This window comes from Zingiber officinale, chromosome 3B, assembly GCF_018446385.1.
Source record: "Zingiber officinale cultivar Zhangliang chromosome 3B, Zo_v1.1, whole genome shotgun sequence".
Lineage (NCBI taxonomy): Eukaryota > Viridiplantae > Streptophyta > Magnoliopsida > Zingiberales > Zingiberaceae > Zingiber > Zingiber officinale.
In genome coordinates, this window is record NC_055991.1 from 119,349,456 (window position 1) to 119,418,888 (window position 69,433).

General features: G+C 38.3%; 7 protein-coding genes across 10 annotated transcripts; 4 read left to right on the forward strand and 3 right to left on the reverse strand.

Moving 5' to 3' along the window:
• The first annotated feature begins 1,399 nt into the window (after nt 1-1,399).
• Nucleotides 1,400-5,740, forward strand: LOC121967438. Its single transcript, XM_042517672.1, has 7 exons — nt 1,400-1,563; nt 1,700-1,859; nt 2,712-2,788; nt 2,881-2,959; nt 3,041-3,150; nt 4,745-4,809; nt 5,488-5,740. The coding sequence occupies exons 1-7, from the start codon at nt 1,471-1,473 to the stop codon at nt 5,579-5,581; spliced, it is 678 nt and encodes a 225-aa protein (XP_042373606.1). The 5' UTR covers nt 1,400-1,470; the 3' UTR covers nt 5,582-5,740.
• Nucleotides 5,741-8,618: 2,878 nt separating this feature from the next.
• On the forward strand, nt 8,619-24,429 carry LOC121967440 (lysine-specific demethylase JMJ706-like). Its single transcript, XM_042517674.1, has 11 exons — nt 8,619-8,950; nt 11,721-12,088; nt 12,222-12,378; nt 12,452-12,671; nt 21,177-21,230; nt 21,322-21,401; nt 21,484-21,761; nt 21,963-22,364; nt 22,450-22,808; nt 22,892-23,146; nt 24,034-24,429. Exons 2-11 carry the CDS (start codon nt 11,827-11,829, stop codon nt 24,121-24,123), a joined length of 2,157 nt encoding a protein of 718 aa, XP_042373608.1. The 5' UTR covers nt 8,619-8,950; nt 11,721-11,826; the 3' UTR covers nt 24,124-24,429.
• Nucleotides 24,430-24,620: 191 nt separating this feature from the next.
• Nucleotides 24,621-34,312, forward strand: LOC121967439 (protein transport protein Sec24-like At3g07100). Its single transcript, XM_042517673.1, has 15 exons — nt 24,621-24,919; nt 24,995-25,165; nt 25,309-25,428; nt 27,712-28,834; nt 28,911-29,049; nt 29,627-29,817; nt 29,942-30,049; nt 30,195-30,398; nt 30,477-30,708; nt 30,791-30,940; nt 31,039-31,195; nt 31,759-31,886; nt 31,962-32,284; nt 32,571-32,756; nt 33,772-34,312. The coding sequence occupies exons 4-15, from the start codon at nt 27,752-27,754 to the stop codon at nt 33,997-33,999; spliced, it is 3,129 nt and encodes a 1,042-aa protein (XP_042373607.1). The 5' UTR covers nt 24,621-24,919; nt 24,995-25,165; nt 25,309-25,428; nt 27,712-27,751; the 3' UTR covers nt 34,000-34,312.
• Nucleotides 34,313-35,177: 865 nt separating this feature from the next.
• Nucleotides 35,178-36,709, reverse strand: LOC121968557. Of its 2 annotated transcripts, none has more exons than XM_042518879.1 (4): nt 36,560-36,709; nt 36,315-36,441; nt 35,941-36,013; nt 35,178-35,699 (listed from the first exon to the last, which is right to left on the reverse strand). In XM_042518879.1, the coding sequence occupies exons 1-4, from the start codon at nt 36,597-36,599 to the stop codon at nt 35,430-35,432; spliced, it is 510 nt and encodes a 169-aa protein (XP_042374813.1). In that variant the 5' UTR covers nt 36,600-36,709; the 3' UTR covers nt 35,178-35,429. The 2 variants fall into 2 exon arrangements, with proteins under 2 accessions (XP_042374813.1, XP_042374812.1); XM_042518878.1 differs by having other exon boundaries at nt 35,178-35,702.
• A 1,717-nt stretch (nt 36,710-38,426) lies between these two features.
• On the reverse strand, nt 38,427-45,808 carry LOC121967441 (PX domain-containing protein EREL1-like). 3 transcript variants are annotated; one of them, XM_042517675.1, is made up of 11 exons: nt 45,197-45,808; nt 44,575-44,700; nt 43,184-43,282; nt 41,978-42,070; nt 41,692-41,803; nt 40,758-41,542; nt 39,746-39,910; nt 39,418-39,660; nt 39,130-39,348; nt 38,693-38,961; nt 38,427-38,483 (listed from the first exon to the last, which is right to left on the reverse strand). In XM_042517675.1, exons 1-11 carry the CDS (start codon nt 45,284-45,286, stop codon nt 38,480-38,482), a joined length of 2,205 nt encoding a protein of 734 aa, XP_042373609.1. In that variant the 5' UTR covers nt 45,287-45,808; the 3' UTR covers nt 38,427-38,479. The 3 variants fall into 3 exon arrangements, with proteins under 3 accessions (XP_042373609.1, XP_042373611.1, XP_042373610.1); XM_042517677.1 differs by lacking the exon at nt 38,427-38,483 and having other exon boundaries at nt 38,503-38,961; nt 40,758-41,391; nt 41,476-41,542; nt 45,197-45,807; XM_042517676.1 differs by lacking the exon at nt 38,427-38,483 and having other exon boundaries at nt 38,503-38,961; nt 41,692-41,800; nt 45,197-45,807.
• Nucleotides 45,809-46,414: 606 nt separating this feature from the next.
• On the reverse strand, nt 46,415-48,276 carry LOC122055166 (glucose-1-phosphate adenylyltransferase large subunit, chloroplastic/amyloplastic-like). Its single transcript, XM_042616550.1, has 11 exons — nt 48,253-48,276; nt 48,131-48,186; nt 47,962-48,055; nt 47,769-47,881; nt 47,596-47,668; nt 47,410-47,490; nt 47,240-47,326; nt 47,066-47,170; nt 46,869-46,975; nt 46,725-46,785; nt 46,415-46,648 (listed from the first exon to the last, which is right to left on the reverse strand). The coding sequence occupies exons 1-11, from the start codon at nt 48,274-48,276 to the stop codon at nt 46,547-46,549; spliced, it is 903 nt and encodes a 300-aa protein (XP_042472484.1). The 3' UTR covers nt 46,415-46,546.
• Nucleotides 48,277-51,128: 2,852 nt separating this feature from the next.
• LOC122055168 lies at nt 51,129-53,733 on the forward strand. The gene is made up of 4 exons (XM_042616551.1): nt 51,129-51,236; nt 51,833-52,401; nt 52,931-53,008; nt 53,480-53,733. Coding segments are annotated over exons 1-4 (756 nt in total). The 3' UTR covers nt 53,481-53,733.
• Nucleotides 53,734-69,433: the final 15,700 nt, after the last annotated feature.

Consider the following 69,433-nt stretch of genomic DNA (forward strand, 5'->3'; position numbering starts at 1 on the left):
TCGTGCCTCCTATCTAGGAAGATCGCTTGGCTAAAACTGAATAAGTTTCTATGATTTCTTTTTAAGTGTGTGGAATTGTCCTGAATGAGTCTCTAAGGTGAAGACTTCATCTTTTATCATGAGAATTTACATTTGATGACTTATTTTTTTGGGTAACCTTTGTAGAGTGAATTAAAGACTTCAATAGTTAGAGATGGAAAAAAAAACAACAAAGTTAAGAACTTTAAAAGGTACTTAGATGACTTTAAAATTGAGATGACATATTTAAAAAATAGACAAATTATCTCTGTGACCGTTAACCTTTTTCAATCACCTATTTTTGACTCTCTAATTTTTTTCTAAACAAATCAGTCATTCAATTTTTTTAACTAATCACTTATACATACCCTCCGTTAAATTTTTCTAGAAAGATTGACAAAAACTATCGTAGAAGGCCACTACCCCTACCCTCGCTACCTCCTCTTTTGGTGTCTGAAGGTGATGACAACCTCCCTGGTAGTGAATCGACTGTATCTGTTCCCTGTGGTTGTAGCCTAATCGGGTCCAGCGGAGGTGCAGCGATGGAATGTAGCTGTGACATGCCAGCAACGACCTCTCTGGAGAAGAGGGAAGCAGCGCACCTTGGAAACTACAAAGACGGCCATGAGATTTTGGTCGAACACTGTACCAGTGATGGATACCTTTTACTCCTCTAAAAGACATGTAGAACGTACATTTTATAGTTTCTATCAATCTTTTTTTAAAAAAATTTGACTGAGGAGCCACAAGTAACTCATTTAAAAAAAGTTGAATAACTAATTTGTTTCAAAAAAAAATTGAAATGCCAAAAATAGTTATTGAAAAAGTTAAGGGACATGAAGGTAATTTGCCCTTAAAAAAAAAGAAAGATACACTTCGGGGTGAAAAAAAAAATGAAATTTTGCTATCATTTATATACGTAATGGGTCTCTTCTCTTCCTCGTATCTTTGATCCAAGTAAATAGACTTGAGATGGTTGTTGGAGGGAAGAGGAATTGCTTGTCCAAGAAGAGCTGCTCATCAACACTTTGTGAATAAGAAAGGAAAGGGTCCTTGAAGCTATGGTAAGAGTTGGGATGAACTTTTTAGTAACAAAAATTTAAATCTCACCTAAGTCACATTATAACTAGTGAGTTAGAAAAACTTATGAGGATAAGCTGTCAATCATGATCCATTTGAGCTTTAGCTTTTTGATTTATTCTGACCACAAATGAAAAATTTTCTCAAGATTGAATCGATTACCTCTAACATTAATGGGATTGTAGAGTTATATAAGTGGATTCTTTAGAAAAGAGACACATAAGGTTGCTTATGGGCTTCTATATTTTTAATTGGACGAGTGGGCCGGCAAGTGGCCCAAAGGCAATCAATGCGCATCATAAATCTATTAAACGTAATTGTAGAAGTTTGATCGGAACGGAGATCGTCACCAGGGAGCGCCGGCGGTGTGCAATGGCCGGAGAGGCGCAGGAGATGGTGGAGGTCACCGTAAAAACCATCGGCCCCGCTCGCCCTACGAGGCTCCGAGTACCCTCCAGCATCAAGGTAGATCACCCTGAACACTAGCCCTAACTTTCTCGCGATCGCGGTCGCTCGATCTCTATTCGTCTGCTTTATGTTTTGATTTCTGTCACGGGGTAATACGTCCTCAATTTGGTGATCTGATTGGTATCCGAATTAGGTATCGGATCTGAGGAGGATCGTCGCGGCGGAGCGTCGTCTGCCGGCCGAGCGATTGAAGCTTGTGCTGAGAGGAAAGACCCTTCAGGACAAGAAGGAGAAGGAGGAGGAGGAGGAAGAAGAGCCTGATGAGGATGTGCTGATTAGGCTCCAGGATGGAGGCAAGTTTGACGCTTTCGGTTCATTTAGTTTTGATTCCTAAAATCGATGATGTTGATCAGGATGCTTCTGGTTTGCAGAAGTTCATACAATTTGGTCAATAGTTTCAATTTTTCGCTTAATTTATTGGTTCATGACGTTTTGGAAGATGCATCAATAATAAATCAGTAAAAAAGAGTTACTTTTAGCACAATTTGTTACCAAGGGCACTACACTGCATGCTTCTGTGGAAGCTCACTTAGGAGTACACTCTTTAACCTCCGTGTAGATATGGACCTCTTGCATCAATCAGGCTCCCCATCTCAAACAACAATTGTCTTGAGAATTTTGATTAGGGTTAGTGTACCATTGCACGACCCATATGTCACTGACAAAAAGAATGGTATATCAAAGATACAACTTTAGAATTCAAGAAGAACAAAGAGTATTCATAGAATTCATGGATGTTAAGTAACAATACATTGAAATTTTATCAGGCATATATCTTGATAGCGTATGCAAAAGTCATTTATACAGCTACCAAGACCTCATTTCTTATTTTCTTTGCCATAGCTAAGTTTCCATTAATGTCTGCTTTGTCACTAGCTCGTCAATCAGTCTTATGGTCACTGTAAATCAAACTACTTGGTCTACTTTCAAATTTAATACACATATATATATAATCTTTTGATTTTGTACAAATGACAAGAAGCACATGCCTCAATCAAATAGACAAATAACTGTTTTCCTATACAAGAAAATGTATATGCTTTATTGATGATGCATTTTCAAGATACTTGGAAGTGCATCTGAAAAGGAAAGTGTGGATTAGATAATATTAGCATGTTTGGTAGTAACTTTCCCCCTCTTTACAGATTCTCTAATATTAGCTGTTGTACCTAAGCCCCCTGCGAAGCATCTTCAGGAAGACGATGATGATGAGGAAGAACTGGTCTGTCTGCACTAGTTTTATCTTTGCGCTTGATAACCATCAATAACCACATAGTACAAGTATTACTTCATCACATCTCTATTTGTCTTCAGAAATTTCAAATCCCACAAAGAACAAACTGGTTGAAGAAGAGAATTTTCTTATTTCTTCAGAAGAAGCTACGATTTCCTGGTATGATCACATGTAAAACTTGTTGTCATTGGTAGATTTATAAATCAGACCATATGACTGCATTCCTTCTGAATTTCATAGACATCGTCTTGATGGCAATTTTCTCTATCAGTCTGAAGGCTTGGATTGGAATCATCCTGTGGTTCTCAATGGCTCCCATTGCTCAACGGTTTGGAATAGGACCCATCTATGTAAGTGTGTATGGGAAATGTGAAATTATTTGAGTTTGATCTCACATTGGATATTGTGCTCGCAACAACATATTAGGCTGATGAAATAATTAAATGTTGGATCCAAAACAGTTCATTTACAACCATGTCATGGTCACTTACAACATGTTAGGATTGGTGATGCAACTAGTGGTGGTGAATATGCACTGATATGTAAATACAATTTTTTGATTTACTCTTGCAAACACAAGACTTATACAATTGTTAGTGTAAAAATAACTTCAATATTTGTTAGTGCAAGGAGGAAACAATATAAAGTCAAATAACAAAAAAACCAACAATGCTAACATAAAATATAATGTACTTTGGATCCAGGTCCTACTTCACAGCCTACTCACTTGTTAGGTGAGTTATTCATCAAAAACTTCTTCTACAGAAATGCCTGCTTGTAAAATCCTTTGAAACCCCATATAAAAATGCGTTGCATTTCTCTTTACAAAAGAATAAGAATTAAACCATAACCTACTCACTTGTTAGGTGAGTTATTCATCAAAAAATTCTTCTACAGAAATGTCTGCTTGTAAATCCTTTGAAGCCCCATATAAAAATGTCTTGCATTTCTCTTTACAAAAGAATAAGAATTAAATCATAAGAATAAATAAATAACGTACAAAGAAAATGAACCTTTCAAAAGCTAATACTCTTTCCAAGTAGTTGAGAGCACCTTAGAGCTTGGAAATACAATTAGAAGATTAATAATTAGAGCATGTGAGTTGGTTACTTTGAATATGAGTTCATTGCTTCGAGTTCAATTTGCTCCCTTCTTTATAGCCACAATTCAAATGATTTCAGTTGACTCTGATTTTCTCCAGTCAGCTGAAACATTGATCTTGGTGACTTATTTAACAATAATTACTTATTCAGTTGACTCAGAATCCTTCCACTCAACTAAAAATCTACATTAATCAACTCAATTTTGTATCAATCAACTCAACCGGATAAACTCATTACCTAATGACTTCGTCTTTAGCCAATTCAGTATATGTCCAATACTCAAATCTTCAATAGTCAACTTAAACCTTTGATAGTTTGAGACTTGGATTGGATTGACTCAAAACATTTTTGGGCGATTCAACTAATGCTCACTTGATTGATTTGTCAACTAAATTCTCGTTTTAGTCTACTCAAGCCATAATAGAATAATTTTATTCCCGAGCAAAACATTTACAATTGACTATAGAGTTGAGTCGACTGAAACAACCCTTTGGTCGATTGAATTTGCTCGGGAATCTTGATTTTACTCAAGATCAAACTTTATTCGTCAACTTTGACATAGATCACATGGTCTTTGGTTGAATAAAAGGTATCCAAAATCCAAGATTACATTTGCTCATAATGTTTCACATCTCACATATCTTTAAATCTTGATGGCAGCGACGTTCCTCACCCCCAAGCCCATCTCAGTCTTGGTGTTTGAGCCATCAATCCACTCTCAATCTCCACTTATATTAAATAGGCTCAGCATTCCTTTCCCTCTCAGGAAACTGAATTTGTAATGACCAATTATATACATGGAGGATTTCACTTAGAACTGAATAGTTCATGCTATGTGCAGATACTTATCACTGGGTTCTTGATTATTCTTCTGAATCTCGGAAAAAGACAACATGGTGACCTGAGGTATGTAGTTTCTTCATTTATTCAATGTGTGTTTCCTCCAATTAATTAATTTTGAGAGACTAAATATTTCCTTGATAATTTGCTATTCATTTCTCATTTTAGAAGCAAAATTTTGAAAATTTTGCTATCTGCATGTGGTTTTCTCCAGCTTCCATAATTCTGTAGAATAATATGCTTAATACTTTAGCAAATTTCAAAACGAGGGCACTTGCCTTTCAGTTGTTTTGGAATTCATTGTGCTCTCTAAAAAATGCTTAGATCATACACCTAATATATGCTTTCCTCGTTTACACCTAGTAAACCAGGCACCCAGCTAGATTGGATTCCCCAAACTGGTTTGAGTGAAAAATAATTAAAAAAAAACATTCCTTTTTGTTCTAGTAAAAAGCACATGGAAAAATTTTCGCTCAGGAGCTTTCAAAACCTAGACTGTGAGAAAGGGTTTTCCAATTTTTTTTTTGCTGGTTTCATTATTCCCTCTAGTCTGTGCAGTTTGATCTAATTGTGTGCCCAGTTTGGTGCACTATTTGAGCATCTCCAGATTAGGAGTTTCCATCCCGGAAATAACTATGCATTCATAGGGAAATTTGGTTAATACTTCTTCAGCATCAGATGTTCAAGAAAACTCTCCCTGAATTTGTTTCTTTTCTCTTAACCAAATATCTGTTCTTGTTGCAGTGCATATTCCGTATTCAATGAAGATTTCAGGGAACTCCCTGGCACACTCAATGCTGATCGATTAGATAGAGATATTAGGGCAGGCCAATTTTGAGCACTCTCTCTCTCTCTCTCTCTCTCTCTCTCTCTCTGTAATTTATCTAAACCTTATTTTGTAGAATATTTCACATAAGGTGTTGTACAAATGTGAGTTTGAGCATTCTATTCCATGTTTGAATCATGAATGGATGCCCCACTCAATGTCTTACTCTTATGCAGAGTTACAATATCGAAGCTCGAGTGCGACCTACCTGAACTTGTCGAACTCAATTATCGAATGTTAAGATTCCGAGATTTAGACTGTTGGGTTAAGAGATGAGTTTGAGCATGAATTCTGGGGTTTGGCTAACTCTACTCAACAGATTGAACTCAGCCATTTGTTTGACAACTAGTGCTTCTCTTATGACAAGGTATATCTGTCTATTAACTGGTAAATTATGATATCCTTCATTCTAAACAGTCCAGTATTATAGTATTACTGGTCCCACGATGAGAAGATAAGTTTGCAAATGATCCAACTAATGATTGTTTAATTTCTTAATCTTTTTTTACTATTTCATGAAATAGTGGATTTGACCAGCTAATCCAATTGCTTGTGATGTGAAGATTCCCAACATGTGCTCGCCGTGCTTCCACCTGCCTGATGATGCTGACCATAATGTCTTAATAAAAAAAAAGATAAAATGTTTTAGTTGGCCCACCTATAGTTTTAACAATTTCAGTTTAGCCCTTGACCCTTTGACTTGCTCAGACTGTCTTTGAATGCATGCCAATCATCAAATCATATCCATGATTCCATCTTGAATTGAATTGGACTAAGGTTAAACATTAATTCACTTAGTCAAGTCAACTCCATCTTACTTCATTGTGTCTTTGTATTTATTTATTTATTTTATTTCCTCTAAATTTTCCATTTAAAAATTGCTTATAAAAAATTCATTTGCCTCTCTAATCAATTAATAATCGGATGGATGCATCTTATTTTTTTTTTTTTAAAAATAATAAAGTACAAAAAAGTATAAATTAAAAAAAAACACACACAGAAGAAAACAGTGAAACGAAAGCTAAGGAGGAGAGGGGCCCACTTTTGTTCTTTTCATTAATTTCCCTTTTTAAAAATATCATTAGACATAATATTTATTTTATGTGGGTGATGTGTCGTCTCCTGCCATCACCATCTCCACTTGTTTCTTTTTTTAAAAAAAATAAATTATTTTTTCCTTTTAATTATTAAATGAGTTATTTATTGATTGCCTTCCATTGGATGGCCGTCATGGATAAGATTTGACCACTTACATGTGGACAATAGATGGCAAGAATCTACGCGCGAGACAAGAGTTAGGACTTAGTCAACTTTGAAGGGAGGTCAAAGTTAACCAGTCGACGAAATAATGGAGAAATTTGGCCAACTGATTTTACGTGTTTAAGGTGCCTTTTACTTGGTCTAATGGAAACAGTATCTTAAAGTAGCCAAAAAAATAAAAAATAAATAAAATAAAATAAAAATAACAAAAGGTAAAGCGGTCATCTTCAAAAAAATCTCTATCAAGTCGGCTCAAAATTAACATAAAAGAAATAAATCATGATAATTAAAACGATAATTGGATGGAGGATGAATTATGCCGAATGTAAAAAGAAAACGAGGACTTCAAATTTTCTTATGAGGATTTTAGAGTATTTTTTTATTACTTTATGGTCAAAACATAATAAATAAAAATATAAATATACTAAATTTATTAATTAAATTTTACTATAATTCGGTAACTGTTTATATGAATTGTGTGGCATGATTGATTATGATTTGATGGGCCCTTCTTGAGGTTTTGAATTCAATTTTGATAGATAATATTTTTAGAGAATAAGTTCCACCGGATTAATCATCAGATAAATCCATGAAATATAGATGAGTCTCTCAGTATTATTAGTGGTTTGAACTCCTTAATGACTCTAGGTGTTTGCTAATCTTTGATCAGCCGTCTTTTTTACGGCTATAAAAATGCGATAATTTAAATATATGAAATTAAGATGTAGGAAAAAGGAGGGGTCAAAGTAAAAGTGTTGACCCACCAACCAAAGAAAGCAACATTTTGTATTAAGCACGTGACCTTTTTTGGACATTATTTAAAGAAAAAACAAGTAATTTCTTTTTTTTTTTAAAAAAAAAATTAATCAAAAGCAAGTAAATTCTTTATTTTTTAATATTTAAGTCGTATGTTTTACGAGCTAAGTATAGAGATTTATTTTAACCTAAAATTAAATAAAAGAAATAAATTTTCTTTTTGAAAAATATCTAAAACTTGGGACTCTGTAAATGTTTTAAATTCTAATATTTTCCACTTAATCACTTTGTTTAATCCAAAAGTGTCTTTTTTTTTTAAAAAAAAAATACATGTTAGAAAAAAAAGCAATGGGTAGTCAACAGACCGCTCAGTTTACTTGGAAGAAGAGAGGTTATCCTCTGTTTACTTTGTTGATATTATTTTGAAAGTGCGGAGTTGTTAATATTTTTTTTTATAAATGAGTATTTTAAAGGTTAAATTATGTTATATTTTATTTTCTATAATCTTAATTATTCCTAAGTAATAAATCATAATTATATAGATAATTCGAACCAAATGCACCTTAAAATTGGACACGGTAAGCGATCGATAGATGCGCAATTCAAGACGATCAGGAGACGACAAGTAAACGATGAACTAGGGGTAGGAATGTAATTTTACCCCAGGGTGAGATGAAAACCTTTTCCCGCTTCCCGAACAGTGCAATTAACGGTATCCATAACCGCGTCTGATTCAACGGCTGGGAGGCCCTCGTGGGACACGTGTCTAATCATCTGTTCGTGGATTCGTCCCCTGTCTCGGGGACGTGAGCGAGTTCACACGCTACAAATCGTTTTGTACATGTTAAATGACCGGAATGCCCTCCTTGAAGATCTAATATTTCTGAGTATTTTCTTGAGAAAAAAAATCCATTTTTATTTCAAATTAGCATCAGATTTTTTTTTAAAAAAAAACCCATCATTTTTCACACTTTTTCTTAATTAAATGCGTTTTTTTTAATTATTAATTATTAAAGCGAACAAGTGGCTTCGTTTTCCGTCTCTTCTCTCTCTCCTCTCCTTCCTCGCTGTTTCGCCCCTCGTTTGTCCTACCGACCTCTCTCCGCCGCTCGAAATCCTCGCCTTATCGCCGGAATAGCGACCTCCGTCGGCGGAATTATCCCCTACGGAGGCGCTACGTTTGCCTTGCTGGCGGGATTCTTCGTCGCTAGCTCGCTTGTTGCGCCGTTGGGGAGACAGGGACGTCTCTGGATCTCTTGCTGTTTTCGCCGGTGGAACCGGAATGCGGGTTCAGATTTCGTACTTATAGCTCCGGGCATCTGCGGAGACTGTTGGATTCGGGGCTAGAAACCGGTGATTGTGACGGTAACCGCGGGATTTTTTTTTTGAGTCGTCCTTTTGGTTTTCTCTCTTGTTTTCCTTGGTTTTGGCGTTGGTATTTTACTTCCTTGATGCTTGATCTTTGTGAAAATTTATTTTTTTTACATGTGTATCTAGATTTCCTTTTTCTTCCTATCTTATCCAGTCCCGTGAGAATATTGCGAATTTGGTCTCTGGACTAGGAGGATAAACTAATAGCCTTTTAGTTGGCTAACTTTCGTGATTTTTCTTTTTCTTTTTCTTTTTCTTTCCTTTGTCACAATTTACATGGAAGCGGAAACGGCTCTATGTAACTAGCTCTCTTTACAGTGTTTATTAGATGAAATGACCTTGAATAGTATCAATTTTGAAAAAAAATGGTAGTGCTAATGTTGAAGACTAATTGCCTTGCTTTTTGTCCCCCTGTGATTGGTTGCTTTATTAAATCAAACAAAGAAAACATATTAAAGGTGCGATTGATATGAAGAAAAGTAATTAAGGTTCTCCACAGTGAATGCAGCTGCACGAACAAATTACAAGGGAAATGGTGGAGCTCTTTTACACAGCCAGGAAGCTGAGAAATGCTTAGCATGAAAGCTCAAATGCATATAAATCCATTTAAAGTACAACTGACAAATAGGGCAGAAGAAGGGGGAAAAGTAAAACAATTACTCAAAATCATTTGATTTATGTCATTGATAGTTCTAGAGCTATAGGTGAAGATATCTAAGTAGAACAAGATATAACAGTAGTGTATAAATTTGCTGTACATGTGTCTTCGTGCAAGATAATATTTACAACCTCTTCTGGAACTCCATAAAAGATCATGAATGACACTAATATAATACCTTGGCCTAACAAGCTATCTAGGTATATTGGTGGGGATGGATGTACATGGTCAAGATCCAATCAAGTGGCATTATGGATTGCCCATTGCTTCTCCAGGAGGACCAATATTTTATCATATAGTTGTAAGTTGTTTGACGTTCAAGATAAATGTTAGTAAGAACCAATTGGTTGTGGTTCATTTTTGGGTCAATGTTGTATGATCTTCTCTGTTGCAGAGATGAGGATGTTAAGATGGATGTGTGGACATACGAAATGGACAAAATAAGAAATTAGAGCATTAGAGAGAAAGTCGGAGTTGTATCTATTGAGGAAAAATTCCGAGAGACAAGTTTAAGATGGTACGGACATGCACTTACACGACCAATAAATGTTCTAGTTAGGCGATGTGAAACTATGATAAACATACATATCAAATGAGGAAGAGGAAGTCCAAAAAAGACTTGGTTAGTAACAATAAAACAAGATTAAATTTATTTAAATATAGATGATGATATAATTGGAGATAGAGCTCAATGGCGTAAAAGGATTCATACAGCCGATCCCACCTAGTGGGAAAAGGCTTGGTTGTTGTTGTTGTTGTATGATCTTCTCTCCTTCTCAAGTATGAAAGTGAGAAAAGGACAAAAAATACAAATGCCATTTGGATCTGCTTGGACATTTGCCACCTCCAAGCACATTATAACAATAAGGCATATGCCTCAAACCCCATATAACAAAGGTTTTAACCATGGAATGGCCTATTTGCTTTCAAGGTTAAGATTGCATATCCAATCTCTCCAAATCCTGTATTGACAGGACATCTTACTGTCCCGTTAAACTATTGCTAAAGATCAAATAGTCCAGAGTGCAGAAATCTAGTGATTAATAAATTGAAAACAAACTCACTGACCAATTAAGTTATCTGATCCCCCTGAACAGGTTCTGGTTGGGCTAACTTTTGTATTGTTTCTGGTAATTCATAGGTTCTCGATAGCATGTTATTCAATAAACAATATTGTCCAGGTACAGATGACAGTTTTAGTAAGTAAAACTTATACGAGGGAAGTTTATCATCACTTTTTGAAAAGCCATAAACATCCTTTAACTAAATGGATAGAAATCTGTGGTATTGTCAAAATTGGTTCTCTTTGCTCCTGATGATTGTGGGATGGGATTTTACAAATTTTAATATTAACATATTAGTAATTCTATTTAATTTACTAACCTTTTTTTTTTTTTTTTTGGAAATTGAGTACCAATGAACAAACTTTACCTAAGATACTATTAGAATGTAACACAGTCAATAAATAAAAGAATGGGAAAAGAAGCAGAAAAACAAAACATTAAGTGAAGGCAGAGAATGTTGTCCAAACAGTGTGATGCGCCAAATACTGCAATCTATGTAACATGGCCTGGAATTTATTGCTGTGAAGGTGTTTAACATTTCCAGTGAAGTAAAGATGCATAGCAAAGGTGGTGAACATCTGTAACTCTAATCTGTTGCCCTGAAACTTTTTTTTATCATTCTTCCTCCAAAATCCATGCCTGAGCATAAGCATTAAGAATCCATGACTATTCCTTTGTGCTGTGCTTCCATATAAGAAAGAAGATGCATATCTAACAATCCCCAAGTAACAGGCTCTTAAGTTAAGCTTATTATAACCACCAGCTGAGTAAAATTCTGAACAATATGCTGACCCAATGGTGAAGGAGTCATTGTTCACCCGTCACTCATCCAGCATTTGTGACACCAGAAACTGAAGCTTCTGAAGGTCTTGCCAATTCATTGGATAACATTAGAAAGTCTGAGGAAGCTATATCTACTAATAGTTGCCTCTTCTTGTTTCATCATCAAGTATTTCACGTACATCTTTCATACTAGGTAAATTAATGTCGATACTAATTCCTTCACCTTACGCTTTCACTCTGATCTGTTCCTTATTGACAGGTTTATGGAAGCGTATGCTTGGGTAGAGATGTTGAAAATCATTAGAATAACTGGAACATAAAAAGACTTCAAATATTGCAGCTGTGTCTGTTTCTTTGCTAGTAATATGATGACAAGAAGTGGAGGTGTTCCCTTAGAAGCATCCATATCATGGGGCACGAGAATACATAGAAGTACCACTGGAATTCCTCATCTGAGCGGTGCTAGCAGAGAAGCTTTTTCAAAGCATAAATTGGAGAAATTCAACACATCTAATTTACAGAGGATCAATGACATTCCAGAGTGCCCTGTTTTTTATCCAACAATGGAGGAATTTGAGAATCCCATAGATTATATTCAGAAAATTGCTCCTGAAGCTTCAAAATTTGGTAATAACCCTTTTTCCATTTGCTTTGTAGGTTTGTGTTCATCACAAGAAAATGTTTTGATCTATCAGGCAGTCTTTCCCTTTACATTTTCCAATATTGTGCTGAAACTCATAGTGCTGCCACACTATTTCAGGTATATGCAAGATCGTGTCACCCTTACTTGCCTCAGTACCTGCTGGCATTGTTTTGATGAAGGAGAAAGCTGGGTTCAGGTTTACTACTAGGGTGCAGCCTTTTCGGCTTGCTGAGTGGAGTGCCGATGACAAAATCAGCTTTTTCATGAGTGGAAGGTTAGTAACTCTCACAAAGTGGGTTCCAAAAGTTGATAACTTTTTTCCCTTAGCTTCTGAGATTTGGATTCAGAAACTATACGATTCGGGAATTTGAGAAGATGGCAAACAAGGTATTTTCTCGCCGATATTCAAGTGCCGGATATCTCCCAGATAGATACTTGGAAGGGGAATTCTGGCATGAAATTAGTAGTGGAAAGATAGAATCTGTTGAATATGCATGTGATGTTGATGGTAGTGCATTTTCGTCTTCTCCTAATGATCAACTTGGAAAAAGCAAGTGGAATTTGAAGGTACTTCTTTTTCTATACTGTGCTGTTTATTTTTCTCAAGTTCTGAACTATTCAGATTTTTCTTCAATCAATATAAAAAAGGGATCTGCACACTGGTCACCTTGGTAATGTTTTCACATCATTTGATAGAATCAGCTAATAATAAAAAGAAACATGCATCCCAACTATTTGAGCCAGCTATATGAGGATTTTATCCCACAACTGAACCATGGGGACGTTATTGTTGGTGCAACCTTAGGTCAAGGTTGACTTGGTTGACCTGACTCGAGTTGACCTGACTCGAGTTGTGTTTTGATGTTTGACGATGTTTGACGAAAAGAGAGTTGTATTCTTGATGTTTGACAAGAATAGGTGTTCGGGAGATTGTAGGTGCAACCTTAGGTCAAGGTTGACCTGGTTGACCTGATTCGGGAAAAGTCCAAGCAGGGAGCTTGGCACGCGAAAAGTCCAAGCAGGGAGCTTGGCATTGGAAAAGTCCAAGTATGGAGACTTGGCATTGGAAAAATCCAAGCAGGGAGCTTGGCACGCGAAAAGTCCAAGTATGGAGACTTGGCACGGGAAAAGTCCTGGTGAGTGAAACCAGGCAGTTGAAAAGTCCTAACTGGGATGTTAGGCAATGAGAAAGTCCTAACTGGGATGTTAGGCAGTGTGGAAAGTCCTGGTGAGTGAAACCAGGCAGTGGGAAAGTCCTAACTGGGATGTTAGGCAGTTGGAAAGTCCTGGTGAGTGAAGCCAGGCAGTGAGAAAGTCCTAACTGGGATGTTAGGCAGTGTGGAAAGTCCTGGTGAGTGAAACCAGGCAGTGGGAAAGTCCTAACTAGGATGTTAGGCAGTGGGAAAGTCCTAATTGGGATGTTAGGCAGTTGGAAAGTCCTGGTGAGTGAAACCAGGCAAGGGAAAATCCAGATGGATCAGGGATGATCGGACTTCTGGTGTTGAAAAGTCTAAGTGGGTCAAAGGGATTGACCGGACACTTAGCGGGGAGTGCTAGCAGGTCAAGGGAGTGACCGGATGCTAGGCATGATGTACCAACAGGTCAAGGTTGACCGGATGTTGGTGTGGAAGCCTTAGGTTTAGGGCTGAAAAGTTTGGATCTGGGGACCGATCCAATGATATGGCTCATCCGATCGGTCGGTGACCGATCGGTGACCGATCAAGATGCTATCGATGGTTATCGATCGATGCGGAGACCGATCGAAGGAGATCGATGGCGGCGGAGAAGAAGCTGATCGGTCCGTAGACCGATCAGAGATTCCTGATCGACCTGGACCGATCAGGGTCCGATCGGTCCATGGACCGATCGTGACGAAATAGGCTTCTTCCCGATTGGTCCGCATCGATCAGGATGTTACTGATCGGTCCACGCATCGATCAGGTTCTAGCTGACGCAACGCTAGTTTCTTCGCCGCTTCTTCTTCGCAGTATAAAGGCCGAGAGCTTCTACAGGATACTTCGCCTTCCTTCTTCTCTTCAAGATTTGTGAGTGCGATAAGAGCTCTGAGTTCCTTCCGAAAGCTTCGTGAGCTTCCCATCGAAACAATTGCCGTTAGAGTTTTAAGCCGCTTCATCCGGACTCGACGAGAAAGCAAGATTGGTAGAGTGCTTGTGTATTCTTATTGTATTTCTTGCTTATTCTTTGTACTTGTACTCTTTGTTTGCTGTTGCAAACGTTTGTGGCGAGGTTTCTCCACCCACAAGGAGTATATTGTATTAGCCGGTTTTCCGGGGACTCATCCACCGACGGATTGATAGGCTTCGTCCACCTTACGGACACGCCGAGGAGTAGGAGTTCATCTCCGAACCTCGTTACATCGGTTTGTTTTTCTTCTCCTTAGTTTCTTCCTTGTATTTCCGCTGCGACTAACCCTAACTGTAGGAAGAACGCGAGAATTTGGGGCGGCTATTCACACCCCCCTCTCTAGCCGAGTACGAAGAGATCCCAACAAGTGGTATCAGAGCAAGGCCGCTCTTCGACGGATCAACACCCGTGGGAGCAAAGCTAGAGAATGGATCTCTATGGAGAAGACGTCACCATTCCACCCTTCTACGAATGCGGCGACTTCGCGTATTGGAAGGTAAGGATGAAGTATTTTCTTATGACTAACATAATGAATTGGTTTTGTGTACAAGAAGGATTTACTCCTCCGGTGGATAAGGAAGGAAAACCACTTGAGAAGAAGGAGTGGACAAGAGAACAAATTCACAAATCCGAAATCAACGAAGAGGTAACGAAAATAATTGAATTTTCATTGCCTACTAACATCTTGTGTAAGATAGGTTACAACAATGCCAAGGAATTATGGGATAACTTGGCCAAGTACCATGAAGAGAGCTCCACTTCAAGCCATGAAGAGGAGCCTAGTGAGCCAAGTAGCTCACATCATGAAGGGAGCAAATTGGAAGTTGAGGGTTACTCAACATCTAAAGAAGAAGAGGAAGTGAGTTCTTCTTCAAGATCGGAGCACGAAGAAGAAGCTTCTACCTCCGGGAGGGATGAAGAAGAGAGCATCCATTCATCCTCAACCCTAGGTAACTCAAACACTTTAAGTTCAAGTAAATTGCATATAATGTGTTTTGAGTGTAGGGAATTTGGGCACTACAAGAGTAAGTGTCCAAAGAGGGTTAGAAAGACTCCACCGGCGCCAAAAGTCAAGGAAGCCGGAGTCCCGACACGCAAGGGCAAGGAGCACGTGGTGTGTTTCCAATGCAAGCGAAGGGGACACTATAGGAGCCAATGTCCGAGGGGGAGGCAATCTCACAAGGACAAGAGACCGAGCACATCGATAGGGGGAGCTAAGGCAAACCCTAAGGTAATCTCTAAGGTTCATTATTGCAATTCTAATAAAACTCATGCTAGTAGTTTTGTTGCAATTGTTAATAATGATAAGCATGTTAACTTTAGGAACCAATACATGTGCTTAGGAGCTAAACATGTGAATCTAGATAAGGATAATTCTAGAAAGGCTAACCCTAGGATCAACCCATCTAAGGCTAAGGATAACCTAGGTAGGAATCCTAAATCAACTAGACATATGCCTAGGAATACCTCAAGGAAGAGTGATAAATCAAAAATTGAGGTATTAGAGAAGGAGAATCAAGTCTTGAAGTCAAGACTTGATACTGGAAAAGACTCTTAAGAACATGGAGAAGTCATCTCTAGGGTTTAAGAGTCAAAAACCCAAGTCCAAGGACAAGAAAGGGTTGAGTCACAAACCTAAGTCCCAAGTGGTCAAGCCCACTTATCATAGTGTTCCATTCGATTATGGAACAAAACCTAGGGCTAGGAAGACCACCACCAAGGTCACAAGGGGAGTCACCCCTAGAGTTGATCTTGATGAGTCCCAAATGACCAAGGCTTCAAAGCCTAGGAGGGTCATTAGGAGGGTTGCTAGGGAAGTCATCCCTAGTGAATATTTAGTGAACCCAATGAGCTCACATAGATATTGGGTTCCTAGGAGTATCTTCTCTATCCCATAGATGGGTTAGAGAGTGTCAACTCCAATTAGAAGGGTAGTTAACCCAACTTTGAGGAAATTGACACTCAAGGAGCATTTTCAAGGTTTTGTGAACCTTTGAAAATGAAAAGGAATTATCGTTTACTCCTTGAAGAGTAAATTGTGCCATATTTGAAAAATATCGATTTTAATCTTATTTGGCAAAATTTAAGAAAACCTAGAGAAATACCATAATTGGGATTTTGGTTTTCTCTTAGGGATATATGGGCAATCTAGGATTAGAATTTAAGTTAGCTAAGTGATTAAGGATACTTAGATAGGTAATCTAGGTATTTTATTTGTGTTAACTTACCATGGTTGTTTGCCATATGCCATGTCATGACATCATATTTAATTTATGATCATTTGAAATGTCATGATAATGCTTAGGCTAGTTTTTATGTCATGTTTATTTAAGTTTCAAACTTTATGCCATGACATCATGACATTGACACATGTTTTCATTTATGATACCATTTTATGCCATGTCATCATCTCTTGCATTAATAATCAATTGAATTGATTTAAGGATGAAAAACACATTTTGATATTGAGATCAAAGTTGTGTTTAGAAAATGCATGAGACCTTAGTCTAAGATACCTAAACCCATATCTCACATCAAAATTGACATGGATGTGGTTTGATACACCTTAGATGTGTGTGAGATATTAGGATCATGAGTTAGGATCAAGGTGCATAGTTCTTGTACCTAGATGAGCCTAATTCAAGAAATGGAGGATCATAGGGAAAGCTTGTGTACAAGTCATGTACATTTAGCCCTAAGATTATGGTCCTAAATTCAAAGGTTTTAAAGCATTTTAAAATTGATTTGAAAAACCTTGATGAAGCTTTCCTAGTGATAGCATTCATCATTGAACATTGTGATACAAAGTTGAGTTAAACTTGAACTATTTCAAAGTTTTTGAACTTTGTATCAAGATTGAAAAATGGAAACTATTTTCATAGAAAATTATTTTTCCGTGATAGTATATGGTATGAGGAGTGTATCCTCAAAATTTTACGATTTTTGGAATTTTCTGGAATCTATTAGGAGTTTCCGGGAAGGGAAATCAAAATCTCGATTTCGCAGTGTGGATCGGTCACCGGACCGATCCAGGGAAGTTCTGATCGGTCCGGTGACCGATTTCAGAGTATGGATCGGTCTGGGGACCGATCCAGGGGGATTCTGATCGGTCTGGGGACCGATCAGTGCGTGCCAGTTTCTGATTTTCAGCTGTTGGTCTGAAATTTCAGCTGGAAGTTGGGTTTTGTGGATTTCTAAAGGTTTGGAACTCTCAAAGACATTGTTGGTGCAATGGTCAAGAGGGAGTTGACCTTTAGGGGGAGTTTTACCTAATTGTCAAGAGGAGTTGACTTTTAGGGGGAGTTTGTACTCCTTAAGACTTTTGAGGATTAATGATATGGGATTATCACTAAGTTGATTGTTGAGTTTAGTATCAAGGGGGAAATTAAGAGTTTCAATGAAAGGTATGGGACTTTCATTAGGAAGAAACTCTTGACCTTGATCTTCTCCTTTTTTGATGTGTGTCAAAAAGGGAGAGTGTTCATTGGAGAATTATTGGAGAACCCAAGTTAGGTTATCGGGTTAACCTAAGCTAGGGAAAGAATGTCAAGGAATGTTCAAGGAAGAACATTGGAATTCTTTTTGATGTGTGTCAAAAAGGGGGAGAATTATTGGAGAACCCAAGTTAGGTTATCGGGTTAACCTAAGGGAGAATGTCCAAGAATGTTCAAGGAAAGAACATCGGACATTGGAAGATGATTGAAAACCTAAGTTAGGTTATCGTTAACCTAACTGATTATGGTTTCAAACATCAAAAGGGGAGATTGTTGGTGCACCTTAGGTCAAGGTTGACTTGGTTGACCGACTCGAGTTGACCGACTCGAGTTGTGTTTTGATGTTTGACGATGTTTGAGAAAAGAGTTGTATTCTTGATGTTTGACAAGAATAGGTGTTCGGAGATTGTAGGTGCAACCCAGGTCAAGGTTGACTGGTTGACTGATTCGGGAAAAGTCCAAGCAGGAGCTTGGCGAAAAGTCCAAGCAGGAGCTTGGCATTGAAAAGTCCAAGTATGGAGACTTGGCATTGGAAAAATCCAAGCAGGGCACTTGAAAAGTCCAAGTATGGAGACTTGCACGGAAAAGTCCGGTGAGTGAAACCAGACAGTTGAAAAGTCCTAACGGGATGTTAGGTAATGAGAAAGTCCTAACTGGATGTTAGGCGGTGGAAAGTCCCGGTGAGTGAAACCAGGTGGGAAAGTCCTAACTGGGATGTTAGGCGGTTGGAAAGTCCCGGTGAGTGAAGCAGGTGAGAAAGTCCTAACTGGATGTTAGGCATGTGGAAAGTCCGTGGCACGGGGAAAGTCCTAACTAGGATGTTAGGCGAAAGTAACTGGGATGTTAGGCGGTTGGAAAGTCCCGGTGAGTGAAACCGGGCAAGGAAAAATCCAGATGGATCAGGATGATCGGACTTAGGTGAAAGTCTAAGTGGGTGAAGGATGACCAGACACTTAGCCAAGCAGGTCGAGGAGTGACCGGATGCTAGGCATGATGTACCAACAGTCGAGGTTGACCGGATGTTGGTGTGGAAGCCTTAGGTTTAGGGTGAAAAGTTTGGATCGGCGGACCGATCCAATGATCATGGCTCATCGATCGGTCGGTGACCGATCGGTGATCGATCGATGCTATCGATGGTTATCGATCGGTCGGAGACCGATCGGCGAGATCGATGGCGGCGGAGAAAGAAGCTCGATCGGTCCGTAGACCGATCGGGATTCTGATCGGTCCGTAGACCGATCAGAGATCTTCCGATCCGTCCCGATCGGTCGATCGGTCCATGGACCGATCGAGACGAACAGCATAGGCTTCTTCCCGATTGGTCCGCACCGATCAGATGTTACTGATCGGTCCACGATCGATCAGGTTCTAGCTGCGACGCAGCGGCTAGTTTCTTCACCGCTTTTCTTCTTGGAGTATAAAGGCTGGAGCTTCTACTTCCTTCCTTCTTCTCTTCTGCTGAAGATTTGTGGGCTGCGATAAGAGCTCTGTTGAGTTCCTTCCGAAAGCTTCGCGTGAAGCTGCTGCTTCATCCGGACTCCAGTCGACGAGAAAGCAAGATTGGTAGAGTGCTTGTGTATTCTTATTGTATTTCTTGCTTATTCTTTGTACTTGTACTCTTTGTTTGCTGTTGCAAACGTTTGTGGCGAGGTTTCTCCACCCACAAGGAGTATATTGTATTAGCCGGTTTTCCGGGGACTCATCCACCGACGGATTGATAGGCTTTGTCCACCTTACGGACACGCCGAGGAGTAGGAGTTCATCTCCGAACCTCGTTACATCGGTTTGTTTTTCTTCTCCTTAGTTTCTTCCTTGTATTTCCGCTGCGACTAACCCTAACTGTAGGAAGAACGCGAGAATTTGGGGCGGCTATTCACACCCCCCTCTCTAGCCGAGTACGAAGAGATCCCAACAGTTATTGTTAGTGGTATTGAAATCTTTTAAATCAGATATGGTTTCGTTAACTAGAGTTTCTTTATCTCCTCCTACCTATCATGCTCTCAGCGCTAATTGATTCAACTTGTCTTTAAATATGTCCTTACCATTTTAATATGTTTCCTCTCATTTTGTCATGTATTGGAACAACACAATCAATCCTAGATAGTGGTCATTTTGATTTATCTCCTTTGTTAACTTTACAAACTCATATGCATTAGAATGGATTATTATTGTGAATGGTGATTAGCAAAGGGGATTGGGTTCCTAACACAATTAAAAAAAAAAAGGGCAGCCCGGTGCACGAAGCTTCCGATATGCAGGATTCATTATACGCAGCCTAGTTCCTAACACAATTAAAGTTGGAAAAAAAATAAAAAAATATTATATGAAAGAAGTGATGATAATTAAAAGGATTTAATCAAAATTGAATAATTCCCTACCCTAAATAAGACAATTACCCAAGCAAAAGCTACCTTATCTAACTTATTCTCCTAAATAGAAGTATCTTTTGAAATGAGCTTTTACAGTCTAAAACTTTTAAAATTTAAATAATTTGCATTACTTCACAAGCTCATCTTAGCATTCTTACTAAATCTAATGGAATGCTCCCAAAATATGACAAGATTATATTATTGTGCTCTGAATGCATAATATTACAAATTTATATATATATAGGGAGAGAGAGAGAGGATAAATAATTTTGTTACTTTTTCTAAACCTTCAAATTTAGAAAAGATATATCAGTAGTAATTATGAGGTGAAGAACAATTTTCATAATGTCGTCTTTTCTTGTGTTATCCACAATTGACAACTTTCTTGGCACTAATCAATATTCATACATCTGTTTTTATTTGAAAGCATACAAATAACAATTATATTTTGCATGTCACTTGATTCCAACATTTGTGCATAACTACAAACTCAGTTTCAGTGATTATAATATCCTGTGAACCTATAATAGCATCCTTCAGTATCATAGTTTGAATACCATGGGGTAGCTATTTCTGCAAAAGGTCATACGCTGACTTCAAGTGCCCCACACAACCGGCCCCACTACCATGGTAGCTATTTTTGTATTTTACGTTGACTAAGATGAATCAATTTAGTTTTTGAAATATAACTTTTTTTTCCTTTTTTTATTTGTTGTGGGAATACTAGCTTCCTAGATGGCCTACTATGCAGGCAAAAATGATTTTGACCACCCTTCACTATTTTCCATGCTTGTGTTGTCTCTCATTTTGGTGAATCAGATGCCTGTCATCCTCCTAGGGAGCAAATTGGTTTTTATTCTTGAACTTTAAAACCAATGTACTTTTACATGTTTTTTTTTTTTCTGAAAAGAATGATGGAGAATAATTTTGTAATATATTATAATTCTGCACCTTTATACTGTAGTTCTTCGAATGTGGTTTATCATTGTAGATAATCTGGTTACCAAACATGCATTGTAGATTTTAACTCTCCATTACCATGATTCTTCTGTTCTTGCATACAGAGACTTTCTCGTGATCCCAAGTCCACATTGCGACTTCTGAGAGTTGCAATTCCTGTAAGTAATGATCTATAAACCAGTAAGAATAATCTACTTGCTTAATTTTCTGTTAAGTAATTACGTTCTTGTTTCTCATATTAATTTTCAGGGAGTTACAGATCCCATGCTCTATATCGGGATGTTATTCAGTATGTTTGCTTGGCATGTGGAAGATCATTACCTATACAGGTATACAAAAGCATTTGACTGTCCGAATTGTTCATCTATCACTGTTGCTGCACAACATCTTATGTATAACCTCTCTTGGCAGTATCAACTATCATCATTGTGGAGCATCTAAAACATGGTATGGTGTGCCAGGCCATGCTGCCACCACATTTGAGAAGGTGGTCAGGGAGAATGTGTATGGCGATGAGCTACTAGCTTCGAAAGGAGATGATGCTGCATTTAATGTTCTTGTAGAAAAGACAACAATGTTTCCGCCTAATATACTATTAGAAAATGATGTTCCTGTGTGCAAAGCTGTACAAAGACCTGGAGAATTTGTCGTGACCTTTCCACGAGCATATCACGCCGGTTTTAGCCACGGTAAGAGTTTTCGAATTCCAAGTTTTTGCTTTTGCACATCTTTAAATTGAACATTCTTAGAGATTACTGTGTGTTCTTGGTAGCATTACTTTACAATATTTTCTATGTTCAAACTTATGTGCATACATGTATGATTACCTATTGTGTCAATACGTCTGCCGTCCTATTTCCAATACACATCTTGAACCTTTCAAACTGCAGGTTTCAATTGCGCCGAGGCAGTGAACTTTGCTCCTGATGATTGGTTTCAATTTGGCTCCATAGCGAGCAATCATTATGCACTTTTGAAAAGAAGTCCTTTATTTTCATATGAGGAGCTAGTCTGCAAGGAAGCGGTGTTACTTGATAATAGATTTTTTAATGCAAATTCATTAAATCTAAGACAGGTGAAAGACTTCTCCTCTCAACGCATGATAATGATTTCTTTTGTGCAATTGATACGATTGCAGCACCGTGCTAGATGGTTGTTGAAGAAAGGTGGCGCACACATGCACCATTCTTCGAATTTAACCGGAATAGTACTCTGCAGTATATGCAGGCGCGACTGCTATTTATGTTATTTTCAGTGCCATTGCAATTCACAACCTGTCTGCCTTCACCATGGTAAACACAAAAGTTACCCGAGTTTTTTTTGTTGATGGTATTTGATGGTGTATGTATCTCACTGTTGCTTATTGCAAAATGACAGTCAAAGAAAGAGCTGATCACTATTGTTGTGGTAAGTGCATCCTGTTTATGAGGAAGGACCTGCAAGAACTGGAAGCTATAGCACAGAAGTTTGAGCAGGAAGATGGTATAAGAGTGGCAATTCAAAAGCAAAACTTGCTGTGTGAAACCAAAGAAGATGGCTATAGTCCGTATTGCGAGATCAACTTTTCTCAAACTCCTGAAACTGATGCAAAAATTGGTTTCTGCTCACAAAGTTCAAATTGCATATCACAGAAAGAACACATTGTGCATGGTTCTCTGGTATTTCAAACATTTTCTGATTCCTCAACTTTATCATCTTCGATTGTGCTGGATGATGGTTCTTCAGTAGAAAATGATGTAAGTACTGAATTTGAACTTCGATATTGAAAATGTTAAGATTCATTAAACTCAATTTTTGTATCCATATGCCCTCGATGCAGGATTGTGGAAAGATTAATAAAGGATCCCAAGCTAACTGTTTCCATAGGTCTTCAAGAAGTGAATATGCCTCAACGCAATTTAGTAAATCATACAATAAACATTCAAGTGACTGCACCATGGGTTTCAGTTCTGTTCTTCCACAAGATAGTGATGATTCTGACTGTGAAATCTTCCGTGTGAAGCGCAGATCTTCTACTAACTTGGTCAAGAGACCTGTAAATCACGTAACTAGCACAAGAATTCCTGAACACCAGGTAATTTCCTCAAACTACCATTTATTTATCACCTTTATTGTGCAATTATTTTTTTATTAGTCTTTTTGTGTATAGTTTACCTTGTCACGTAGAGCTCAATGGAGGGATTAGAATAGTTTCTATATCTGTACCAAACTGTTTGGGGTTGGAAACCTGAATCTTAAATTAATTGTTACATCGTCTCAAATTTTTTTTAGGTCTCCCTCTACCCCTAGCAAGTTGCACCTTTGAGTCTATTTAAAACTGCTAATATTAGACATCATTTAACACAACATAACTCTACAATATTCAAAACATGACTAACGAAGAAAAACCCACAAGTGACACAATGGACTTGAATATATGAATGTGTAACATGATTAGACTGAGTAAATTAGTTTATAAAAACTTGATAATTTTCTGTATCACATGAGTTCTTTAGAAAGTTTAATTAGTCGTAGATACTGTAATTTAGTTATTTTAAAATGCATAATTGATTTTTGTTTTATTTGATATAATTTTATATCGAAGTGAACGATACAATCCATGTGGTTTAACTTGTCTTACTCATCTTTAAATACGTGCCTTAAATATAATCTGATTGTACTCCTTAAACCTTTTGTCACTTAAAGTCAAAACGTTTTATTTTGGTACATATGACATAGCCTACATATAAATTGTCTCCTAAAACCTTAATAAAGTCAAAAAAGTTTTATGTTGATACGATGAATCAGCCGCATATGTTATGTTTAACACAGGCATAGTACAATTTGCCACCTCTTATTTCACAGAATCTATTTGTTGTTGGTTAAAAGGACTCTTTGTTTGTGCTCTTTAAACATCTTGTTGCAACTCATCAACAAAATCATCTCGAAAAGCTTTAACAGACATGTTTTTTCTCCCGTCAGGCGCTTAAGCGATTGAAGAAGCTTCATCAGAGTGGAGAATCTGCACATCTACCATTTCATAAAGAACACTCAAACCACTGCAGGATATAAACGAGGCAAAAGATCTCATCTCTCTCTCTTTTTTTCCTTTTGACCTAACACAGATTGATCCAAATCAGTGATTATCAAAGTCTTCAGTCTCCAAGTTTGGATTTGGATTTTAATCCTAACGCCTTCATGGGATTAACATGCTCAAAATTACTATTCATTAATTGTTCAGGGCTTTAGGTTGACTTTAGATTTAATTTTAATTCTGTGTTCCTAATTTTTGTCCCTCCAAGAGGAGGTGTGATGGTCAGATTGTATGTATATCCATTTATCTAAATCCACAACTAAAGGTGCCCATTGCCCCCTTGATCCAGTCTCTCCAACAAGACTTATTTACAGTGATTGCATTCTTTTGTGTATGTATATAGTCAACCTCCGGTTCATCCACAAAGATCAGTTACGACTACAAGTTGATTCATGGAAACTTTACATACCGAAGATCAGTACATGTATGTTGGAGGCATGAAAAGGGATGGTAGGTTTGATGCTTGCATTTTATGCACTCATTTGAATTTGTATCTACTTAAGTATCGTCTTTTTGGTGCGAGTGCCATGACAAAACGATCGGCCGAGGGTGGTTGCTACTGCGCCCAAGCGATCATCGAAGTCGCAATGCAGGTGGAGGGCACAACTCATGGAAAATAGGTGATGAACAGATCGCAAATTGGAGCTTGAGGGAAACAAACATGAACAAAAGAGTAATGGCAAGGCAAAGCAAGGGGTGCATAAGCAAGGAGTTGAGGTTGCCAATTTTGGTATCCTCTCCTTTCCTTTCTATGACGATAAACAAAGCCCTATCGTAAGCATTTTCAGGTTCTGTTTACTTGGAGGGGTGTGGATTGAATAACGATCCAATTTTATGGCTCCCAATCAGGGACGCGGCTCGTTATCTGCAAACGGGCTTGTATTCGGCCCGTTTGCGGCCCAAGTGCCGCTGGTACATGACGCCGCGAACCATCCGTCGTCGTGTCTTAAGTCGTACAATTTACCATCGCCTCCGCCGACCGCCTCCAGGTCCTCGCTTCGGGCCTGCCAGGTTCCATAGGTACGCTTCGTATGGTTCCATCCAAAATTTGTCCACTTGGAGACTCTTCCATCGTGAATCGGCTCTTCGATTTCGTCAGCGCCATTCCTCTCCTTGGTATTTCGCAATCGTTGAAGTATTTGCCTTCGTTTGCTGAATTGTAGCTCCGAATTTGCTGAATTCATCACAACGCGGGCGCGGCACTCGAAGATCCAATCAAGCACACGGAGAGCGGGCCGTGATCCGCTTTTTGGCACCCCTATTACGGACGGCGACGCTGAAAGGTATTTGTTCCTTCTTCCTGCCCTTCTATTGGTCGGATACCAGTGATGTTCTTTGCCAGTTTGGCTTCGAAAAAATTTCTCTTTTAGGAGGATTTCTTCTGCGGATTGAGTTTTGTAGATCTGTGTACTTTTTATGCACCTTTATGGTTTGTGATTGTCAATTGGATATGGATCCGTGTAGCATGAGATTGTCAATGGGATCATTCAACTATTGCTTGGCGTCAGTTAGCTAGTATTGTCTTCATAGGGTATTTTTTGTGAAGCCTTTTAAATTTTTATTGGGCGTTCGTGTGCCACATGAGATTCATTTTATGAGGCAGAGGCCAACGTAGCTGCATCATGCTGTGCATTCTAGGTTTTAGGAGTACGAAGTGACGGGGTTATTGGTCTAGAGTGTGTTCTGGAAATTTATTTGAGGTTCTTTTGTTTAAGTAGCCTTAATTTTGTTTATTGTAATGAGTTTGCTGATGCGGAGCACTAAATGTATTACACTCTAGAAGATAAGCTGTATTGTTAGGGTAGGAAATATTTCACATATCAGATCAAGTTATTACTCATGAGCTTATATAGATGTAAATACTTCTGTATCGATAGATCATTTGTGCTCACTTTAGCAAACCTGAGACATAATAATTGTGAATAATACGCTTCTTCTTTCATTGATTAGTTTAGAGGTGTTCTAGAGAGATTAGAGTGACTAATTAATCTTTGTCGACTTCACCAAAATAATTGGCTTTACTCTAATTATTCTGATCTCCATTTCTCAAAGGTAGTTTATAGGGTCTCCTTTATATATTTTTACAAAATCTTTCACTGCATATTATAGTCACCTTTGTCATATTTTATTTTATTTTTATAAAGGTTGTTGTATTATATAATTTAGTGATTTTACCACTGTAACTAATCTATAATATTTTTTTCTCTTTCAAGTTGAAAGTTTGGTTAAATACTTAAATGTCAGTATGTTGTTATTGTTCTTGCATGTTTTCATATTTTGTTTCACTAGCTGAATTATGAAATCAGTTCGTTTTTAAGGCTTATAAATGGGCAACCATTTCTATATAGTTTTCTACTATTTTTTGAGGTGATCATGTTTCCATAAGTGTTAGGATAAGTTTAATAAACTTCTTATGGCATATGTTTTCTAACAATATACTAAGTGTGATTCTAGATAGAATCAATGCTAAGAGCATCCACATCAGTTTCCCTATTACTATATCTAAAATTTAGGATAAATGACTCACTTTATTAAATTTAGACAATCACTTTTCACTACACATTACATCAACTACCCTAAAATTTCCATCATCCTTAATTTTTTTATTATTTTCTTCTCTTTTTTCTATTTTTTATTATTATATTTATGGAATGAGTGGAAGGAGAGAGATTGAAAAGATTGAGTGGAAGGAGAGAGATTAAAAAGAAATATTATTTTATTTTTAGGGTAGAGGTTTCATTCCCTAAATTTAGAGAATCACTATTCATCAAATCTAAATTTAGGGAATGGATAGGGTAGCTGATGCAAAGGTTTTTTAGCTATCTTATCCAAAATTTAGGATAAAATCTTTGGATAGGGTAGCTGATCTGGATGCTCTAAAGTTGAACTTTGGATACAATTTCTTTCTTCCAAAATCAAAGGTTATGGACTAATTAAAATAATAAACACCGACTACAACTTTGGTAATGCCCACTAGAATTGATGTGACGAGTATATAAAAATAGTGGACGATTTATTCACAAATATGGCTTTTAAGTGTGTAGAAAGATTGAAAATATATCTTTCCCATTTTTATGTCTCAAGGAATAAGCAACTTGGGCTAAACTGATTGTTTGTCTCCATCAACTTGTTCACCTTCTAATGTTCCCAATAATTCTTTGCCAATATGAGATTTCTCTCACTTTGCTTACTTGAAAGAGCAAGGTTTGAATAACCATTTGTAAATATGAAATTGAGTAATTGTATAGTGCATAACTACATATGCTGTAGTATCCAGTGCTTTTGCTGACTAGAAGTGTTTTTCAAATAAGGCTTTATTAGTTCTTTTCACTTTTAGATTTGCCACTATGGATTATTTTAGTTGAATTTGGATCCCATTTATTATGTTTAACTAGCTCTAATGCTTTGGAATTTGGATGATTAGTGGGATTTGTCAAAATATATTGGCGAATTTTATTCGAATCTTGTATAAATATATATATATTTAGATTGTCATTTTTTTTTAAAAAAATGTTTTTGACTATTTATCATTTATAAGTCGTGGTTAATGTAATATGAATTAGCAGGCATTGCCACTCAGGTGGCAAAATCTAACAACCACTGGGGATGGAACAACCAACTTTTCCAGGAAGACCCACCTCATCCTTTCCAACTGCTCCAAAAGCTTCAGCACCTCTCAGATCCTCAGGTCCTATTGTTGGCTTGGATGGATCTATTCCTTCTCGAGCTCCTACTCCTTTTGCCTCTTCAGGTCCTGTAGCTGAATTTGGGTCATCTTTTACTCCACAAACTACATCGCCATTTTTCTCCTCTGTTCCTGCTGTTGGCCCGCAGCCGGCTAACTTCGGAGAGCTGCCACCGCCTATTAGGCCGAGTGGCCCTTCTAGTCCTCCATCTTATCAAGTTCAGAATGTCGGTTCTTATCAGCAAATGCAACCCCCAAGATATCATCCAATTGCTCAATCTTCGGTGCCCTTGGGCTCTCCACCTTTTATTGGTCAGCCACGCGGGTCGCCATATACTGGATCGTTTCAGCCTCAATCTCAAACTCCTACAGTGTCAATGGGTCTCACACCACAAAGTTCATCGCAAATGATACCAAGAAATACTGTGCCTCAGCTATCAGAGCCATCATTTACTGCAACTAAAATACCATCTCAACCACCTTTGCATGCATATTCAAATGTACCCCCAAGGTCTAGCATACCCTCATTTCAACCAGATCCACAGTTTCATGCTTCTGGGCCAGTTTCCCAACCACCGATGCAGGGTTTCACACCTGCTCATGTTCCTGCCAGACATGCTTCTCCTTATTATGCTCACCAAAGTATTGTGCCTCCACCGCCTCCTATTGGAGGTCCATTGGGTTATACTTCAAGGGATCAGCTGCAGCATCCTTTGACAGGACCTCCTCTTGGAGGTGTTCAAAGTCTAGTTGAAGAATTTCAGTCATTATCTGTTGGATCTGTTCCTGGGTCCCTCAATCCTGGAGTTGATACAAACTTACTTCCAAGGCCACTAAGCGGGGATGAAATTTCAACTAAAATTCCTGAGATGTACCACTTGAATTGCCATCCAAGATTCTTACGGCTGACTACTCATGCAATACCAAATTCTCAGTCATTGTTTTCTAGGTGGCATTTGCCTCTTGGAGCAGTGGTTCAGCCTCTAGCTGAAACTCCTGATGGGGTAAACTTATATTTTGTGCTTATTAAGTGGATGCCTTCTCATACCTTGCATGCATTTATCAATTATTTTCTTGCAGGATGAGGTACCAGTCATCAATTTTGGGCCAGTGGGCATTGTTCGCTGCCGAAGATGCCGTACATATATAAATCCCTATGTGACGTTCACAGATGCTGGAAGGAAGTGGAGGTGCAACCTTTGTTCTTTCCTCAATGATGGTATATAAACTCTCATATTTACATTCTGATGAAATCCACTTGGGCATTGTTATCCATGTTTTTTTTCCTAATGATTAGCTTATGTATTAGCTTGACAGTACTATGACCTGAAATATCATGGATCACCCGATTAAAATAATCTAATGATAGGGAGTGTAGTTTCAATCTTTTTGTAGGACTTGGTACAATAGTGCTGCACTTATATTGTCTAGTTATCAGCTTTAATGTCCGCTCTCTAAGTGAACATGATCTAGCTTACTACTTGATCTTAGTACCTGAGGACCCTGGTGTTTATGTTGCAAGAAATATGGAACGCATCAACTGTAAAATGACTTATAGCTTAAAGAAGTTTAGAAGGTGTATATACCCCTTATTTTTTGGATTTTATCTGATCCCCATGTCCATTATGGACATGGTCTGGGAAAGTATAAATAGCATGGAGACTACTTTTATTGCATGAAATTTGATTAGAATAGATTTTCTGTATATTTTTTTTTGTCAGAAACATGTCATCTTTTCTCTACTTATATTGGTTGCTAGAATAAGCTCTTAATTATCAGTATCTTGCTATGATCAGTGCCTGCGGAATATTATTGTGGGCTGGATGCCAGTGGCAGAAGATCTGATATTGACCAAAGACCTGAGCTATGCAAAGGTAGTGTAGAATTTGTTGCTTCAACAGAGTACATGGTTCGACCACCTATGCCGCCTCTATACTTTTTCCTCATTGATGTGTCCGTATCCGCTGTTCGTTCTGGTTTGCTTGAGGTAATATTTCGGGAAGATATAGTTCGACCACCTATGCCGCCTCTATATTATAGTATTTTCAAATTATTTAGCTAATGTTTGATATGGACCTCAGAATTCAGTTTGTCTTTTAACTAATTTGCAGATTGTTGCAAAGACCATCAAATCCTGCCTTGATGATTTACCTGGCTTTCCTAGGACACAAATTGGCTTTATAACATTTGACAACACATTGCATTTCCACAATCTGAAGGCAAGTAGTGTAGATTGTGAAAAGTTGTGTCGTGTAGCAGTAATATATGCCCCCATTGCTGGTCAATCTGGATAGCTTTGCTTGCTTGGCAAACAAATGTTTACAATTGTCAAACTTATTGTTGATTAATCTTTTTTTTTTCCAGTCTTCTTTAACACAGCCTCAAATGTTGGTGGTATCTGATCTGGATGATATATTTTTACCACTGCCTGATGATCTTCTCGTCAACTTATCTGAATCTAGGCATGTAGTTGAAGCATTCCTTGATAGCTTGCCGGTTATGTTCCAGAGCTCCGTTAATGTAGAATCAGCCCTTGGGCCTGCTCTTAAAGCATCATTCATGGTTATGGTAAATTGTCTTTCATCTGATTGGTTCCTTTTCATTGAATTTAATGTTTCATTTACATGTTTTGTGCTTTTCTGACAGAGTCAACTTGGAGGGAAGTTGCTCATTTTTCAGAGTACATTGCCATCACTTGGTGTTGGCCGTTTGAGACTTCGTGGAGATGATCTTCGTGTTTATGGGACAGACAAAGAACATATTTTAAGACTACCTGAAGATTCATTCTATAAGCAGATGGCTGCCGAGTTTACAAAGAACCAGATTGCAGTGGACATATATGCTTTCAGTGAGAAGTACACAGATATTGCTTCTTTAGGTGACATCCCAAAACTCTTCATCGAGTGGTTCTATAAGATGGCATTCCACATGTCTTTATGCATTTTTCTTTGTTTTTGCAGGATCTCTGGCCAAGTATACTGGTGGCCAGGTATATCATTATCCATCATTTCAGGTTGCTATTCACCATGAGAAACTTAGCTATGAGTTGGGTAGGAATCTTAGAAGGGAGACTGCCTGGGAAGCTGTGATGCGCATAAGATGTGGGAAAGGTTATTAATAGAACTAATTCTCCTTCTGTAGTTTTTTTCCTCAAAGCTAATGTGGGACAAGCAATTGATTTTCTGAGAACAACTTTTTTGCGTTTCAGGTGTCCGCTTTACAAACTACCATGGACATTTTATGCTACGATCAACTGATTTGTTAGCCCTTCCTGCTGTAGATTGTGACAAAGCCTTCGCAATGCAGTTGTCTCTGGAAGAAAACCTAATGACAACTCAAACTGTATACTTTCAAGTTGCCCTTTTGTATCCTTTTCTATAGTAAAATGCATATTTGCTACAGTTTAAGGGATCAATTGGGTGAGAATTCTGGTCAGGTAAAAAATGACTTTCCACATTCAAACAAAGTGTCTCTTGAAATCCCTAATGTTTCTATGAACTAACCTAAACAATTCCACGCATGTTAGAGCAATAAAATTTTTAGATGATGGTTCGCATGAAAAGCACTGCTGCAGCAATTTGAATTATGCAGGTGTCGACACTTGTGCCTTTGTAATTTCTGTTGAGAATATTCTGAAATTTTGCATCTGAGATGAATGTAGCATTGTCATTTCCATCACCTTTTGAACTATGCTTTTAAGTTTGACTTGCTAAAACGATAATTAAAATGCATGCTAGTTGTGGATGTTGAGATAGGAAATTCCGCTGGGAGTTTTCTTTCAATATCAAGATAATAAGAACCTGCTTTGTTGTATTCATGAGCTCTTTTTTACTTGAAAATTTTGTGGACTATTGAAGCTTCTAGTCACCTGGAACCATGATGAAATTTTGTGGAATGGAAATGATGGGCAAGTCCTTATCTGGCATAGATATACTTCCTCAACAGGTGAGAGACGAATTAGAGTTCACACAGCAGCTGTACCAGTAGTAACCGATCTTAATGAGATGTACAATCAGGCGGATACTGGTGCCATTATCTCTTTGTTGGGTAGGATTGGTAAGTAGAAACATTGGTCTCTGTAGTATGTTTGAAAATTTCTTGTTTGGATTCTTAAGGTGAAAGATCCTGCAGCAATTGAGAACTCACTATCACAGAAGCTGGACGATGCTAGACAATCAATTCATTTGAAACTCATGAAAAGCCTTAAAGAGTACCGAAATCTCTTTGCTGTTCAGCACCGTCTGAGTGGAAGACTGATATATCCAGAATCTTTGAGATTGTTGCCATTGTATGTATTGGCTCTTTGTAAATCTGTAGCTCTTCGTGGAGGGTATGCCGATGCTCCGCTAGATGATCGATGTGCAGCTGGTTACACTATGATGATACTACCTGTAAGCAGGATGCTTAAACTTCTCTATCCTTCCTTGTTTAGGATCGATGAGAATCTTCTGAAGGTATTTGCATTTTTTTTTCTGCTAATAAGTACATTCCTTTTGTTACATCTTTGACTAACTTTTCAAGTTGTTTTAGATTTTCCTAAAATTTTCTATACTGATAAAAAATTGTTTTGAAAATTGTAATTTTTTTTCTTAAGAATTGAAGGGCACTTTTTTTAATGCTCCTCATTTCATGCACCTGATTTTTTTTTTTTAAATTATATTTCTTTCTTGAATGACTTTGCAAATGGTATTATGGCAAGGATTGATCATGTTCAACATTGTATTATTTGCCTACTCGCAGGACGGAAAAGAATCTCAGGAACCATTGATACAGTTACCGCTAACAGCCCTAAACTTGGATCCCAAAGGCATTTATATTTTAGATGACGGGTTCAACTTTGTTATTTGGTTAGGCAGGATGCTCCCAGCTGATTTAGTCAGTAATATCCTTGGAGCTGATTTAGCTGGCGTCCCCGATCTATCCAAGGTATAGTCTACACTCCATTTAACCTTTTGCTTATGTTGTTAAAACTGAACACATTTCTATATTTGGGGCCATCATCATGAAATCATAGTTCTATATTTTGAAGTGTGCTACATAAATCTTTACCCCTCCCTTGAATTCTATGCAAGAGCATATTACAAATAACATGTAGTTTTTTTTTTAAAATCAATTTAAATTATGTTAACATATTTTCTAATTCTACGTCTGTTAATAGTATATTTGATTTTATTTTTTTATAGTAACCCCACAAATGAATCTTAACAGTCTCATTGTGTTATGTTGACTTTTGCATGCATTGTTTTCTAATTGCCTAACACTTCGACCATGAACTATCATGGATCCTAACATTGTCTTACAATGTTATAATTGAATTACATAGTTGAAAAGCAATCTCCTTCACGGTTATGGTTGAATATGATCTTCAGTTCAACTCGGAACTTGTTCTTATTCAGCTAGACTTGGTAGAGAAAATTTCAATGGACATTCATACTTCAGATTCATAACCAGTGTCGCTTTACTTATAGATTTATTTTCTTATGGCCTTCATTGGACAAATTTAATTTCTTTTGTCCAATTATTATCTTACAAACATGGAAATCAATAAAGAGATCTGGTTCCATCTGGCTCGATATATTGATTGTGGTTTTATATTCGTATGATTCAACTTTTCTTGACCTTGATTATAGCCAAATCTATTCACTGGTATGGTCGCAACCATTCTAAGCATACACTTTGGTTACAGTATTCAATTCATGCTTGTGCCTTCAGCCACTCAATACCCAATATTTTCTTTGTCAAGTTTAGCTTGGTTAAGAAATGTTGTCGTTAGGATCGGCGTCATCATTGCTAAGCCATGTTTATCTCAACTCTTCATGGTTGGGTACATAAAACTTTTTCAATCATTGAGCTCTATGTTAGGCTATATCGGCAGTAATATTCTAGCCCTTTTATCCACCTATCGTTTCAATTGTTCTAAATATAGAATCTTGTTTTGCAGGCTGTGGTTTTCGAACATGACAACCCCATCTCAAAGAAACTGTCGATGATATTGAACCGATTGAGAGAAAAGAACTTTTCGTCCTATCCATCCTGTCGCCTCGTAAGACAGGGCGAACAACCGAGAGAGCTCTCCCTGTTTCTTGCCAATCTCGTCGAGGACCCAACTGCTGGATCCAGCAGCTACGTTGATTGGATCTTTCAAGTTCATAGGCAATCACAGAGCTAATGACCGCGTCATGCAGCAGCAAGTTCTTCTCTTTCCTTTTGTGTCGATCTCTGCGCGGTTGATTGAGCTTGACGAATTCTAAATTCTCCCGGTTTAGTGAAGGCATCTTTTAAGATTAAACGGAGACAATTCTTGATCAACTCTCATGTTGTTGAATAATTCGTTTCATCTTGTAACCCTTTCGCTTGCTTAAACCGCTATTTATTCCTCTGTAGATTACAAATCTGTATTTTTGATCAGTGCTAACTGTTCCATGTTGTGATTCCTGTAAAAACAAAAAACACTAAAATGAAGTGTGTTTTCATGTGGCCAATAACGTGAAATAGTGCGAAAGTGCTTTTGTATTACTTTTGAACATCATTATGCCAATTTATGTATAATGTACTTAGTTATTCAGATCTTACAACCTGATTAATTATGGGTAGACGGTCCGGTCCTATATGTCAAGGATCAAACCCTCTAATTATGAGGTAGGCGGTCCGGTCATATATGCTAAGATTGAACCCTCACTGCCTATAAAAATTATCCAGCCGTCTGTTTCATTTAAATATTATAGTAAAAAATAATTATACTCATTTTAAATATCTCCCACAATCAAATTGGTTATATGGTGTAAGGATTTTTTTTTTTTTTCTGAGGGCATGTATTTATCGGAAATTGATCTTTTATCCCATTGTAATAAATCTACCATCCTCTATTTAACTGGGCATCCCATTAAAATATTTTTCCTTCAAATGAGGTGTATAATCATGAGATGTTGGACTTCTAGGTCATCCACCACGAGCATTTTTCAATTTATCTTAGCTGTCGGTAAAATTTTTTCATAGAATTAGACCAGTCGTCCTAAATTAGGTATTACCTAATAATATATGTATTTTAACATCGGTGAGTAATGGACCATTATTAATTTGTTGGAATATGAAAAATAGAAAGAAAATTTTAATGCAATAATAAAATTATTATGAGGTGATTTAAAAATCATAGGTTATAAGATAAAACTATGCACAATACAGTTCATACTGGATTATCCTTGATGAAAAAGTTTGATATTTTTTTCCTTTATTTTTGAAAACAAAAAATCACTCTTTTTGTGTAAATATCAAAAAAAGGTTAAAAAAAAAAACAATTGCAAACCAAATACACAAGAGTTTAAGTAACAACATAACTGAACTCGCAACTTGACGATGATAGATCATATTTGTATTTGTGCAATGCCATGACTTTGAATTTTTTTTTTTCTCTTTCAAGTGGGTATGTATCGGCCATTACAATCATGCTTTCGGTGAAAGCAAAAGCATCATATCTAAAGAGCTTTTGCCTTCAAAACTAAGACTACATCAACATTAAATTCTTATCGAGTAATCTATTTATTTTATATTTATTTATATCGATCGTTAACCCTCCATTTGAGCAAATTTTGAATCAAGGACTTAACCATCATTACTTCCCTCTTTCACTATCACAACCCCAAGCCCAAGAGCCACAATTGAGGCATAGACAAAGTTGGGCAAATTTTGCATCACCCTGCCGACGACCGGCACTCCTTCGGTGGCTCTCTTTGCTATCAATGCGACAGTCGGGACCAAGACGAGTCCGATGAGTAGGTTCTGGCCGACCGACTTAGCTGTCTCTTTCGTAAGTTTCTTCATAAGCTCCGCGAACTCTTCGCGATCTATCAATCCATCGAGATTCATGTCGTACTGCTGCTCAATGAGATATAAGATAGGACTCAACAAAACGAACCAGAACATGTTTCACTTGGTCTCCATAACCTTGAAATGTATGAATTTTCATTTCTATTTTCATCAACAAAGAAAAATTGTATGACTGAAAACTTCATAAAAAAAAATCAAAATCAAAATTATTCCAATATTTAAAAAAAAGATTCTTATTTTTAATGGTTAAAACTATAATAATATGGGTCATCCTATTAAACCTCACCTCCATCATAGCTTTAAGCTTCTCTTTAGTGGGAGGATCATTGTGAGGTCCTGGGAGATACTTGTTGATATCACTGTAAGAAAAAAAATTGAAGGACAAACCGAAAATGTTAAATAATTTATGAATTAATTATACAACATTACTTATATTTTGGTAAATTAAAGGAGTCTTGACGTAATAGTAAAATTGTTCGATTTGTAAAAACAGCCTTTTGTAATGCATGTCCTTTATATTTTGATGAATTAATATATTACTTTTCAATTATTCTTGAAGAGAGTTAGTTGTTCTTAAACAAACATTAATCTATCAAAACTTTCGTTGCAAAAAAAGAAAAATAATCTATATATCTAGAGTATAGAGATGAATAGAAGTACTTATAGACATAAAGAACCGATATATAGAGGTCCTCGAAAGTGAGGTGAGGATCATCAGAGTCGCTTCGAACCCGATCGAAGGCTTGATCACTGATGTTCCTTAGTTGCCCCTCTCGCCAACCTTTCCCTGTGCCATATGAAATCATTTATGTTCATTAATTTCTCCTTTTTCTTAATGAAAATTAAAGGAGAGAAACAAATTAAATGAAATTTGAATGAATTGAATTGAGAGAATAGAAAGAGACCATGAAGTTTAGCATGGAGGGAGGAGAAGAAGTGGCCCATGAAGAGAAAAAGGAGAGGAAGAAGAGGAAACGAGAGAGATGTAGATCTGAATGAATTGAGATAGAAAGAGATATTGTGAGGGGGGATGAGAGCTATGAGGATTTGACACTTGGCAGCAACAGCTTACCCTACGATAGATTCAGTTTGACTGACTTAATTTGGTCTCCAAATTTGAAGATTAATTTATTTTAATGGATTGTTCATTATATTGCTTACCGTTCATTTATGATTGTGTGTGTTTTTTATAATGTTCTTTAATATATATATATATATATATATATATATAATGCTTACCGTTCATTTATGATTGTGTGTGTTTTTTATAATGTTCTTTAATATATATATATATATATATATATATAATGCTTACCGTTCATTTATGATTGTGTGTGTTTTTTATAATGTTCTTTAATATATATATATATATATATATATATCAGTTGTTTGAAAAAAATTTATTAATATTAAATTATTGTTAAAATATTTTTTTATCTTTAGACGGTGATTTAAAAGTGTAAAATAGGAATTTTATTTTAATTAGAGATTTTTTAGGAAGCTAATTAACGTAGGCAAAAATCAAAATGTGCTCCTTTTTTTATTAAAATTGTCAAAGGAGACATCCCATCCTACTACAGTTGATTTACTTTCTAAAACTATCTTTATTTTTGATATTGATTATTATAAAATGATAACTATGATCTTATAATTTTTATACAATTATAACCACTATAATTACGTAGTTGCTACAATATAATAGTGACTAAGTCAAATAATAGTGACTAATATTGACATAAATAAATTATCTATATTATAGTAGATATGATTTGTAGCTACTATAATATGATGTTAATTTGAATTGATCAATATTGATTAGAGATAAAATATCTATATTATAAGAGTTATGAATATTGCCCCTAGAGCTATAGTGCAATTATAAGACAAGCTTCTTAGGCAATGAGAGTTCAAATCTCACCTAAGACACATTAGACTTAGGAAATTTAAAAAACTTGTGACGATGAGTCAATTGTCAGGATTCATCTACATTTATCAACGATGAAAAACTTCTATATGGACCAAAGCATAATATTATTAGTATTAATCAGAATCAAAGTGCTGTTATAATATAATATTGACTAGTATTGATAAAGATAAAAATTTTATGTTATAATTCATAGCTACTACAATTTAATTATTATTTTTTTATTGATCAGAGTATTCATATTATAACAATTATAAACATGTAATTACTACACTAAAAGATAAGGATAATTTTAAAAATAAAATGTACTAGCGTGGGATAGAAATTTTTTTTTTTTTGATAATAAATGAAAATGAAAGACTCCTTTTACCATTCAATACCATTCAATAGGAGTGACCTTTTGATTTTTTGCCCGATAAACATTTGAGTGAAAATTGTAATTCGTATTTATTTATTTCACGTAAAGGAAAATGAGAGGATATGAATGAATTTATTCCCTATATATATATATATATATATATATATAGTTTCTTTTTAATAAACAAGTGAGGTAAGATTAAAATAAAACAAAGATAACATCTGACAAATAGCACAGACTAAAGATTAATTACATTTTCATTCCTCAAACACATTTAATTTGTCAGATTTCCAAAAACAAAACCTTTTTTTTTTAAGAAAAAAAAGACTTCATAAATACTAATTGAGGCTTCATAATTTAGGCTTAAGAGGACATGTTAAAGCTAGTAAGGATGCGAAAGAAGAGAATAAACCTACACTCTAATTGAGGATTATTAAAATATAGATAAATTCAAAGAGGTTTTCCAGCTAAATACCTTGATATTTTAGGTTGAACTGGATTCTCTCTAGAGTTTCACATGATACTAGCTAGAGCTCTCACTCCTCACCTAAAAAACATCAGGGGCATGAAGGCAATATATGAATTTTAGATGTGAGACTGAAGAGTTGGCATATGTATAACTAGATGACTTACCTTAGGCTAAGGATAAAAAAAATTATTTGAATACATGACACATTTGCGAGATCGCGAATGCAAAACTCAAGCAGAAAGGTACGACTATATTTACAGTAGAGAAATGTACATGTGTTGTTTCACCTCTCCAAGAAATGGTTGAGGACAGTCTTTCTGGAAGGGGCTTCAATGGTGTCTTCTTTCTCTAGTTTTGATACGGTATTCAAGGCACGTTTGACGACCGAGTTTATTTGTTTCTTCAGTTGCAGGTTATCTATGATCGCATCAGTAAGAATTTCTCGTATCTCATCGTCTGTTTCATTTGGTAGGATCAGACATTCAGACATTTCATTAGATTGAACAGCATGAACATCTATAGGTGCCACTTTGTAGTTTTGTGCAAGGAGATGAGCCTGGAAAGGGAAAAACATCTGGATGTCAGTATTTGGTTAGCAAGAAAATGACCCAAAAAAGACAAGAAGATTGACTTAGCCAACTTAAGTATCTGACATTTCTACTAATATTAGTCTTCTAATTCATGAAAGAAAAAACAGAAAAGTAACACGATAGTGAAAAGATACCTCAGCGAGAAGGAGATTTATCCTATTATCTGATGTTGCCAAAAGATCAAAGACATCAGAGAGTGACGACGAGGTAGTAGCGAACTTGTCTTCCTCATCAGTCAGAAAACTAACACTGGATTCTTTAAACCGATCACGAAAAACTTGGCATTCGTGAAGAAGAGTATCGTTCGCTGACTTTGCATTCGACAATCTCTGTTTTTCCTTGAGTACAATTCCCTGGATCAAATGTAAAAGTTGAACAAATAAGATCAAGAATAAGCAACTGTAGAAGAACTTACATCTTACCTCTAGCTCAGTCTTTTCTTTTGAGGACCGATTCAACATTTCTTTCAGATCTGCTTGAGATTTCCTCAGAACTTTCACTTCTTGGACAAGGACTTTGATATCAGCCTTTGATTTCAATTCCAGTTCCTCCATCAGCTTTCGCATATTATCTAATTTTTCTTGATTATTATCCAGTCCCTGTTGCAAGGATTCTTTTTCTTCATTAGCAATTTCCTTCTCTAACTCAGAACAATTTCTTTCATTCTGAAAAAAGTGAAGACAAAAATAGGAACATAAAACTTAAAAAATCATAAAATATCATAACAAAAGCATCAGACAAAGATTGCACTTGTTCAAACATGAGCTTCGCCTCCATCTCTGAACACTTTCTGCATAATTCATCCATATCCCATTGCATTTGTGTGGCCCTCTCTCTTTCATTTAAGATGGCTTGTTGCAAGTTTTCTTTACCTTTTTGTTCATTGGCTTCCACTTCAACCTCCAAATCCTTGACCTAAATCATCCAAAACAGTTAATATGATCTAAAACTAAAACAAAATGAGAAATAAGTCAAGATACATAATTATTCGGAAATAAGCAAACAAGAATCATCTAGGGTACAGTGAAAAAGTATAGTTTTCTAGAACTTTGTGGATTTCAAATCCAAAGCTTATATTCCATTACTTGTATAGCATGTGTAGCATACAACAGTAGTATAACAACAATCAAGTTTTATCCCACTAGGTAGAGTCGGCTATATGGATACTTCTACGCCATTAGACTGTATTCCGTACTATATCATTATTTATATTTAAATAAATTTTATCTTGTTTTATTTTATTGTTATTAACCAAATTTTTTTTTATGTCTTTTCCCATAATAGGTGTAATCCGACTTTCTCTCTAATATTTTTATTTCGTATCATGTTCATCCTTATTTGTCTGCACATCCACCTTAACATCCTCATCTATACAACTCTCATCTCTTGCGCTCGAGTTATAGTAACATAGTATGTTTAACCGCCGTTTTATAAAACTTTCCTTTAAGTCTTAAAGGTAGTTTACGATCACAAAGAACACCTAACGCTCTCCTCCATTTCAACCGTCTTACTTATATTCTATGTAAGACATCTCTCGATCCCTCCATCTTTTTGTAAAAATATCCTAAATATTTAAAACTTTTACAAATAACTCATCATCTCCTATCTTAACAATTGTCTCATTACATATAAATTTCATATATTCTCTCGTTACTCAATTAAGCCTAAAACCTTTCACAACTTAAATTCCATACTTTTCAAATATTGACTCCTGACACATAATCAGAAGAAAGCAAGCTTCAAGTATAGTCCAGAGATGTACCTTTGTCCTAAGATATTCTTTCCCAGCCATTTCTTGGTTCAGACGAGCTATAAGATCATCCATATCTGTTTTTGCTGTTGCTAACCTTTGTTGCATGCCTACAAGAACTCTATTTAACTTCTGCCTTTGATCAAATGGAAGAACAATTTGTGAATTTTCAAGGATTTGTGTTCCTGAGCCATCTGTGGCATTTACTACTTCAGCATCGCCAGGAGCATCAAGGGAACCTTCCCAAATTGAATTTGTGACTCCAGCAGATGATAGTTCACTGCCCCTTGTAGAACTTATGTCACTCCCAAAGCTTTCAGTGGAGAACTTACGAGCATGACCAGGAAGAGTATCATGGTCTTGATCAGATATAAACTCCATTACGTCCCTTGAAGAACTGGCACCAACTATCTCTCTCTCTGGAACAGGATGCTCTTTTCTGTCATTCAACTTACTACACCTACTGAAATCTTCTGGCCGATCGAAGAATGATCCACCTATGATGTCATTCCTGATTTCTACGTTTACATTTACAGAATGATCATGAACCAACAATGATACATCTTCAGCACTAGCTTGAGAAACTCGAATCATTCCTTTTCTTTCTGTAGCAATGTCTGATGAATCATTTGCATTGTTATAGCAACTATCCAATGAAGCATGAGGCAAGTTAGATATAGCTGTTGAACTGTCAGCAACAGAAACACTAGAAGTAGGTTTAGCTAGAGACAGTGGGTTTGTGGCATTAGTACCAGTTGAAGAACTTGAATCTGTAGCATTATTGACACATTGAAATGCTGCATACACAAGTAGATGCAAATAAGCTTGCATGATATCATCAGAATTGAACTAAAACAGGGTGCTTCCTTTTTCAATGAAACACAATATAGTAGCATGTGCAGCAAAACAAACATCAAGAAACTTAGAGGTGGTTGTTATGTCCTACCTGACCTTGCAGCAGCTTCTAATTCAAGAAAAACAGCTACTTGTGCACTTCTGGCTAGATCTATGTCAGAGAGTAACTTTCCCATCCATTCCTCCAAAGCATACCTTCTCTGCTGAGGGGGAAAAGGAAATGAAAATTAAATAAGCAACTATTATGGTAAGTGCGTTAAGGCACAATCATGACATCGATGGCAGTACAACTATTGTTGAATATTAGTCCACAAACTGAAATAGTTTTCACAAATGCAACAATGAAACTCGTTATTAGAAAGATCATACATTTATACCTCTTCTAGGAACACATGACTGGAATTAATTCTCAATAAAGCATGCTTTGGTGGGGCCAAAGGAAAATCTTTTCTGGGAAATGCCTTTTTAATCTGCACAAAGGAAAACATAGAAGCTATAAGAAACAATCAAACCTCATCCTAAAAGAAAGAGAAAAGTTGTCCCACGAAAGGTATCACATGAATATAGAATTTTATTATTATCATAAATACATTAACATGGGTGGACATAAGTAAAACTTCCACATTTGATGTAGGAAACAATTTCTAAATCATATATTAAATAAATATGTGATTGTTCAGCATCATTATTACAAACTTATTCATTAGATAAAGAGTTGATAAAATTGAATTTCAAGTTATGAATGCAAAATTTCATAGCTATGAGAAAACATATAATCACAAGAGAAAATTTTGAGAAAAGTGAATTTAAAAAAAAATGAATAAAGTCACACTGATACAAATCCTGTTGGTAGCACTCTAAAATCTGTTTAATAATGAAAATTTTACATTGCCAAAGATGGGAGAAATACAAGTGGGTTCATAATTATAGTGATCAGCTTTCCTGGCTGTAAACATGACTTGAGTAAATGGTTATGGAATGATTCTTGCAAAATTTGGAAGCATATAATTTTTTTCACAAAAAAAGTGCCTTCAGAAATTAAATTGCAGACCATAAACTTAATGCCTTCAATATATTGCCAACTTACGAGTTGCATTTACTACTTCCTCCTTATGCTTCTTTATTTTCTGAACAAGGATTTGCAATTGGTTAATCCAGTTTTTTCAACAGAGAAAAAAAAATACAAGCAAGGATTCATTTTGCTCCAAGTATCTCCATCTCTCTAATAAAAACATCTTGCAGTATTAAGAAACCTTCAACCATAATGCCAGCTTATTAGTTGCCTTTGCTACTTTCAGTCTTTCGCCATCTGCTTCTTTATTTTTGAGTATTTGTTGAATCAATAGATAGGTGTAGTATTCGTGAAGAAGCATACAAGAAAGGATACTTGTTTTTCTCTCATGCATCACCATAAAAACACTTGCGTTATCAAGCAGGATCATACAGGTCTTCCAGAATTAATTTTTTTTATCGACTTCTAAAAAATAGAGAAGTAGACACAATAAAGTATCAAAGATAAAGTGTGGAGAGATAATTGCTCTTTATCTCGAATGGTTTAACATCTAAATTATGGCTTATCATACCACAGAGTATAACTGCAGAAAGTCACTGAATCTTCGTAATAACTCATGGCTCGTGCTAACACCTTCTGGGGATTGTATACCCACGTGAATCCTGTAAAACTGTTCCTCAACAATGTTAAAATTAAAACCAAGGAAGACAGTTATGGAAGAAGTTACGTGCAACATCATTTAGCAAACTGAGATCACATTTTCAGATTAAAGATTTTAACATTATCAGACAAAGTCATTTTACCAAGAACAAGAACAGAAAGGAACAACAGTCACATGAAATATTATCTGTTTGATCATACATATAATGCAAATCTTTACATGAAAAGTACAGAATTTAGGTAATTCTAGACTAACATGTCCAATTAATTAATACTACTGTAACAAAAGATTGAGCAAGTCGTATCTTATTTTAAAGATAAGCAGGGAACAACATATAACTATGAGTATCCTCCTGAAGCTATTAGTTGCCTGGTTGTAGCATATATTTGCACACTTTTAAGGCTCCAAATTCATCTCTCTTTGGAACAAACTCAAAATCATTATTGTACAAGAATTTCAAAAACGGCTTCCTTGGTGTCTCTATTGAGTTCCCAAGTCAAGATTTTCAACTAAAGTAGCTTTAAGTTGTCTCTAGACTAACCATTCCTAACGCATACACAAACAATAGGTTGAAAAGGGCACATAAAATAACTTTTTTCATATGCCATGGTTTAACTATTTAAGCGAATGTAAAAATACAGCTAAGACCTAAAAATGAAACTTAGGTAGTTTAAAATAATTGTTATTTGCATTAATTGGACTGACACTACAGGTAAAAGCAAAACCACAATGAAAATCAACAATTACCAGTCTCCTATATTACTTGGATGGTTAACACCCTTGCATCAACTAGGAATTTGACATAGATTATGCCAGAACAAACTAACAATTTCCCATTGATAGATTATGCCTGAACATATGAGTACTAGCAAAATGCATCAATTTAAGTAAAGTACTATATTGAATTAAGCAATTTGAAATTGTACGTGCTTCCATTTCTTTGTTTGGTAGAGATGGATAGTAAGATAGATATCTGGGATTACTAGAAAAAAAATTTAAATACTACAGTGAGGAAGCAATTAAGTGTAGGCATAGCTCTAATATATAATAAAATGAGAAAATAAATTAAATGATACTGGCATGTTTGAAGATGATTAAAAGTATAAGATAGTAAGCAACTGCTCTTGTAGGCATAAAGGGTTAATGATGCAAAGATCAATGCATAATAAAAGCCATCTAGTGAAATTGTTCCTTAAGAAATTGCAATTAGCATGTTAAAGAATTATGGAGCATAACTTTAAGAAATTGAATTTGGAATGATCAAGAAGCATAGAAAAGTAACTGAAAAGGGCGACTATTACAATAATAGGATTTAAGAAGCTCCCATGGGATGCACCAGGCTCCGTCTGAACATTCCAAGAAGGAACCGTTACACAATAGCTCCAACCAGTTTGGGGGTTGTGAGGCCAGACAGTATTCCTTCCATCCTGCAATGATTGATTGATTAGGCTATTTCAACATGAAACATTTTAATTTGAAAATACAACAGGTTAAAGGGACCGAGTAAGCTGCTTTACTAACCAAACTAACTCACATTCAATTGTCGTTCATACAAACCCATTTTCATTGACATTCATCCCTCTATATAGTAGGACCGCAAAACAATTTAACGCCTGCCTCACTCCTCAACCAGCATTTTTGGTATTCATGATAGAAAGTATAGCTAACTAGATACTCTCTTAAGTCTTAAACCCTATTTCATTTCCCGGCTTATGCATCTCTACTTCCTTGTTCTCAGCTTGATTCTTATGCAGAAGCCCATGTAAGAATCATAAGTTCAACTACACCAGGAACCTAAAAGTAATAATTTTTCACTTCCTGAAGTTCAAATTCCCTCAATAGAGCAAATAATTTACCGAAGATACCCCAAAATTTTGCGTCGGCGGAAGTGCAAGAATCAGAGGAAAGTGAAGGCAAACTTACCCAACGCTTCGGGGGAGGGCTCCAATCCATGCCAAGGGGCAGCGGCGAGGTCCTGTCATGGCGATGCTTCGGAGGGCTGTTCCTGGGCATCTTCCGCCAAGAATGGAATTCGGATCGAGGAGAGATGGAAGCGAAGCGTGGCGCGGAGATCACGATAAGAGCACAGCTTCTGCAGCTGCAACGCGAGAAGCAAGTCCCCGCTAAAAACAACCCACCAAACAGTCCTACTGATCCGTCCCTTCTATCTCACCAATTTCTTCTGTTTACTCGCGATTCCAAAAAAAAAAAAAAGAAAAGAAAAAAAATCCCCTTATACCAATCAGCATCAGCCACTTTCTCTCAGTACATTGGTTACAAGATCTCCATCGCACGTCTTTCCGCCTCGTTTCTTCCTCCTCCGCCTCGTTTCTGAGGGAGAAAAGATGCGAAATTTGAAGCAGGGAAATGTCCCACATAAAGTAAAAGCTACTCCCCGGTGCTTTGGAGAACAGGCGGGTATGGGAGGGCTCAGCCGAAAATTGTCGGAAGGTTCCGCCGGCGGCGATCTCCTCGAGGATAGCGAAATTACGTGGAAGAGTGGAAACTCGTAGTATGATTCACACCCGTCTCAGCGATTTTTACTGTGGTAGAATTCCACTTTGCCCCTTCGTTCGTCAAAATATTCAAAATTTCAACCTCGTCAAGAAATTTTCGAATTATTTTTACTAATTTCTAAAAATACAATTCGGAATTCCACTTTGCCCCTTTCTTCTCTACGATTTTAACTGTGGTAGAATTTCACTTTGCCCCTTTCTTCGTTCGGCAAAATATTCAAAATTTCAACCTCGTCAAGAAATTTTCAATTTTTTTTTACTAAACCTCTCTCTTATTGTTCATCTGAGTGTTTTACTATCCCACTACGTGGGAAGATATTTAAGCTCAATTGACAATAACCTTACTGAACTCTCTTGTTTCCCAAGACATCCTAGTCCACTTAAGGTTGAAGGAAAGGTGCCACGTAAGAGCGAAGATCAGGGTGATAACGACCAACAACACACTCATGGTAATCTCACGAGGGAAATTTAACAGCAAAGTTGGTTTCCAAAGGAAAAAAAGGCTAAACGTGTTTCTTGTCCTTTTCTACAAAAGGATGGAAGATGATCCATTAAGCCATTAGCAAAAGCATTTGTTGTAAAAGAAATTTTCAGGAAGTTTATCAGTAGTTAACTTTGTCTTTGGAGTGAGTAATTGGTTCATGGAGCTTGCTTTCAGCAAAACAACCATCATTTACAGCAAGAATTAACTGCTTATTTCCTAGCTTACTATAAACTATTAGAAGCATAATTAAAAACACCATGATAAATTGACATTCTAGATCACAGTTCCATCTTTGATAGTAGCATTTCTCAAAATGATTGTGATTCCAGATCTTATGTAGAAGCCTTCGCTCGATCGATCAGCCTCTTCGACGCCCTGTGACACGACATTTAGCATCGATAAGCTTTAGTCTCAAAGACTTAGATACAAACATGCGTATATATACACATACATCTTTGTTAGCAATGACCACATTCTGGCCTATCCTAGCATTTGTGTCGATGATACAGTTCCTGCAAAACAAATTTTAAGTTTAACAAAAGTAAATCTCGAGTTCGTTGCTTAAGTAATCTGCAAACAGAATTTCAGATAGTACCTGATTTTTGTGTTTTGCCCCACTCCAATAGGAACCATACCCTTTTCCAATAGCGAAGCAATTTGTTCATCGGTCTCGTAAGTATTCGCGCCAAACATCAAAGTGTTCTGAGAAGATGCGACAAAGACACTACATGTTAACTAGTATCTATTGAGAATTCAGCTATCAGTTTTGAGTTTGAAGTCAGTTTCACTAACCTTTATTTCGGCTCCAGCACTGATACGTGATCCTACTCCGATGATCGATCGTTCAATGTCACAATTGTACAAGAAGCATCCGTGAGAAATGATCGAACTGCGCATCTGCATTTTGTTGAACATGACTAAAATGCCTCAAGATTGTATTGTAGTTTACAGTTTGGTGACACTTACCATGCTTTTGTCGATTTTTGTTGGCGGTAGGTACCTAGGAGATGTGTACATAGGTGTTCTTTGATCGTAGAATTGGAACTTCGGAGACTACAAAATCGATAGATAATGAGATTGTACATCTCAAATCCATTCGAATTGTTAATTTCTCATGCGTACACATAAATTTCTACCTGTTCTGTGAGTGCCAAATTTGCCTTGTAGAATGCTTTTAATGTTCCAATATCCTCCCAATAGTCCTGGAACATGTATGCCTGAATGATACAAGAACATCGTTACGATACGATATGTGAGTTAGTGAACAGAAATCTCAAGTTTACTTGGAAGTAGTATTGAAAACAGACACACAAGAAGCACACCTGAACATTGAAGTAGTTCACGGCAAAAGGCAGGATGTGCTGTCCAAAGTCATTTGCTCTCCCATCTCTCATCCTGAAGTTACCGATAAATCACGTAGAGAATCAAAAAACATTTCTTGAAACACAACCAGACTTAACTGAAAATGAGATTGCACAAGAGTTAAAAGAGATACATGAATTGTCTTTGAAGAGCCTTTCGGTTGAAGACATAAATCCCCATGGATGCGATATAGGGGTACTTCTTTGTATCTTGATGTGACAATCTGAGAAAGGAGCCATCATCCTTCTGCAATGCAATTGTTCTTGTTAGTTCAGCGCTCGAATCATCGACAATCTTATCGGTTATTAGGAAAAAAAATCACTCACCATGGCTTCCAAATCATCACCCCTCGGTTTCTCTTGAAATTCGGTAATCCGACCATTCTTATCAACTCTCACTAGTCCATAGTCAGATGCCCGACTACAAGGCGGATCGACAAGTCAATTACCAGTACTAAATAAGTCGATACAATTTCGATACTAGACGTTTGCATACCTTGCATCAACAGGAATGCAAGAAATAGTTATATCAGCACCAGTTTCAACATGTTTCTGCAAATTGCATTGCATCACTTTTAGTATGTAGATTTAAGCGATGGAAATTAAACAAAAGCATACCTCGATCAATTTCATGTAGTTCATGCGGTTTGCCTAATTGCCATGAAGTTTATAATTATATATGTGTAGGCATGAAGATTCAGTTGCTAATTATTCGTAAGACTGGGCAAAAAAAACCGTAGAACAGATTAATTATTTTTTTCTAATAAAATTATATAAAATTTGGACCATTCTCTTATTAATTTGTCTCGATTATAACTATTTTTTAAAAGATAAAATTTGTAAATATTTAAAATTTATAGATCTTTTTTAGAGATTAAGTTGTGGATGGAATATTAAGAGCGTTATAAATAATACTGGTAAAATAATTTTAAGAAAAAAAAATATTACAATACGCATAAATTCTTTTTAAAAAATATGTATAAAATGATAAATTCAAATATTTATATATATTAATAAAATTGGAAAAAAAAAAATAGTTATTTAAGATATTTGTGAAAGTATGTGTACTAAGCATCGGATAACAATCAAACAAACAGAATCGATTAAATTAATAAGTTTTTAATAAATCGATTGAATTTATTTTAAACATTTAATAAATTGAACCGATAAAAAAATAATTAATTTGATTAAAAATTAAAATAGTTAAATTTTTAAATAGTTGAATCAATCAATTGATAATATCAATCAGTTAAAATTAATTTTTAAATAGCAACAGATTAATTTTTGTCTTCTTATTGAAGAAAATATGTTAATTATATAAAATTTAGACAATTGTTTCTACAAATTAATCTTTTATCTCCTTTATATTTTTTTTCGCCATATTTACAGTACAGGTATGGCTTTTAGATAGAGGAGAGAGATAAATTTGAAAATATTTTAAATTTTAAGTTTTTTTTCAAAGAGAAAGTTATGGATGAATGGAATAAAAATATGATATCTAAGTCAGTTTCATTGATTATTTCTATGATAATTAATTTAGTTCTATAGATGTTTTTTTATTGATCATTAAAATAAATTGGAAAACACACGTAGCGGTTAATTCAGAAGTCCAATATTTTTAATTACGTTATATTAATATCTAAATGACAATCTAAATGTCTTACCGTGATATCATAATCTAAGAATACTTCACATAATATGAAAAAAGTTATGATGGACACTTGAAATGATTGCAATCATATCTCTCAAGTAAAGAAAGTAAAGACGACAAATTTAACAAAAGCGTTTTGTTTTTACTTTAAATTTTTTTTATCAATATAATCCCTGTTTAGGTTTTATCCAAGAATAACACACTAAACATACCAATTACATTCCATAAATAAATAAATTTTATTTTAGTAAAATATTTACTTTTGACCTAACCTCTTTCTCTTAAAATATCTCTAGACCCCCTTTCCTCCTTCTCAATTTATAATAATTAATTTTGGATTAAAATTTAATTAAATGTCAAATAATATTAATGGATCCTAAATAATTAAACAAATATTTAAAATATTAATGTACTTCTAAGATCACATTAAAAAATAATCACTAACTTTCTCTTTATAATTAATTAATTATTTATTTATTTATTTATAATTAATCAAACGCATATGCATGTGTGTATCGGTCTACTTGTTCTAATAAAATTTTGGTTATAAATCAGAAAAAGAGCAACCATGTCCTTCGACAAGGCCACCACACCGCACTCACCTCCACTCTGTCTCTCTTTCTCTTTCGGATTAGATTAGGATTTGTTTCGAGTTGTGCTCTGATTTATTATCGCTAATGTATTCGGAGCTTGAGCCTTGGTTTTAATTCGTTCTCTGTGATCGGAGTGTGGCGTGCTCTTTCTTCGCGTTTTGCTGAGCTCTGAGTTTGTGTTCGATGCACCAGAACTGGACTTCTTTAGTGAATGTGGAGATGCCAGTAGATATAATATTCACGAAGTTATTAGAAAAGGAAGTTATGGAGTGGTTTGCTCAGCAATTGATACTTCTACTGGAGGGAGAGTGGCTATCAAGAAGATAAATGGCATCTTTGAGCACATATCTGATGCTGTTAGCATCCTTCGTGAGATCAATGTTTTAAATTGTGTAGCGTTGGTTCATAACGTTTTTATCTTGTCATTGCATAGCGTAAATAGCGAAGCGCATAACGTGTAATCTCAAGTCAATTTTTAAAATTTTGAAAAACAAAATATAATAATATACTACAAGAAAACATGGCTTCAAAAACGGATTTTTAAAACGAAAATAAAATCTGTTTTAGATTTTTATAAATCGGAGACAGATTTGATACGGAATTATTAATCCGTTTCATTTTAGTAAATTATAATTTTTTTTAAAAAAAATAAGACAAAATTTAAAACAAATTTGAAACAAAATTACATATAAATTTTTAGAAACAAAAATAAATAAGAATTATAAACAGAATTTGAGACGGTATAATTTATGTGACAAATTTTGTTTATAAATTAATTAAAATTTAAAACAGAAATAAATTCTGTTTCAAATTTATATAAATCAGATAGACAGATTCTCTACAAAATCATTAAGTTATTTAACTTTAATAAAATATAATATTTGAAAAGAAATTTAAAATAAATTTGATACGAAATTACATATAAATTTTATAAACAAAAAATAAATATGGATTATAAACGGAATTTGAGACCATAAAATCTTTGTTACAAATTTTGTTTAAATATTAATGAAAATTAAAACGGAAATAAAATCTGTTTTAGATTTATATAAATCAGAGACAGATTTGATACAGAATTGTAAATCTGTTCATTTTGATAAAATATAATATATGAAAAAACTTTAAACATAATTTAAACCAAATTTAATATGAAATTACATATAACTTTTTATAAACAAAAATAAATATGAATTATGTTTTCTAACTCTTCCTCCTTGCCTTAATTTGTCTTTGGTTTTAGTAGAATAGGTATGCATTCTTCTTCCCCCGTCTCTGATTTTTTTTTTCTCGTTCCTGTTGGGCCCATCTCATGCGGCTGCAAGGTTGGCCGCAGCTGCGAGGTCGGCAGCGACCGTGAGGTCGGTCGCGGCTACTAGAGGTTGACTGTTGTCGCTTCTCATGGCCACAAGGTTCGCGACCGCTTCAATCGACCCCCTCATGCAACCGAGAGGTTGTGCATCCTACAGTCCCTGGATGTCGCTTACTACTAATATGTGATAACTAGCATTTTGATTCATTATTTTCCCCTATATTTTAATGTTTTAATCCACTCATATGGTTAATTGTTCATTCTTATCATGTTTATTAAGTTTGATGCATATTATGAGTTTTGTTATAATTCTTGTTATTTTTATGGATTTCTACTTATAATTGTACACTTTTTTTTTTTGTAGGGATTGAACTCAAGTTGGACCAAATTAAACCTAAAGACTTGAGTCAAGGAGAAGTCTAATATAGAGAAATATGAGCCATTGGATCAAATATGAAGTAAAATAATCAAAGGACTCCGATCTAATTAATTCTAGTCGTTCATTGAGATCTGGTTGATTTTGGTCGATCTGTGTAGATTTGGGATTTTCCGAGCCGTTCACTATGATCTAGCCATCTTGATCATTCAACTAGTTATAGCCGATCCTGACCGTTCAATCAGATTTGATCTCATCCATTCACCTAGATCCGGGCCAATCCTGACCGTCCGATCATATCTGGGAAAATAAGAGTGGATGAAGCACAGTTTGTTCATCTATTCTCTGCTTCCTCACGCGATCGTTGCCGGGACGCCGCCCCTTCTCATCGAACTCCACCTTCAATCGGCCGGCGAGTTCATCTACCACTCCACCTCCGGCCGATCGATCCTCTCCATCTCGCCCATCTGCATCCCGTCACCCTCCTCCATCCCGGCCTCATCTTCTTACCGACGCGAACGCTGCCCAATGCTAACTCCACCACCACCGGCACACCAAGGAAAGGGGTTTTCTCCCTCTGGTCATCCCCATCGCGCATCTCCTTCCTCTTCTCATCTTCCTTCCACGATAAGCCTTCAAGCTTCCAACAGCAGCTCCACCACATCTCTTCCATATCCGCTCTTCGATCTATGAGTTCTTGGGCTTTCCCAGCTTCGTATTCGATCCGGACAGCTATCTTCTTCATCCATCTTCGATCCAGTAGCCTTCTCTTCTTCGCCAAGTCTGCAGCAATTCCCTTCACCACCAGACAGCTTCATATGCACCTCACAGAAATTGGGTTGTTTCTTTTATCATGGATGTGTGTTGATGTTTTTTATTGAATTCTTGTATCAAACTTGATCTTCTTTAATTAGATTGAAGCACTTGATTTTAATTGTTTCATGCACACAACTTGTTTGATGAAATGTTCTAATCTTCTAATTCCTGCATGTAACGTGTTCGGTAAAATGCCTCTTTCAATAGTTTGGTTCAATTTGACGCATCTTAGTTTGCTTAACTCTTGCTTTGTATTGATCTTTCAATTGTTAAGTTTGATGTCTTCATTTAAATGCAATTAGGTTAAGTTAGTGTCTTCATTTAAATGCAGTTAGTTTTATGTCTTCATTTCTATGTTTAGTGTGTATTGTATTTTAAGTTGTTACATATTGTTTCCTTATAGCCATAATATTCTAACTAATTTGTAGATGAGAATGAGGTTATCTGGAGGCAATCAAGTTATCCAAGAATGATCCGTAATTATTTAATGAGGTCATTCTACTTTTCCATATTCTATTATGACTTATATTTCACTCGTTAGTATCATGCAGGATACCAAGAGCAAATGTTGCATTAGCCACAACAACCAAGAGCAAATGTTGCATTCGAAACCATCTTTTAATCTTTTGGTAGGTACTATTTACTTACTATCTGCTATAGTCTTGTTTATTAATATTACAGGATTATTTCTTAGCAATATTTATAGTTTGTGTGGTATTGTGTTTGTGGATATTAAGATTTTTTAGTTTATGATTTAATTTAATTAATGTGCAGTAAGAAGACCGGCGAGTATTTTCTATTGTCTTGTATTTGATTTTGTTATATGTACTTAGAGATTCTAAGTTTAAGATTCAAATTCGAAGAAAATCCTACTTAAGTATTTGTTCACATTGACCTAATTTTTATGGTTTTGTTATGCCTATTGTTTCAGAGTCAAAAGAGTCTTCATGACTTGTTGATTCTTTAGCATTGACAACTAACTATGGACTAATTAGTGGATGAACATTGATATTGACTATGACTTTTGTACCATTTCAATTTATTTGTATTAAAAATTCTGATATTGTAAGACTTACTCGTTTCATGTTTTGATTTGTTAGATTGTCTCAACAAAATTGGTTGGTTCGTTAATTTGTACAAGCGAAGCAATTTCTCTCATGGAGTTCGAAGACAGGGAGGGTCGTGATAGACAATGTAATATAAAAATTAGATTACTTATGGTAAGATTTAAAATTTTGTATAGTTGTTTATAGTTTGATTATTGGTCAAATTTATTTGGATAATGTAAATATTTATTTATTTTAATGTTAATTGTATGATACATTTGGAATTAGAAATTATTTCTTTTTAATAATTTTAATTTATTTGAAATGAAGACTTGTTTTAATATATTGATGAGAAATATAATAATATTTAGTGATAAATTTAAAAATAAAATTATACACAGACTTATAAATAGAATTGTAAATAGATTTATAAACAAGATTACTAACTAATTTAAAACAAAATTAGAGACAGAATTTACATTTAAAATTAATTTTATTTTGTTAACTTAAAAACAAATTTATAAACAATTTTTTTTATCCGTTTCTAAAATTAGAGACGGAATATTTTCGTCTCAAAATTAGCTACGGGGCTTTCACTAACGGATTTTTGAGACGAAATATTTCGTCTCAAACTTTCTTTAGAGACGGAAAAAGGACTATCAGAGACAGATTTTTTCGTCTCTAAAGCTCCGTTTTCTTGTAGTATATATAAGTAAAATAAAAAATAACATAACCTAAAATTAATCATAATAATTCATTATATGTCAAAATATCCAAGAAGATCAATTTAAAAAGTCTTATAATTAAACTAACATAACTTAAAAATAATCAGTATCATTCGACTCTATATCATTGTCATCATCAATAGTGTTTATGGTTGAAAATTTTTCACTATCAAAAGTTGTTGGAATTATTCTACCATAATTTTTAGTAGCAAGATGATTATCTTCCACATTGACAAGACTCAACCGTACTTGTTTGTCTTTGCTTCCATCTATTATATAAGAGATACGACATTTAAGAATCAATGATAGGTGAAGTAGATATAACTAAATAATTTGCATATGCTTACTTGAATTTTCAACAACTTTTTTTTTGAATTCGTAGGAGGAACTTGAATTATATCCACAACATCTTCAACTCGCTTATCTGAGTCGAAAAGATTTTCAATGATAGCCGACGACACACTCACAATAAGATCACTTTCAAATAATTCATCATCTTCAATCCATTTAATAGTTACGGGGAGGACATGACTTTCTTTCTCAGTTATCAATTCATCATCCGAGTCAATTTCATCAACTACAATGGGATCAATCTTGTCTCTCCTCCTAATGTTTCGCTCCCTAAGCTTGAAGTGATATTTTACAAACACCAACGCATTCAACTTCGCATGTTCAAGCCTATTTCTCTTTTTGTATGAATCTAATATTACAAAGAAGAAAACATATAAAAAAAATTAAACAATGATATGAAAATTATAAAACAATTAAAATTCAAGTAGAGTTATAAACTTAGAATATTCACTAATTCAAAAGTGCTCAAGTTCTTTCACATCCCGAAGCACTACAAGTCCGACCAAGCACTCGAATTGCAAACGTATAGTAATTAAGCTAAGGTGTCTTACTTCCAAAACGTTCTCACTACGAGGCTAATAACATAAAAAAAATTACAAGAATGTACATATAATTTTAAAATAATGGTTACAAGAAGTAAATTTTACCCGAAGTCCGCGACATTCTTGTTCGTTTTGCTATTGGAGTTCCAAATTCCCATTCAGCTTTGTTATACAAGTCCAATTGGATGTCCGCTTTAAGATGATCATCATAAGACAACATCTTATCTATGCAAGCATACAATCGATCTCTAACTTCATCACAATCAGAAAATCCTTCTTCATAACGCAATTGCTGGTTCAAATGGTACCCGCCCGCGTATAGAGGATGATGAAATTGTGGAGCCCATCAAGATGGTTATCTTTCACATTGACAAGACTCAACCTTGCTTGTTTGTCTTTGCTTCTACCTATTATATAAGAAATACAACATTTAAGAATCAATTATAGGTGAAGTAGATATAAGTAAATAATTTGAATATGCTTACTTGAATTTTCAACAATTTTTTTTTTGAACACGTAGAGGAACTTCAACTACATCCTCAACATCTTTGACTCGCTTATCTGAGTCGAAAAGACTTTCAAAGATAGCCGACGACACATTTACAATAGGATCACTTTCAAATAATACATCATCTTCAAGCCATTTAGTAGTTACAAGGAGGACGAGACATTCTTTCTCAATTATCCATTCATCATTTGATTCAATTTCATCAAGTACAATGAGATCAATCTTGTCTCTCCTCCTAATGCTTCTCTCCCTAAGATTAAAGTTATATTTCACAAACATCAACGCATTCAACTTCGCATGTTAAAGCTTATTTCTCTTTTGTGTGTGAATCTAATATTACAATGAAGAAAATATATATAAAAAATTAAACAATGATATGAAAATTATAAAACAATTAAAATTCAAGTAGAGTTATAAACTTAGAATATTCACCGATTCAAAAGTGCTTCAATTTCTTTCATATCCCAAAACACTACAAGTAAGACCAAGCACTCGAATTGCAAATGTAGTAAGCTCGGATGTCATACTTCCAAAACATTCCCACCACCAGACTAATAACATAAAGAAAATTACAAGAATGTACATATAATTTTAAATACGAATGCTAGTATAATTTAACAAGAACGATTACAAGAAGTAAATTTTACCCGAGCCCGCAACATTCTTATTTGTTTTGCTATTGGATCGGAGTTCCAAATTCTCCTTCAGCTTTGTTATACAAGTCCAATTAGATGTCCGCTTTAAGACGATCATCAGAAGACAACATCTTATCCGTGCAAGCATACAATCCATCTCTAACTTCATCACAATCAGAAAATCTTTCTTCATAACGCAATTGCTAGTTCAAATAGTACCCGACCGCACATAAAGGATGATGAAATTGTGGAGTCTATCATGAATCAATTTTTTTTCCAAATAGGCTTGTATTTTCTATCAACTCCCCCACAATTAAATTTTATTATCTCTTTTATCTTGTCCATAAGTTCATAAATATATCCCATGACCGATTTCTCCTCTGAATCAACTTCCCTTAACACACTTACAAGAGAAACAAAACTCTTAACACACAATGCAACATGTGGTCAAAAGTTGGGATCATTAACAATAATTCTCTTCATGACCTTCCCCTAAGTTATTTGAGATAGTGGTGAACTAACCCAATCTTCGGAAGCAAACATTTGTTCAAGTGATTTTTTAACCTTATACATACTCTTAAGAGTGAGAAATAAAGTAGCAAAACGAGTAACAGTAGAACGGAGAATTTATTTACCGTTTGTATACTTCTCATCAAAAAAAGTATAGTCCCATGACTATAAAGGAACTTCACAACCTTCTTAGCATGCTCAATTGTGTCAGAAAAAATCTTCAACTTTGCAATATCCAACAACATTAGGTTAATGTAATGCGCCGCACAAGATGTCCACCAAATTCTGTGTCTAGTTTCCATAATTTTTTTCCCCGCCCTAATGCAATTCGAAGCATTATCCATGACAATTTGGATCACATTTTCCTCTCTCACCTCATCAACAGCATCATTAAGATATTTAAAGATCAATTCCTATTCTTAGTAGAAGCTGATGTATCAATAGATTTCAAAAAGAAAGTGTCACTGGGACTATTAACCAAAAAATTGATGAAACTTCTATTCTTCCCATCTGTCCAACCATCGGACATAATAGTGCATCCATGTTTTTTCCATGCCTTTTTATGCTTCTCATATATTAGGTTGATGTCATCAACCTTAGCCTTAAGTATTCAAGTTCTTAACTCATGTATTGAAGGAGGCTTGGACCCTCTTCCATATTCCGCAATACCCTCAACCAAGCAACCAATAAGGATCATTCACAATATTAAACGAAAGTGTGGCAGAGTAGATAAAACAATCAGCTCTACGCTTCACATCAACAAGAAAATCTTTTTTGTATGTCAAATTTAGGAACAAACCCATGAAGAGTACCTTTACCTTTTGATTCACCCACTACCAGAACATCCAATTGAATTTCCCCCTACACTTCCAACTTTTGATGATTGTGTACTCATACTCTAGGTGTTGGATCGTGATGTTTCGATAGAGGGGGGTGAATATCGAAAAACGTTCGTCAATAAGAGAGTTAAACGCAGCGGAAAGATTAAGACAAAGCAATGCTAACACAGGAACCAATTTTACTTGGTTCGGAGCCTTTGGTGACTCCTACTCCAAGGCCCGCACACAAGGGTGCTTTTGTTGGGCAATTCACTAGCAATTCGAAGAATGTTACAATTAAGAATTACAGGAATACTAATAAAAGAAATTAATACCGACAAACTGAAAAGAAGTAAATTGAAGACAACGCTTTGTCGGAGTAGCCTCAAGGCTTCGCAGGAGCACAGTAGAGCAGAGAGTTCTGAGTTGTTGTTGAAGCTCCACCCCTGCCCCTTCTTTTATATGAAGCTCGGGGCGTCCCGGATCCCTTCCGGGCGCCCTGGTGGGACGTGGCAAGTCCAACCAGTGAGCTCCACGTGGCGACGACGCGTTTGGATAAAAGTTGCCTCCCGGGCGCCCGGACCTCCTTTCTCCAGAAGACTTCTTCTCCTGCAAGACAAGGTTAGTCCGAGGCAAATATATAATTTATAACCTGCAAAACAGAGTGTTAGTTCAGTTTATAGTTTGACAAAAATAGTATGACTTAGATTCTATCTTTTCGAGACCGGAATCTAGTCACGATCTTGACTTAGATATCTGAAATGGATCTAGGCCGGATCGACGCCTAATGTTCCCTTCCCGGGAACGCGTCCTCACAGTCACTCCCTTCTAGTGACTTACCTTTACTCACCTGCCAGACGTCCGGTCAGCCCTTCGACCCGTCTAAACTTCTCGCCAGCTATCCGGTCAACCCGTCGACCTAGCTGGACTTCTCGCCAAGCGTCCGGTCAGCCCGTCGACCCGCTTGGACTTCTCGCCAGCTATCCGGTCAGCCCGTCGACCTAGCTGGACTTCTCGCCAAGCGTCCGGTCAGCCTGTCGACCCGCTTAGACTTCGTGCCAAACATCCGGTCAGCCCGTCGACCTGTCTGGACTTCGTCTGCACACTCGGTCAGAGTGTTAGATCACGACAAACCTAACTTAACCTGATTTGTCATTCATCAAAACCTGAGTTAGACCGTTAGTGCTAACTGCACCAACAATCTCCTCCTTTTTTATGGAATGACAATCTGGTTAAGTTAGTGAAAAATATGCGAGTAAAAACCAGCATGAGGTTCAAGTTAGACATTTTGTTCTAGCATAAGGTTTAAGTTAGTTTTTAACTTTGACATTTTGTTTCTAACTTAACCACCTATCCCTCCCCCTTTGGCATTCATCAAACAAGGACATAAGTTAAACATTCAAAAATACAGAATACATAAAAAAATGTAGGGAATGATGTCAAGTTAACTTGGGGGAGTTTGAACTTTCGAAAATTTGTTTAAAACATTAGTTTTAAATTAATTTTTAAAACTAAGTTTTTAAAGTAGCTAAAACATTTAAAACAGTCTTTTGGAAAATAGCTAAGTTTTGAAAGAGTAGCTAAATTTAAAACATTTAAAGATTATTTTTGCAAAATTAATTTAATTTTCAAAAATGACTTTGCAAATTCAAAGAGGATTTTCAAATCAGAAATTTGAAAAGCTAATTTTCTAGTATAAGGGTATAAGTTTCAATTTTTAGGATCAAGTTTTAAATTTTCAAAATACGTTTCAATTTTGAAGTATTTTCAAACATAAGTTTCAAAATCAAAAAAAAAAATTTAAGGCTAGGTTTTCAAAACTAGATTTATAAAAAAAATATAAGTTTAATTTTGAAACACTTTTCAAACCTGAAGGATCAAAGATTTCAAAGCTGAGTTTTAAAAGATATTTACTTTTCAAAACTGATTAAGTTTGTAAAAACTTTAAATTTGAAAACTGAAATTTAATCTCAAAACTGAAAAAAAAAACTTTAGAAAAGATATCATGTTTAAGGTGGAGAAAATAATTTTGATGTTAATTGTTGATTTAATCCTCCCCCTAAACCTGATATTCAAAATAGCTGTTGAAAATATTTGCTGAGAATATTTAAGATAATATTTTTTTTGTTATTATTATGTTTTAAATAAATTGAGGTAGAATTTTCTAAAGAGATTTTAAAAAGAAAATTAAAAAAAAACACTTAAGGAGATAATTAAACAATAAACCTCCCCCTGAATTTGTTACTTCCCTTAATTTAATATCTCCCCCTTAAGTTAATACTAATGATCCTGTCCGAATCGCCGAACCAAAGGACGCTGGGCACGTGTCGCTCTCCTAGTCGATGGCGTAGGCCTCCAAAGCTCCGGAGATCCTGCACAGAAGTCGGGCCGAGAAGGGGTTCCCGGCGGCGACCCTCCGACGCTCAAGTCAGGTGAAGCTCAATAGAGAGAAAGGGGCTCCTAAACTAGTTGTGTGCGTACCTCCGGCGAAGTAAGAGGGCCTTTATATAGGGCAGCGAAAAGTGGGTGTACACCTACCGAGGTGTACACGTGTCCATGGCCCATACCCCCGTAAGGGCTTGTCAGTGAGCTTCCCTGACCCATACTGCTACAGTCCAAGCATGTCCTCGATGGGACAGCCAAATCCCCTGTCATAAGATTTGGAGCATGGCTTGCGCGTGAAACATACCTGCTGTCAGAAAAAGACGTCCCTTGACCTTTTCCCCTTTGCTCCAGATCTGTCGTCCGGTCGGCCAGCTCCTTCAACATCCGGTCGGACGTATGCGGTGATTTACTTGGGGAGATTCTCCATCACGTGCTTTGTGGAGACCATTAGCAGTATGTTACCTTGTGGCCTTGGCCGAGCGTGCAGTCCGCTCGTCCTTGCGATCTTTCCCCCTGAGCGCCAGAACCCTGACTTCCTACAGGGCGCCTTTAACCATCAGCTCGACACCGGCCGGACGGCCGTCCGGTCGGGCCCAGCCCTCTACGGACGTTGGCTCCACCGAACGGTCGGTCGGCCGTTCGGACCTCCCATCTCCGGACGGGCATCCTTCCACTTTGACTCCCACGTGGCGTTGACCTCACCGAACGGGGTCCCCTGTTCTTACCACCGGATCACTTGCCTCCCCTTCAAGTCTAGTCGAAGGAGGCGAATTGTCCGACTGACTGGACTGCGAATCTAGCCGGGCAGCTCCTCCGTGCTAGTATCCTTCGATCGGCCTACCGCAGAGATGACCTTGAACAAATCAACAATGGCATTCACCGGATCTCCTCGGGTTTTGCGCCAATCTTCGACATTAAGGTTGAGCATGCTTTCATTAAATGCTCCGAATGGTAGAATGTCACGTGGTGCAATGCCATCAGCCTACGACGGCGGCGGCATGGTGTTTGGATGCGATCGAAGCGATTCGAAATGGACGGCAAGATGCACGCTTTGATTCCCGTGACCTGGATCCAACGGTGGAGGTCGGCCGACCTCCGCCCTATAAAGCCTTCGTTTCCTTCTCTCTCTCATTTGCTTCCGCGATCTCGACCACTGCCTCCAGTGCTTGGGAGCTCCGACGATCCTGTTTTTGCTCTCCGACGCTCTCCGGCGCCTTTTTCGCGATCCCTTTCCTCGCAGTAAGATTTTATATCTTTCCTTCCTCCTTTCCGGTGTTTCCTCCGCATTTTTTCCTCAGTTTCGATCCTTGAAACCTCCTCCCGCTTGCTGTCATTTTTCTCCTGCCTTTTCGCCTTTTGATTCCTTCCGATCGGCCCATGGCTAGCTCTTCAAATCCCGAAGACCAGTCGCTCGGCCCATGGTACACCACCATGCAGTCCCGCTTCGAACAGCGGGACTTTGATATTTTGACAGACAATTTCGAAATCCCAGAGGATTTCGAAATTCGTTTAGCCGGTCCTTCCGCTCGGCCTCATAGGCCGCCGCGCGGAGCTTTCTGTGTCTTCCGAGACCAGTTTACCGTCGATCTTCGCTTCCCAGTACATCCTTTCATCATAGATGTTTGCAATTTTTTCGGTGTGTCGCTCGGCAGTCTAGTACCCAATACCTTCCGTCTCCTTTGCGGTGTTGTCGTTTTGTTTAAGATTCACAACATCCCCCTCCGACCGGAGGTCTTCTTTTATTTCTATTACCCTAAGCAAGCCGAGTCGGGCACCTTCATGTTCCAAGCTCGACCCGGCTTGGTCTTTTTCAACAAACTCCCTTCTTCCAATAAGCATTGGAAGGATTATTTTTTCTACATCCGTATGCCCGATCAGGCCACCTTCCTGACAAGGTGACAAGTCAGCTTGCCCCCTACTCCCGAGCTGAAGAAGTTCAAGACCCGACCGGACTACCTCCACGCTGCAAACATACTAGCCGGTCTGCGACTCGACATCAATAAGCTCCTTCATGAAGGAGTGATGTATATCTTCGGTCTGAGTCCTATACGGACTCCTCTTCCGGCCAGCTTCGGTAAGAACTTTACTTGGACATTTGCTTTGATCGCTAACTGATTTCCTTTCTTTCTTTTGCAGCGGACATCGTCATGGATTCAGTGATGGCCGGCGTTTTGAAGAGAAAGGCGGCCGCTCTGGAAGCCGCGGCGGCCAGAGAAATGGAAGCTTTGGGTATCCATCCGGTCGGATCCCACGAAGGGGAGAGCGGGACTCAGGCTGAGTCGGCCGCTCAGGCCTCTCAACAAAATGTGGCCAGCGGAGCCACCCCTCCCCAAGAACGAACTGCACCCGAGGAAGGTTCCGCTCGGGAGGAGGAGCAGCCTCTACAAAAGAGGCGCCGAGTGGAGACTCCTCTGCGCTCGGCCACATCAACGGTCCAACCGTCCGAGCGAGCAACCGCCGCCGCTCGAGGCAAGGCGCCAGAGGTCGAAGCCATTTCGTCCGACCGGACTCCTTCTGAATGGGACGAGCCGGAAGCCCCCATTGAGGCTATTCCGGTCAGCACCCGCCCACCCGCTCGGCACTCGGTCAAGCGCTCATCTATCCATTCGCAGTTTTCTGCGCCGGCTTCTGATCCCGGTCGTGCAATCTCTGGTCACGGTCGCACAATACGGGTCACCCTTCATCTCCCGACTGAAGAATTGCTGCCAGAAGCCGACCGGCCAACTGCGCCCGAGCATACCATCACATTGAAAGGGCCCCTGGCCGAGATGTGGGCCGACGCTCGGGCGCGCATTGCAATGATCCCCCTCCTGAACTTGGCCAATAGCCATATGCAGGAGTCCACGGGGGTAAGTTTTCTTTTATTAAGCTTCACTTGCATTTTTCCTCTCGGCCTTTGACAATTTCGCCTTTTTGCATCAGCGATGGGTGGAAGAGATAGCTGTCTCCAACCGCCTGGCTATGGTGGACGAGGAGCTGAGGCAACTGAAGGCGGCAGGCGGTCCGTCCGGCTCTCAGGGCTGCAAAAGGAGCTGAAGAAAGCTCAAGATCTGTTGGCGGCCGAGCAGAAGAAAACGGCCGATCAGGCCCACGCCCTGGCCGAGTCCGAGCGACAAGTCAAGTCGCTCGACACAAAATTAACCCTGGCCACCACCCGAAAAAATACGGCCATCTCCGATTTGGAGAAAAAGAACGTGGAGCCTCGGGGCCTGGAGCTTAAGGTAAAAGAGCTGATGGAGCAGCTCGACAGAGAGAAGTTGGGCCGCTCGGCCGACGCGGCAAAGCTTCAGAGTCTGAATGAGGCCCTCACTGGCTCCCAGGCGGCCTTCAAAGAATATCAAGATGCCGAGCCGAGTCGAGTTACTGCCTTAAGACAGGGCTACATCCGCTCGCCTGAATTCTCGGAGAAAATCTGCGAGCGGATGTACACAGCCTTCGACTTGGCTATGACCGCGACCACCAACTATCTGAAGTCCAAGGGTCTTCTTCCAGAGTCCACTACCATTCCGGCCGGCGATCAAGTGGCGCTCCTGGAAAGCATTCCCAAGACCCTTTACGATTACATAGAGTAACTTTTGTAATTCGGCCACTGGGCTAGATATGATCCCTTTTGTACTTAGGCTGCCCGGCCTAAAGTTTTAATTTGAATGCAGTGTTTTCCTTTTGCACGCTGTCCTTTTAAGTTAGCATGTGTGTCGTCCACTCGTCTATTATCACTCTTCTGGCATTCGAAAGGGAGTGTAGCGAAGTACTTGGAGTTACCTTTCCGCTCGGCTATTTATTTCGAGTGCGTAACCTTTCGCTTAGGTAGCAGAGATCGCTCACTAGAAGCCGACAAGTACCTTTGTGCTTTGAGCCGAGCAGGACGTGGAATCGGTTTTATCGATATTGAAGGCGAGTTTCCGGAGGAATTGCATCCTTCTTATTGGCCTCACCCACACGACGATCTTCCACTCGGGCGTTTATAGACGTCGGCTCGTCTCTCGATATTTAACGTCGGAGCTCGACGGCCTTCCGCTCGGAGGGTTTATAGACGCCGGCTCGTCTCTCGATATTTAACGTCGGATCTCGACGGTCTTCCGCTCGGAGGGTTTATAGACGCCGGCTCGTGTCTCGATATTTAACGTCGGAGCTCGACGGTCTTCCGCGCGTAAGGTTTATAGACGCCGGCTCGTCTCGCGATATTTAACGTCGGAGCTCGACGGTCTTCCGCTCGGAGGGTTTATAGACACCGGCTCGTCTCTCGATATTTAACGTCGGAGCTCGACGGCCTTCCGCTCGGAGGGTTTATAGACGCCGGCGAGCTCGACGGTCTTCCGCTCGGAGGGTTTATAGACGCCGGCTCGTCTCTCGATATTTAACGTCGGAGCTCGACGGTCTTCCGCTCGGAGGGTTTATAGACGCCGGCTCGTCTCTCGATATTTAACGTCGGAGCTCGACGGTCTTCCGCTCGGAGGGTTTATAGACGCCGGCTCGTCTCGATATTTAACGTCGGAGCTCGGCGGCCTTCCGCTCGGAGGGTTTATAGACGCGGCTCATCTCTCGATATTTAACGCGTCGGAGCTCAACGGCGCGGATATTTATAGCCGGTCGGCGCGGCTCTACGGTTTAACGTCTGGGTTAGACGGCTCTTCACTCGGAGGGTTTATAGACGCCGGCTCGTCTCTCGATATTTAACGTCGGAGCTCGACGGCCTTCCGCTCGGAGGGTTTATAGACGCCGGCTCGTCTCTCGATATTTAACGTCGGAGCTCGACGGTCTTCCGCGCGGAGGGTTTATAGACGCCGACTCGTCTCTCGATATTTAACGTCGGAGCTCGACGGTCTTCCGCTCAGAGGGTTTATAGACGCCGGCTCGTCTCTTGATATTTAACATCGGGGCTCGACGGTCTTCCGCTCGGAGGGTTATAGATGCCGGCTCGTCTCTCGATATTTAACGTCGGAGCTCGACGGCCTTCCGCTCGGAGGGTTTATAGACGCCGGCTCGTCTCTCGATATTTAACGTCGGAGCTCGACGGCCTTTACAGCTAACTTTAACTGATTATATACGCCCTGCCGAGGGGCGAGGGGTCTTCGTTATCGAGCGTGCGGCTCGTACATTTATATGCCCCGGCCGAACGGCACGGGCTCTTCACGCAGTAAGCCGTTCGGCGGAGAATGTTCAATGTGTTTTCATCTTTTTGCTTCCTGCATTACAAGTGCATAGGCGACTAGCACATACACAAAAATGAATTACATTCGTGCACCTTTCATCCAGCTCGATAAGGCTGAAGATGATTTGCACTCCACGGTCGATCCAGCTGCCGCCCGGCTTCATCCTCCAAATAATATGCGCCTGAGCGGAGCTTTTCAATAACCTTGAAGGGTCCGCCCATGGTGCCTCCAATTTGCCAACGTCGCCGACCGGCTTGACTTTCTTCCAAACAAGATCGCCGACCTGGAATGATATGGGGATTACGCGGCGATTGTAATTTTGCTTCATCCGTTGCCGGTACGCCATCAGCCGGACGGACGCCTTGGCTCTTTCCTCTTCGACCAGATCCAGCTCGGTGTTCCTCCGCTCGGCGTTGCCCTCATCATAGCTTTGGATCCTAGCGGATTCGACTCCGACTTCAACAGGAATGACCGCTTCGCCGCCATACACCAAGTGGAAAGGCGTGACGCCCGTCCCTTCCTTTGAAGCCGTTCGGATGGCCCATAAGACGCCCGGCACTTCATCTGGCCAACTTCCTCCCAAATGGTCGAGCTGAGCGCGCAAAATACGAAGAATTTCCCGATTGGCCACTTCGGCTTGAAGTGTTGCTCGATGCCGTAGCTTTTGCACCAATCCTCTAGCATCTTCCCTGTGAATTGCCGCCCATTGCCTGAGACCAAGCGGCGAGGGATGCCGAACCGACAGATGATGTGTTGCCAGATAAATTTTTTGACCATCTGTTCGGTGATCTTGGCTAGCGGCTCGGCCTCCACCCACTTGGAGAAATAATCAACCGCCACTAGCAAAAATTTCCGCTGCCCGGTCGCCATCGGGAATGGACCAACAATATTCATTCCTCATTGATCGAACGGACAGGAAACTGTTGATGCCTTCATTTCTTCTGCCGGTCGGTGGTTGAAGTTATGGTACTTTTGGCATGAAAGGCACGTCGACACTGTCCGAGCGGCATCTGCTTGTAAAGTCGGCCAGAAGTATCCAGCTAGCAGGATCTTCTTAGCTAGTGCTCGTCCGCCCGGCCTCACGATCCTTGATGTACTTCTTGGAGGATGTAAGCCGAGTCCTCCGAGCTCACGCATTTCAACAACGGGCGTGAGAAAGCCTTTTTATAAAGCTGATCGCCGATGAGTGTGAACCGACCGGCTCTCCTCCTTAGCAGCTGGGCTTCATATTCATTGGATGGTGTGGCTCCCGAGCGGAGGAACTCTATGATGGGCGTCCGCCAGTCGTTTGGAAATGTAAGGCCTTCCATCCGGTCGACGTGCGCCACCAACAGTACTTTTTCAATTGGCTGCTGAATGGCGACCGACGTTATTGAGCTCGCGAGCTTGGCTAACTCATCGGCCGCTTGATTTTCTGCTCTGGGTATCTTCTGAACAATAACTTCTCGAAAATCAGCTTTGAGCTTCTCGAAGGCTTCAGCGTAGAGCTTGAGCTGAGCGCTATTGATTTCGAAGGTACCAGAGAGCTGCTGAGCGGCCAACTGCGAGTCCGAGTGGAGTGTTACCCGACCGGCTCCCACATGTCATTCTGCCTGCAAACCAACCAGCTATGAGGGCCTCATACTCTGCCTCATTGTTTGTAGCTTTATAATCCAGCCGGACGGATAAATGCATCTTTTCTTCTTGCGGAGATAGCAATAATACACCAATACCGCTCCCGAGCTGAGTGGACGATCCATCCACAAATATCTTCTACATGGCTTCTGGCTCTGGCCTTTGCACTTCGGTGATAAAATCTGCCAAAGATTGTGCCTTGATTGCCGAGCGGGGTTGGTATTGAATATCGAATTCGCTCAATTCTGTAGTCCATTTGATGAGTCGTCCGGACGCTTCTGGATTCAACAGTACTCTTCCTAGTGGACTGTTCGTCCGGACAATGATGGTGTGAGCCAAGAAATATGGTCGAAGGCGCCGAGCGGCTAGAACCAGAGCAAAGGCCAACTTCTCGAGCCCGGTGTAACGAGATTCAGCATATTTTAAAATGTGGCTCAGAAAATACACCGGCTGCTCATCGCCGCTCGACCTCACCAGTGCTGAGCCTACAGCATGCTCAGTTGAAGACAGATAAATATAAAGTGACTCACCCCCGATCGGCTTGGCAAGTACAGGCAGAGAATTAAGATATGTCTTCAATTCTTCGAACGCCCGATCGCATTCTTCGTCCCAGTGAAATTTTGTAGCTTTGCGTAAGATCTTGAAAAAAGGAAGGCTCCGGTCGGCGGTCTTGGAGATGAACCTGGACAGAGTGGTGATCCGACCGGTCAAACGCTGCACTTCCCTTGTATTTCTTGGAGGCGGCATATCCTGTAGAGCTTTCACCTTGCTGGGATTTGCTTCGATTCCCCGCTCGGTCACTATGTACCCCAGAAAACGCCCCCCTTTTGCTCCGAACAGGCACTTCTGAGGATTTAGCTTGACTCCATATTTGCGCAGCGTTCGAAAGGTTTCCTCCATGTCTTTGAAGAGATCTGCCGCTCGGACGGATTTGATGAGAATGTCGTCCACATAAACTTCTAGGTTCCGCCTGATCTGCTCTCTGAATACTTTATTCATTAAGCGCTGATATGTGGCTCCCGCATTTTTCAATCCGAACGGCATCACATTGTAGCAATAAGTGTCGTCGGCCGTCACGAAGCTGACCTTTTCTTGATCTTCACGGGCGAGCGGCACTTGGTGATACCCCTGGTAGGCGTTGAGCATACAGATTAATTCGCAGCCGGCCGTAGAGTCCACCAGCTGGTCTATCCGGGGCAGAGGATAAAAATCTTTCGGGCAAGCTTTGTTGAGATCCCGGAAATCTATGCACACTCTCCATTTGTTGCCCGGTTTGGAGACTAATATTACGTTCGCCAACCAGCTCGGGAACTGAACCTCTCGTATATGGCCGGCTTCCAGAAGCTTCTCCACCTCCGCCCGGATGATGACGTTCTGCTCGGCGCTGAAATCTCTTTTTCTTTGCTTTACCGGCCGAGCGTCCGGTCCGACATGTAACTCGTGTTGCGCTATATTCGGCGAAATTCCGGGCAGCTCATGTGTCGACCAGACGAAGACATCATGATTTCTTCGGAGGCATTGGATCAGCTCTTCTTTCTGCTTCTCCTCCAGATCGGACGCAATAAAGGTTGTGGCCTCCGATCGGGATGGGTGAATCAGCACTTCCTCTTTTTATTCATAAATTAAAGAGGGTGGTTTTTCAGTGATGGCGTTTACCTCGATCCGGGGCGCCTTCCGAGCGGAATTGGCTTCTGCTCAGACCATCTCGATGTAGCATCGCCGAGCTGCTAGCTGATCTCCTCGTACTTCTCCCACTTTGTCCTCCACGGGGAACTTGATCTTCTGATGGAAGGTTGAGACGACCGCTCGGAATTTGCTGAGCGCCGGTCGTCCCAGAATGACGTTGTAGGACGAGGGAGAGTCGACCACCACAAAGTTTGTAGTCCTTGTCCTCCTGAGCGACTCTTCTCCCAACGAGGTAGCCAGCCGGATCTGTCTGACCGGCTGAACTGCGTTACCCGTAAACCCGTAGAGCAGAGTTGTCATGGGTAACAGCTCGGCTCGATCAATTTGTAGTTGATCGAACGCCTTCTTGAATAAGATGTTGACTGAGCTCCCTGTGTCAACAAATATGCGGTGAATTGTGTAATTGGCTATTACCGCTTTGATGAGCAAAGCATCGTCGTGGGGTACTTCAACTCCTTCCAAGTCCCCTGGCCCGAAACTGATTTCTGGTCCGCTCGCCCGTTCTTGGCTGCAGCCAACGGCATGGATTTGGAGCTGCCGGACGCTCGCCTTTCTGGCTCGATTGGAGTCTCCTCCGGTCGGCCCGCCAGCAATAACGTTGATCTCGCCTCGAGAAGTATTGCTTCTATTTTCCTCTTCCCGAGCGGACGGTCGAGACCGTTCCCTGGACGCTCGGCGATTCTCCTGCCTTGGAGAACGATGCCGATCGGGAGTTTGTTGCTGTGGCCTACCAGCTCGAGTCCGATCGGCTTCATGAGTTCTCTGTCGCCTGTCGACTGAGGGAGACCGTCGTCCGGCATTCCGGGGAACAGGATGAGTCACGAAGGGAAGACTTCGGCAATCCCTTGTATTGTGCGTGTCCGTCCAGTGGAAGGAGCAGAACATCGGGGTCCATTTCTTCTTTGGCTTGGGCCGAGCGGCGGATACCTCTTGCACGTGGGATCTGGCATGGGGGGATCGAATTGCTTCGGCCCTTGGTCCTCTGGCCGGCTGATGAGTGGCGTGTGGTTTCCGCTCGGCCAGAGGAGGCCGCTCGGCTGGAATTTCTTTTTTCCTGGCCGCTTGCGCTTCTTCCACGTTG

What these genes read in the sequence shown, in the direction of transcription:
- LOC121967438 (XM_042517672.1), top strand. Translation starts at nt 1,471, where the DNA reads ATGGCCGGAGAGGCGCAGGAGATGGTGGAGGTCACCGTAAAAACCATC. An exon ending in ATGATGATGAGGAAGAACTG is followed by an intron (nt 2,789 to 2,880) that starts GTCTGTCTGCAC and finishes ATTTGTCTTCAG; the next exon opens with AAATTTCAAATCCCACAAAG. An exon ending in AGACAACATGGTGACCTGAG is followed by an intron (nt 4,810 to 5,487) that starts GTATGTAGTTTC and finishes TTCTTGTTGCAG; the next exon opens with TGCATATTCCGTATTCAATG.
- LOC121967440 (XM_042517674.1), top strand. Translation starts at nt 11,827, where the DNA reads ATGATGACAAGAAGTGGAGGTGTTCCCTTAGAAGCATCCATATCATGG. An exon ending in GAAGATCATTACCTATACAG is followed by an intron (nt 21,402 to 21,483) that starts GTATACAAAAGC and finishes CTCTCTTGGCAG; the next exon opens with TATCAACTATCATCATTGTG. An exon ending in GTTCTTCAGTAGAAAATGAT is followed by an intron (nt 22,809 to 22,891) that starts GTAAGTACTGAA and finishes CCCTCGATGCAG; the next exon opens with GATTGTGGAAAGATTAATAA.
- LOC121967439 (XM_042517673.1), top strand. Translation starts at nt 27,752, where the DNA reads ATGGAACAACCAACTTTTCCAGGAAGACCCACCTCATCCTTTCCAACT. An exon ending in CTCTTTGTTGGGTAGGATTG is followed by an intron (nt 31,887 to 31,961) that starts GTAAGTAGAAAC and finishes AAGATCCTGCAG; the next exon opens with CAATTGAGAACTCACTATCA. An exon ending in TCGATGAGAATCTTCTGAAG is followed by an intron (nt 32,285 to 32,570) that starts GTATTTGCATTT and finishes GCCTACTCGCAG; the next exon opens with GACGGAAAAGAATCTCAGGA.
- LOC121968557 (XM_042518878.1), bottom strand. Translation starts at nt 36,599, where the DNA reads ATGGGCCACTTCTTCTCCTCCCTCCATGCTAAACTTCATG. An exon ending in CCTCCATGCTAAACTTCATG is followed by an intron (nt 36,442 to 36,559) that starts GTCTCTTTCTAT and finishes CATATGGCACAG; the next exon opens with GGAAAGGTTGGCGAGAGGGG. An exon ending in TCGGTTCTTTATGTCTATAA is followed by an intron (nt 36,014 to 36,314) that starts GTACTTCTATTC and finishes TTTTTCTTACAG; the next exon opens with TGATATCAACAAGTATCTCC.
- LOC121967441 (XM_042517675.1), bottom strand. Translation starts at nt 45,286, where the DNA reads ATGCCCAGGAACAGCCCTCCGAAGCATCGCCATGACAGGACCTCGCCG. An exon ending in GCTTCTTAAATCCTATTATT is followed by an intron (nt 43,283 to 44,574) that starts GTAATAGTCGCC and finishes GTTGAGGAACAG; the next exon opens with TTTTACAGGATTCACGTGGG. An exon ending in TAAATCTCCTTCTCGCTGAG is followed by an intron (nt 38,962 to 39,129) that starts GTATCTTTTCAC and finishes TTCCCTTTCCAG; the next exon opens with GCTCATCTCCTTGCACAAAA.
- LOC122055166 (XM_042616550.1), bottom strand. Translation starts at nt 48,276, where the DNA reads ATGAACTACATGAAATTGATCGAG. An exon ending in ACTACATGAAATTGATCGAG is followed by an intron (nt 48,187 to 48,252) that starts GTATGCTTTTGT and finishes TGCAATTTGCAG; the next exon opens with AAACATGTTGAAACTGGTGC. An exon ending in GCTCTTCAAAGACAATTCAT is followed by an intron (nt 47,669 to 47,768) that starts GTATCTCTTTTA and finishes CGGTAACTTCAG; the next exon opens with GATGAGAGATGGGAGAGCAA.
- LOC122055168 (XM_042616551.1), top strand. Translation starts at nt 51,129, where the DNA reads ATGCATTCTTCTTCCCCCGTCTCTGATTTTTTTTTTCTCGTTCCTGTT. An exon ending in AGGTCGGCAGCGACCGTGAG is followed by an intron (nt 51,237 to 51,832) that starts GTCGGTCGCGGC and finishes CCATTCACCTAG; the next exon opens with ATCCGGGCCAATCCTGACCG. An exon ending in ATGCACCTCACAGAAATTGG is followed by an intron (nt 52,402 to 52,930) that starts GTTGTTTCTTTT and finishes AGTATCATGCAG; the next exon opens with GATACCAAGAGCAAATGTTG.